At 47.7% G+C, this 66,425-nt stretch overlaps 9 protein-coding genes across 20 annotated transcripts in view; 1 reads left to right on the plus strand and 8 right to left on the minus strand.

Annotated features, from left to right (window-relative positions):
* Positions 1-1,490: 1,490 nt before the first annotated feature.
* LOC101074263 (serum amyloid P-component-like) lies at positions 1,491-3,671 on the minus strand. The gene is made up of 5 exons (XM_003966161.3): positions 3,497-3,671; positions 3,370-3,424; positions 3,072-3,174; positions 2,700-2,997; positions 1,491-2,573 (listed from the first exon to the last, which is right to left on the minus strand). Exons 1-5 carry the CDS (start codon positions 3,605-3,607, stop codon positions 2,349-2,351), a joined length of 792 nt encoding a protein of 263 aa, XP_003966210.3. The 5' UTR covers positions 3,608-3,671; the 3' UTR covers positions 1,491-2,348.
* Positions 3,672-4,356: 685 nt separating this feature from the next.
* On the minus strand, positions 4,357-10,121 carry LOC101074043 (metalloreductase STEAP4). The gene is made up of 10 exons (XM_011605678.2): positions 9,724-10,121; positions 9,269-9,376; positions 9,111-9,181; positions 8,913-9,000; positions 6,973-7,251; positions 6,792-6,886; positions 6,596-6,706; positions 6,407-6,449; positions 6,155-6,319; positions 4,357-5,142 (listed from the first exon to the last, which is right to left on the minus strand). Exons 1-10 carry the CDS (start codon positions 9,943-9,945, stop codon positions 4,885-4,887), a joined length of 1,440 nt encoding a protein of 479 aa, XP_011603980.2. The 5' UTR covers positions 9,946-10,121; the 3' UTR covers positions 4,357-4,884.
* A 10,933-nt stretch (positions 10,122-21,054) lies between these two features.
* Positions 21,055-25,304, plus strand: glipr2l (GLI pathogenesis-related 2, like). Its single transcript, XM_003966159.3, is given in 6 exon segments — positions 21,055-21,430; positions 21,834-21,898; positions 21,900-21,943; positions 23,392-23,495; positions 23,867-23,944; positions 24,791-25,304. Coding segments are annotated over 6 exon segments (462 nt in total). The 5' UTR covers positions 21,055-21,417; the 3' UTR covers positions 24,949-25,304.
* Positions 25,305-25,566: 262 nt separating this feature from the next.
* On the minus strand, positions 25,567-35,209 carry nacad (NAC alpha domain containing). The gene is made up of 10 exons (XM_011605677.2): positions 34,854-35,209; positions 32,715-32,998; positions 27,387-32,637; positions 27,089-27,313; positions 26,830-26,921; positions 26,687-26,755; positions 26,458-26,604; positions 26,251-26,385; positions 26,046-26,168; positions 25,567-25,730 (listed from the first exon to the last, which is right to left on the minus strand). Exons 1-10 carry the CDS (start codon positions 34,930-34,932, stop codon positions 25,716-25,718), a joined length of 6,420 nt encoding a protein of 2,139 aa, XP_011603979.2. The 5' UTR covers positions 34,933-35,209; the 3' UTR covers positions 25,567-25,715.
* Positions 35,210-36,032: 823 nt separating this feature from the next.
* Positions 36,033-39,995, minus strand: tbrg4 (transforming growth factor beta regulator 4). 3 transcript variants are annotated; one of them, XM_011605675.2, is made up of 11 exons: positions 39,911-39,995; positions 38,978-39,479; positions 38,565-38,885; positions 38,268-38,442; positions 38,016-38,173; positions 37,828-37,938; positions 37,615-37,759; positions 37,253-37,495; positions 37,021-37,132; positions 36,807-36,921; positions 36,033-36,462 (listed from the first exon to the last, which is right to left on the minus strand). In XM_011605675.2, exons 2-11 carry the CDS (start codon positions 39,389-39,391, stop codon positions 36,361-36,363), a joined length of 1,896 nt encoding a protein of 631 aa, XP_011603977.2. In that variant the 5' UTR covers positions 39,392-39,479; positions 39,911-39,995; the 3' UTR covers positions 36,033-36,360. The 3 variants fall into 3 exon arrangements, with proteins under 3 accessions (XP_011603977.2, XP_029695199.1, XP_011603978.2); XM_029839339.1 differs by lacking the exon at positions 39,911-39,995 and adding an exon at positions 39,776-39,888 and having other exon boundaries at positions 36,320-36,462; XM_011605676.2 differs by lacking the exon at positions 39,911-39,995 and adding an exon at positions 39,578-39,741 and having other exon boundaries at positions 36,320-36,462.
* A 91-nt stretch (positions 39,996-40,086) lies between these two features.
* Positions 40,087-49,257, minus strand: LOC101073137 (DENN domain-containing protein 3-like). Of its 9 annotated transcripts, none has more exons than XM_029839182.1 (28): positions 48,818-49,257; positions 47,728-47,869; positions 46,750-46,942; positions 46,550-46,633; positions 46,351-46,466; positions 46,129-46,253; positions 45,945-46,056; positions 45,754-45,873; positions 45,584-45,682; positions 45,341-45,460; positions 45,150-45,265; positions 44,920-45,075; positions 44,748-44,844; positions 44,566-44,669; positions 44,307-44,491; positions 44,059-44,218; positions 43,785-43,980; positions 43,535-43,703; positions 42,964-43,223; positions 42,712-42,882; positions 42,496-42,625; positions 42,260-42,367; positions 42,013-42,152; positions 41,629-41,789; positions 41,422-41,558; positions 41,110-41,222; positions 40,712-40,846; positions 40,087-40,632 (listed from the first exon to the last, which is right to left on the minus strand). In XM_029839182.1, the coding sequence occupies exons 2-28, from the start codon at positions 47,809-47,811 to the stop codon at positions 40,414-40,416; spliced, it is 3,810 nt and encodes a 1,269-aa protein (XP_029695042.1). In that variant the 5' UTR covers positions 47,812-47,869; positions 48,818-49,257; the 3' UTR covers positions 40,087-40,413. The 9 variants fall into 9 exon arrangements, 6 of the variants coding, with proteins under 6 accessions (XP_029695042.1, XP_029695040.1, XP_029695044.1 ...); XM_029839180.1 differs by having other exon boundaries at positions 47,728-47,951; XM_029839184.1 differs by lacking the exon at positions 47,728-47,869.
* A 129-nt stretch (positions 49,258-49,386) lies between these two features.
* On the minus strand, positions 49,387-57,180 carry slc45a4b (solute carrier family 45 member 4b). Of its 2 annotated transcripts, none has more exons than XM_029839185.1 (14): positions 57,020-57,180; positions 55,783-55,840; positions 55,469-55,697; positions 53,916-54,104; positions 53,654-53,833; positions 52,816-53,441; positions 52,595-52,738; positions 52,254-52,502; positions 52,057-52,176; positions 51,618-51,717; positions 51,426-51,506; positions 51,203-51,333; positions 50,957-51,025; positions 49,387-50,848 (listed from the first exon to the last, which is right to left on the minus strand). In XM_029839185.1, exons 3-14 carry the CDS (start codon positions 55,680-55,682, stop codon positions 50,549-50,551), a joined length of 2,403 nt encoding a protein of 800 aa, XP_029695045.1. In that variant the 5' UTR covers positions 55,683-55,697; positions 55,783-55,840; positions 57,020-57,180; the 3' UTR covers positions 49,387-50,548. The 2 variants fall into 2 exon arrangements, with proteins under 2 accessions (XP_029695045.1, XP_011603976.2); XM_011605674.2 differs by having other exon boundaries at positions 52,595-52,741.
* Positions 57,181-57,623: 443 nt separating this feature from the next.
* LOC101072694 (G-protein coupled receptor 20-like) lies at positions 57,624-59,657 on the minus strand. Its single transcript, XM_029839085.1, has 6 exons — positions 59,619-59,657; positions 59,270-59,536; positions 58,943-59,187; positions 58,722-58,806; positions 58,101-58,226; positions 57,624-58,023 (listed from the first exon to the last, which is right to left on the minus strand). Exons 1-6 carry the CDS (start codon positions 59,643-59,645, stop codon positions 57,841-57,843), a joined length of 933 nt encoding a protein of 310 aa, XP_029694945.1. The 5' UTR covers positions 59,646-59,657; the 3' UTR covers positions 57,624-57,840.
* A 4,626-nt stretch (positions 59,658-64,283) lies between these two features.
* The window catches only part of dgat1b (diacylglycerol O-acyltransferase 1b), an 8,932-nt gene continuing 6,790 nt past the window's right edge, over positions 64,284-66,425 (minus strand). The window contains exons 13-17 of the mRNA XM_029839232.1: positions 66,256-66,368; positions 65,865-65,930; positions 65,431-65,518; positions 65,247-65,309; positions 64,284-64,895 (exon numbers count right to left, since the gene is read on the minus strand). Coding sequence (XP_029695092.1) covers positions 64,740-64,895; positions 65,247-65,309; positions 65,431-65,518; positions 65,865-65,930; positions 66,256-66,368 — 486 coding nt within the window. The 3' untranslated portion in view covers positions 64,284-64,739. The remainder of the gene's footprint in view (positions 64,896-65,246; positions 65,310-65,430; positions 65,519-65,864; positions 65,931-66,255; positions 66,369-66,425) is intronic.

Consider the following 66,425-nt stretch of genomic DNA (forward strand, 5'->3'; position numbering starts at 1 on the left):
ATGCAGAAGTGTAAATGAATCACAGCTTTTGCTCAGTCACTCTGGAAATTAAATTGTAAAAAACAAACCCTTTTATTAATAAAGCTTCAGCCAAAAGTGTGTTTAAGCCTTCTTGGTTACAGGTTATTATCGGCGGTCTTAGCTGCTGATGAAATATATACACTGGGATCAGACCAAAACTCTTTTTCCCTAATGACTTTCTTGGCTCAGGCCACTTGTGTGGCTTTCGATCATCATGCGCAGCGTTTGAAGTGTTTGTAAAATGCAAACGTAGTCGGCGCGGCTTCGGCGTGGACGCTCACCGAGGGCTAATCTGATGTTTAATGCACAGGAACACCGTCACCCTCCCCAGCCTGTTAGTTCATTAGCGGGGACAAATCCATCCGTCTCACCGAGGGGAAGTGGACAGCTGAACGACCGTGTCCTCGCGTTGCTCTGCGTTACATCAGGGGGTTTGTTTGATATCACAATAGGCTCCTGTCTCGCCGCTTAATTCGTTTACCAAGAAGAAGCAAAGAAAATGGTTGGAGGTGCGGCGGCGGTGGCGGCGGGCTGCTGCGTCGGCTGTTATTTAGCAAGCTAATTTGTTGTGAAAACACCTGCAGGTCCGCGATCGTCCCGCAGCACCGCTGGAGACCAGGTCCGAGCTAATGTGACAGGCGCTTGTTGGCGGAAGCGCTTGTTGTTCTGTTTAGTTTCTGCCGAGAAGCTACACGGAAAGGCCAGAAATCCGGCCGTACGGAGGAGCTTTGTGTGCAGGGTGAAGGGTAGCTGGCAGGTCCACCCTCAAAGGTTTACTTTTATGGTTTAACGGTGGCGTCTGTCAGCACGGAATGACTCACGTGCACGATGAATCGCGTCCGTGTGGGACTTATTATAGAGGAACAGGGGTGATGAAACGAGGAGAAACTCTGCCAACGTCATGCTGGTGCGAACTGTAAAAGAGGAATTCCAAGGAAATTCCGTCCACGAACAGAGATAGAACATGTGTCTCACTCCTTCAAGACGTGTTTGCTGCATTATGCATCACCTCCTATTTCAGATTTACATGATCTGAATCATAGATCGCTACACTAGCGGAGGGCGTATTGGTTTTGAGGATGAGAGCTCAGTGCTTATCCCCAAATACTCTACTATAACACTTTAATATCAATGGGCTCCACATAAAAGTGTTTTTAAACTGTCACACCCTATATTGGATTAACTGAACCATTTATTCATCATCCCTTTATTATTATTTGTAAGTGTAGCATTTTTAGATTCTTACATATTTATGGCCACTAGAGGGCAGATGATGACATCGGCAGGGTACAACAATCATCTTCGTGTCTGCTTTTAACTGCGCCTGCCTGTGCGAGGGTTTCATCGATGTGACATAAATGTACAGCTTCAGAGAAAAGAAAAAGTTTCTTTAAAAGACGTGTTTGTGTGGCTGTCGCCCACTGGGCGGTCCCTGGTGCCAACCAAACAAAAAAGGGCTTCAAATGGACACGGACCCCAAAATGTTTATTCAAGAGATCGGAGACAGGAGGGGTTTGTTTGTGTCAATCAGAAGAAGGCTTTTTATTTATGGAGGAGGTCACAGAGAATGGGGGCAGCGGGAGCCCCCCTCCCCCCCCCAGGTCCGATGCGATACATAAATAGATGTAAGGGCTGGCAAACAATTTAAATATTTCTTTGGATGAATCACAGGGCCGCTGTGGGGGGAATTAGATGAATCAGGATTAAAAGCTGTTCATTATTGATGGTGTTTGATGTTGTTGGGCCAAAAGAACTCACGACACGCGTCTTTATGTTAACGCTCAAATGCAAACGGGCGTCCAGCTATCAAAATAAAACTATTAAATAGTCGCGCCACCTAAAATGCAACTTACAAAAGCTTAATGCGCTGTGTGTAATTGCATTAGCTTTTTTTTTTTAAGTCGAATTTGTCTTGCTAATTAATTAATCTGGATGAGCGCATTTATGTTGACAGAGGTTCCTAATGTGTCTGAGGCATTTGCATCTATCCAACCTTGCACAGGAATCTACAGATTAAGAAACCAAAGACTGGAGCTTTTCTTGAGCCTTTGTAACCTCCTCAGCACAAATGTGACCTCCTGTGACACCACCACCGCTTCCTGAGGCCCCCGCGGCTGCTGACTGTGATATCTGCCCTAAACTGTCTTCTCCAGCACTTTTCGCTCAAGTGAACTTTCCCAAATTCAAAATTGCTTTTTACTTCCTGTTTGACTGCTCGTTACACGTATGTACAATGAATAGAGGAATTAAGGAATTGATAGATTTGGAAGAAAATATACAACCCACTAGACGGTCAAGCACAGAAACCTGGTTTTTAGGGGCCTGGGTCAGTTTGCCTGACAGCTGGTTATTTTGTCTTCTATGAGCACTCTGTCTCTGATCTGGAACTCCAGCGCCCTCCAGTTGAGCACGTTCCCCGGAGTGAAGTTCAGATCATCCATGTAGTTGCGGATCTCACAAGGCGACAGGATGTAATCCCACATGTGGACGTCAGACATCATGCCGACAAACGACTGCTTCATGTCGAAGCCCCCGCCGTGGGAATCCTGCTCCTGCACAGAGTCAATTAGAAGCCTTTAGAGATTCTGTGTTTCCAGATCCCTTCAGAGATCTTCGGTAAAACTGGGAACACCACAGCCTGTTGAAAGACCGCGTTGCGGTTTATTTCCAGGACTTACCTGTCCCAGTATGATCACGGTGGTTCCTCGGATGTTTGAGCCAGCGATGGAATATTTCTTAATCAGATATTTTCCATTAAACCACAGCTGCACCAGTCCGGATGTAGAATCCCAGGTGGTACAAATGGAATGCCACGTGTTGGGCTTATAGTCCAGACCTCGGTATTCTGACTTTTTATCCTTGATGTGGGACTCCATCTCCTTGTTGGCTTCGTCCCAGAACACCAGCAGACTGTTGGCATTGGAGGGGGTGGCCATGGAGAACAGGATGTGATCCCTCTTCAGGTCCGTGAAGGACCTGTGGGAAACAAGTTCATCATCTCCTCTGGTCAGAAGCAAGAATTGGGAACGCTGTGTGTGTTGTGCAGGAACCTGTGACAGACGGTGACGGTGCTGAAGTCCTCTCGAGACGGAGTCAGCTTCACGTGAGCCGTGTTGGTCTCTTGGGGAAACGTGAACATCTTACCAGACAGATCTAAAAAGGGACGGAGAACACAAGAACGAAGAATGAAATAATGAGACATTTGGAAGACAGAGAGGACCAAATTAAAGTGTGATCCAAAAAAACCCAAGTGCTGGTTCCCGAAAATGTGAAAGCAGTGTTAACGTTGGAGGACCTATCAGTAGTGCTGTGGGTCTTCTGCTCCTCACACTTGTGTGATAGTTTTACCTTGAGGACTTGCAGCACATGCTGCCAACATCACCTGCAGCAGCAGAACTCTCATCTGAAGGGGAGACAAGGGTGTCAATACGCTACAAAGAGGCCAAAGTTAAGGAGAAATTAACGACAATCTTACCTTCGCGCGTCTCTTTTGGATACTGATGTGCAGCCGAGTAAAGGGATTCTGAGTTTTGTGGGTTTGCTGCTTCCTCATTTCTATGTGTCGCTTCCTTGTGAAGTTCCGCATTTTTCAGCTTTAAATTTGAAATTGCTACAAAGGAAAACGTTTCTCTTTCCCTTTTTTTGCTGCTGACGCAGTATGTTGGCCTCCCCCACCCGGCTCGGTGACCACAAGACACGATTCGCCTAAAACTCCGACCGTTAAAGAAAAAGAGTGCATGTGAAATTAAAATAGATAATGCAGATAAACGTTCCTTCTCCTCCATACAGCCACTTTAATGGCATTTGTTCCTACCAGAGCAGTGATATGTTTTGGTTGTAGTCAAAAACAAGACTGTGGAATAAACTAATAAAGAATAATGAACTTAGTTTTTAAGTCCATGCAGATTTGTGTTATAATCCAGACGGTTTCACTTTAAACAAAGATTGTGGGCTTTAATGGCCCTGGGGTTCAGGTTTATCCCTGGTTTTTCTGGGAGATTCCTGATAACAGGATAACAGTTTGCTGGCTGCGGGGGTGGGACTGGATCCAGTGTAAGAGGGAGATGCACCGATTTTAATGTGAGAGGACTGATGGTTCTTGGCTCTCTGAGTGCTTTTAGTATATTTGTTGTAGAATGATGGCTCCCAGGTAGTAAACGGCTCGGAAATGAACAAAGCTCATTTTCAGCATTATCCCAGCATGGAAGCAGTGTGGTCCCTCCGTTTACATGAGGTCAGCTGACCTTTCAGCTTGGTCGTCTCATCTTCTCTGCTCGGGGTCTCCACTAATGGAACGTCCACACGCGACATGGTGGACAGAAACTCACCATCGTGTGATTTAGGTGCACTTGAGTTTATTTTAAGAGAATTTCTCTTTGGTTATAACAGTAACAAAAATAATTCAAAGGAAGCAAGAGGTGAAACACGGTAGCTCCTTCCTAAATACATGGTATATAAGGCAAGATGTGGAAGACAACATGTGCAACATCACATTGACCTTGAAGAACTGGACTCTGGGCGGTTTCTCAGTGATCACAGGGATCGCAGTGTTTTGGCTCAATTTGACCTTAAACTGGAGCAGTCTAGGCTGAATTGGATGGATGTCTGTCCCCCAACCTGACCCGAGGACTCATCCATTCATAGCTTATAAATGGGCAACATAAAGATAATAACAGCAACATCTAAAATGGTTAAACAGCCCCTGTGAGCAGGAAAAAGTGATGCCAGACAGTTGATACGAAGCAATCTTATATTTTATAACTATATTATATATGTTATAAAAGGTGAATTTCTCACAGTATAGTAACATCACAGAGGTTTGCACAAGAAACATGTTTACTGGTGGAATAGGCTGTTTTAGGTCTACGTTAGCAGCGCTTTTCTGCTGTCGTCCCCTGCGCCGTTCCTCTCCCAGCCTCTTCGGATGCGGGTCAGGCTGCGGTCCACGCAGGGCAGGAGAATCAGCAGCTTGAGCGCGAGCACGACCGAAGGGAGCAAAAGGCAGAGCATGTAGCCTGGAGGAGTGCACCATTTATAGGTGGAGGGTCTGAGAAAGCGGGTCCCTCCATACAGATAAGTGTGCAGGGTGCAGAGGAAGAGCGTCAAATACCCCAGCTTGGACTGGAAGACAGGGAAAGCGATGAAAAGTCAGCAATTAACTCATTTAAATTACTGCGCTGAAAAACAGCTGACAGCTAGATCACAAACTAGTGCTCACTGCTCTCATAAACACATTTAAACTCGGTATTACCTTCCTGTGGACACAAATCTGTAACTGTGGGTAATATCTGCCCTCTGAAGTACATCCCATGAATATCTTAACATTTATAGTGCTGCTTAATTTGCACTTGATTCAAAGGAAGCAGTGATGAAGGAGTTAATGATCTTGACATGGCCTAGTTACATTTATGAATGAGCCTCTCCCCTGTGGGGAGGCCGATCTCGCGTTTCATTGGCCCAAGTGGTGGAGAAGGTTAATACTGGCATCGGTCCACGGACAGCCTATCAGAGAGGAAGACTCGGAGATATCTCAACCGCTCTTCCCAAAGACGTCGACCTAAGGAGGGTTCTAAAGCCATAAACCATGTGATAGTAGCTGGATTTTTGGCTGCACGGTGATATGAAGATCCATTCCTTAAATTTCCATCCTGACTCAACATCAGCAGCCTAGAGCATAAACAGGTGCAGCGGTACCGAAAGGAAAAAAAAAGGGGTGAAAAAAATTGGAGACTTTGAAATATTTCCAGCAGGCACATTTTTAAAATGATCCCGACTGTTGGTGTGAGCGCACGACTCCGTGCACTGAGTCATCGAGCCCGGGTGTCATTTGCAGCTTTTCATTCCCAAGCGTGCCTGTTTGTGTTTATTCGATCAAAAGCTGGCTCGTGAAACGCTATAAAAACGACTGAAAAAATATACTGGCAGCTGCTTTATTTTCATTGTCTGCCAGTCAGCCACTTGGCAACGAGCAGCAAACAGAAGGAAACCTTCCGTTTTAATGCGCGGAGCATAAAATTTGGGTGTGAACCTGAGTAGGAGGTATAGAGATGAGTGGAGCCTCCATAATATTTGACGAGACACCTTTTTAGGGTGGAGTTTATAATAAACTGGAGGATTATCGTGTGAAGCCGACCTGCACGAAGCTGAACTCTCTCCAGCTGAGAGCGTTGCTGACCGAGGGGAGCGACGTGATTCCCAGCAGGATGTAGAAGCCAAATCCCAGGATCCCCACTGCGAGGTAGGAGTCGGAGTGCCACGCCACGGACGTGTCGAAGGTTGACGTTTGGTTCATTTTCACCTAAAAGGTGAGAGTTTATATTCGCTCTGTGCGGGTGGAGACAGTGATGACATCCTCAAATGTCCCCTTCCGCGAGGCCTGTCTTACCTTCGAAATGGTGCTTTCCGCGATCTTAAACCTTACGTAATACCTGGGAATGAAAAGGATCTGGATCAAAAGGTGCTTCCTGCACTGCGACAACTTCCCAGATATTCCCTGAATATTGTGAAATATTGAGGGCTTCTCGGCCCAGCAGCTCCGTTGAACAGGTGTGTGGCGAGGGCCCCTGCTGCGCACCTTATGGGGATGATGAGAGTGTAGAGCACATGAAGACAAGCGAAGCCGAGCGCTATCAGCCCCAGCTGCTTCCTGCACAGCATCCAGCGATCCAGCCAGTCGGGGAAACGCCTTAGACGGACATTAACCGGCTTAAAACGCGTCATCATAAAACACACTTAAAACACATCACAGGCGCCTGCTCATGGGTTCTGACTTGTATTTGGTTCCTTTGTAGAGCTGGAGGAAGGCGGCGATGACACCGGGCAGGTAGCACAGAGAGAGCAGGATGAGGGACACGATGGGAAACACCTGAAAGGCGGTGGACAAAGGGTTAAAAGGACACGCACCGGCGGGGGTCGTCTCTGAGAGAGGAGCGGAGGCTCGAAGGGCTTCACCTTGTTAGCCAGGGACACCATGATTCTGAAGGAGATGTCTTTCCCCTCAGTCACGTAGGTGTAGATGACGTCTCTGAGGAACAGGTAGGTGTAGAAGGAGACGGTGAGGCCCAGGGTCAGGCGCAGCGGCAGCCTCCACACTGGGAACAGCTCCAGGGGGAAGTCCTCCAGCTCTCTGGCTGCATTCAGAGAGCCTCTGTCCAGAACAGAGAGGCCCAGTTTGGTGGCCACCTCTGACACCGGCTGCTTGGCCTCTGTGCTGTTCCCACACAGATACACCTGGAACGAGGAGAAACCCACTCCGTATTTCATCGGATTTCTCAAACATTCATACCAGACGGTCGCCGCTGCCTTTGGAATTCTGGGAGTAAATCTGTATTCTGAATAATTCTGGAATTATTCCCTTCTGTTTTTGTCTTCTGCCCATTTCTGCTACTTATTGTAAAGTGTTACAGTGGTTTCTGGTTAACCTCATTACTTTTCCATCCATAATTTTGTTGCACCGTGCATCTCAAATGGTTATAAAACACATGAAATAAGAGTTCATTAGGTTGCATATTGACAAGATGGGACAGTTAGATAATTAATTGAGTACGCTGCTTCTTTGTATGACTCTATTTGTGTCCCATCGATTGTGTTTGTGTCAACATTATTGTGTCTACCGAACGATGCGCCGCCTAAAATTTGGATTCAACCACATCAAAATCGACGGAACGCCTGTTTATGACTATAACGAGCCAGACCGGCATGAGAGCGACGAGGAGCACCGTTTGGAGGACTTGAGTTACTGGTGAGCAATTGGCTGAGAAAAAAGGCCCCTTTTTCTCTGTGGTGACTTGCAGAAAATATATCTGGACACGTATTTAAGGTAATGCATTAATCTTAGTCGTCATGCTGAGCTTTCTCGGTAGCGAGTCCAACGCTAGCTGCTAGCTTTAAGCCTTCAGGTTCATAGTTCTCCTGGCTTTGATGAATCGACACTTTAGCTAATGTTACTAAGTTCTCAATTTATATGCCTATGTACACCATTGTACTGTACAAAATGAAATACAATGCAGGAAAACAACAAAACACCCCATAGCCCTCAGGAGGCCATTTCTTCTGACTAGAGTGAAAACCTGTGTGTGACGTTAGGTGCTGCACGGCTAGATTGTCTACGTTTCACTCAGCGCGTCAAGGTAGACAGAATAATGCAGCCAAAAGAGTCAAAAATGGAATATAGTATGTGGGGGAGGAGAGGGAGAACATAAAGCCATGAAACTTAAGGGAGGGAAATGGATCTGGAATTCTCCTTTAATGTCTTTAAAATTATGCCTTCATCTCGATGCATCTGCAAGCACATCGATGAAAGGAGGGTTTTGGACTCCAGAGGGAAGGAACATGAAAGTACCTGACAATCCTGTAGCGACCTGGATAAAATATTTATTTTAGATGAATAATCAGGTAAAAACAAGTGTGCTCAGTTAACACCTGTGTGGTAATTCTGTGTGTGCCATAGACACCAGCACACCCAAATAGATAAACACACATGTGCACGTGTCTCCCGGGGGAAAGCACAAGCAGATCAAAACAAAAGTGGAAAAAACCTACATATGCTGCAGCTTTGAGTACAAGGAGGCAGAAGATGGGAGCTCAGATCCGACAGAGACAGTGGAGTTAATTGATTCTAGGAGACATCAGAGATGGCGCTCGCGGCGCTCCTGATGCCTCAGATTGGCTTCATTTACATGGATTTGTTTTGATCAGAACTGGAATATAATCAACACCCCCACTGTGCGACACATCTGCGAGTTAAACACATTAGTGGATGCAAGACGAATCCAAACATCCAGTGTAAATCCCAAGGTGTCATAATTTGGGAGAACCAAAGGGAGAGCCTCCTAAATAGAAGCTGAAATGTACATTAAATATGCAATAAAATCCTGGGATTCGCTCAGTACCTGTCGACTGGCATCTGCGGGTCCATTCTGCAGGGCCCAGGCAGACAAGGTGTTAAACGCCTTCACCACGTGACCTCCGGGAATCAGTCTGGACAGTAAACAAACAAACCCAGAGTTGCTTCATGTCCTTCCTGTTGCTGTTTACCTCAGCGTGTGAGACCTAACAATGCTAATTATAGCGGCCCAATTCCTTCTTACTTCTGCAGATATTCGGCATTGGCCTCTGGGTAAATATTCTTCTTGAGGTTGTTGCTAACGTCCACCAGCACCTTCCAATCAATAAAGAAACACAGCAGCCGGGACCGTTAGTGCTTAGGCATCGCTGCTACTTTGTTCAGAGGCGTCTGACGGGGTACCTTTCCGCTAAGCTGATGCACAAGCGTCTCCAGAAAGTCGTAGTTTTCTCTGTGGATACAAAGAAAGACCAAGCTGGCTGACTGGGCCGCCGCCATGTGGCTCATGACCTGCAAAAACCAGACAAACCTCACTGTCGTGCATGAGTTGTGTGTAAAAACAGTCGCTAATACTGTAGCTAGCTTGTTGTTGAGATTGATAGCTTCTGCGATAAGTGCAGCATGGGTTGGAATATGAGACATACACACACACAGGTAGACAGATTATGCTTTGTGCATCTTAATCAGTCTCCAGAGGTTGATAATATCTTGTTTTTCATGCAGGAACAATGAACTTTGATCTCAAGCACCAGAGCCTGTCTTGAGTTTTCACATACTGACCTTAACAACGATAATAGTGGGTAAGAAAAGATAAACAAATTACCGAGGGTGAGCTGAGGTAACGAGACGTGCCGTACCTGAGTTCCCGGAGGCACGGGGCCGCAGCTCTGAGGTCTGCGGCTGCCATAGACCACCTTGTAGCCAGCCTGGAGAAGGCGCTGGCCCAGAGAGCGCCCGAAGTCTCCGGTCCCAAAGATGCACAGAGGCTCCTGCTGGGGTGCAGCTGCTGCCTCCAGAGGGCACAACGCCACGCTCTCCTGCTTCGGCCCAGTCGACACGTCGCTCAGGCCGTCAGACATGGCACCAGTCCGACACGGTCCCTGTAAGGTTCCCCTGTGAGCCACACACTCCTCCAGACGGTTGTGAAGGAACTGGCCGGTCGAGGCAGAGGTGGTGGTTTTAATCCACGTGGACGCTCTCTTTACCGACTGTTTACTGACTGTTTACTGACTCGCTCTCTAGACTGACCGAATTTGCAGGCTCGAGTCAATTTTGTACTGGCCAACCCCCCGCACCCCCCTCCTCCCCCCAGCTTTGATGCTTGGTTAAACTGGGAAAGTCCATGTGTGCACATGTGCCTCTGTGTGTGTGTGTGGCCGGTGGGTGTGTGTGTGGCGGGGGGTGTGTCTGTGTTGATTCTAGGAGGAATGTTTTTCTTCCAGGAAGCTACAATTGTGCAACAATCGGGAAAACCACACAGTACACTTTGTATTCTGCCAAAACTGTCTGGATTTACCAAAATTGCAACAGCTGCACGTTAGGAACCACACAGGAAGAGAGAGAAAAAAAAACCCTGGGGACGTTCATCTGCGAAGCACATCCGCGAGTTTGTGTAAAAACATGTTTATCTTTCAGGATCTGATTTGATATCTGAAGTATCACCAGGATTAGAGGTTAAGATGAATCTTTAAAGTGTTTTTAGGCTCCCAAACACAATCCCAGAATTCTCACAACCCCCCCAACCCTGTGTTCCTCTGCAGATCGCCCCCATCATGTGCTCACATGACCCTTTTGGTGCCTAATCACTTCAACATGTGCTCAGAACACGTCCCTGGCCTTATTTTGGATGTGCGGCTGGTCGTGGAGCGAATGAACCCGAAGCCCCTAATCAGTCACTGATATGGTGGTCAGCGGAGGTAAACCCGCCAATTAGGGGCTAATCTCCATCTGTATGTTACCCCTGTGAGTAATTAATGCTCAAGGCTCCATAAGTTGAGCTCAGCCTGGAGACTTTTCCCAGCGGTCTGGAATAGTTGCAGTGTTCAGCACTGAGGTGAACCGTGAGGCCGGTGACCTGTCCCACACTGTAATTACTCCCTCTGCTGCCCCGCTAACTGGCTGCAATGTGTGTGTGTGTGTGTGTGTGTGTGTGTGTGTGTGTGTGTGTGTGTGTGTGTGTGTGTGTGTGTGTGTGTTGGCCTCTCTCCATGTGACATAAACACAGCGTTGCCTCTCAAGTGCAGCGCACACGCAGATACGTCCTCCATTATGTAATTAAACCTCAACAGCGATTACTCCAGCCCGTCCTCGCTGTCCATCTGTGTAAGCAGCTTACGTTGAACGGCATTAAATTGGGCAGGATGCTTTGTAACGGCCTCTGGTTGCCGTGGTGATTTAACAATGGAAATGAAGACGTGCCAGGTGATGCGTTTGGGACACCTCTGGACAAGATTCTAAAAGTTTTAGTGGCTGATTGAATCCTGACTCATTTTTGACAGTTGCTATGTAGCGGCTAATTTAGCAGTAGTGGCTAATTTAGCGGTTTTAGAAGCTGGTAAACGCCACCGTACTAATGAATGATGGAGGAGAACAGTTCGGTTTGGCTCCCACATCAGATCTGCTGTCAGACGCCTCAGGAGTCTGATGTGAGGTGAGGAGCTGCTGGGCTCCAGGGCAAAACATAACAGGGACAAGTGATATGGTCGGAGGCTGATTCTCCTCTGGCTTCAGATCCTCCACACAGCTGATGCTGTGTCTGTCCCCCCCCTCCCATTTATCTCTCTGAGGTTGCAGCCTTTCTCAAGACCGACGTTTCAGAGGATGCTACAGCCCCTCCAGATGTGGCTGCAGCCGAGCTTGGTGGAAGCGTTTTTGCCGGACTTTAAACGAAACATCTGCAGAAGATAAAATGCAGCAGACGTGAGTAGAGAGAGAGGTGGGGGTGTGCAAAATCTCTCTCTCTCCTTCCTCTCTTCTTTCCTCCAATATCACTCCATCACTCTTTCTCCCCCTCCCTTCTTGTCCACTTCATCTCACTCTTCTCACTCCCTCACCCTCCCCTTGTGCCCTCTCTCTCTCTCTCTCGTTGTTTCTCCCTTTTCTTTCTCTTTTCCCTCCTTCTCTCCCCTCTCCCATTTCTCTCTCGCAACCTCATCTCTCCGTCTCCCTCTCCTCCCCCCTCCCTTTCTCCCTCTCCCTCCCTCTCTCACTGTGATGGTGGTAGAGCTACAGGAGCCTCTCCCCGCTGACCCCCGCTGACCCCCGCTGACCCCCGCTGACCCCCGCTGCCCCCCGCTGCGCCGGTGTTCGATCAGCGCCATGTAAGCTGAACGGTTTGGATCCAATCTTTCCTTGTAACACACGTATCCGGACACACTCCTACACACTTCCATATATCCGAGCGCGCTCTCTGCCTCTCCAGTCATCTTTCCACCCCAGACTGCTAAATGAAAGCAGCATCAGACCGGGGTGTCGGCGGTGGGGGAAATCTAATCGACGTGCTGATAAGAATAACGGGTGAATTAGTTTGAGGCGGTTCTGTGGCGCCGCCGACCAACAATATCAGACAGAAGCCGAAGAATTCTCCCTCTGCTGGAGCTCTTTGATGTCTCCTATCAGACGTTGCCAAATTGTTATTTCCCTCCACTTTAGTTTCATATTATTTTGTGATCGGGGCGTCAAGAGTATACGTGTCACCTCATCCCAAGACGGTGTCGCGCTCGCACGCGCTTCTTCAGGGTCGGTTTCCTCCGCCGTCTCACGCACGCACGCACGCGTCCACACTTCTCTCCTGCCTGTCGACAGAGTTTCCCGCCAGCGTCCCTTATGACGAGCGTGGCCCTGCGGCGCACGCAGCACCAACGATGATGCGTGTGGGCCCGCATTTGAACGCACAGCCTGTCGGGAGGTCAACCGAGGCCGGAGCATCCGTGTGCTTCGGCCTGACGGGCACCAACATCGGCGGGCAGCACCAAAGGGTTCAGCATTAGGCAGGTGATCTCTAGTCGTGTGTGTGTGTGTGTGTGTGTGTGTGTGTGTGTGTGTGTGTGTGTGTGTGTGTGTGTGTGTGTGTGTGTGTGTGTGTGTGAGAGAGAGAACACACATTTCTCCATACGATAATGATATTTTTTTCCTTTACTAAAACTAAGGGTTGCAACAGAGCTGTTATGAAATTTGGTCTGATCACATTCCAGAAACATCTTGCTAAACGCTCTAAAAGGAGAACAGAAACTGGACGGACCGGACGTGACATGCTCCGTTCAGTCTGTTCAGCTGTTTGGCTGCCTCCTGGCAGGAAGCACAAGTCTCGGACCTCCAGCTCAGCGCCACCTGTCAGCTGAAACTAGAAGAGAACACGTGAATCAGTCATGAATGAATCGCCCAATATGATCCCTGAGAGCCACCTCTTCATCTCTCCTCCCCCTGCACAGCAGCAAATCTGACTCGGGAGCAGAGACCCCGGTGGCACTGAGTTTATAATTCATCCTCGTGACCGCGTGGTGCTGAATTCGCCCTGACACTCGCGTGTAATTGCAGCTGATTCGGCGTCCAACTGTCACTCCTGCATTTGGGACATTTTCCAAAGTCTCCCTGGACAAAAGAGTAGCCTCCCTGCTCCACGCGGGACACTCTTTTGGTTCCAATTACTGTCAGTCCATCACTGGCACAACTCTCCCACTCTCACCGGCTCCTGCCACCAAAAAAAAAAGCCCTCAGAAGTTAGTGAGGGAATTAGATCAAGCGAGGAGTAACGATTCTCACGAGGGCGCTAATGAGACTTAATGGGAGTTAATGGGGTTACAGTGATCAGGAGTGCAGAGAGACCCCAGGTTAATACAGCTGCTGACAGGACGGTAAGTGAAGGGTTGGGGGACACACACACGCACACACACACACACGCACGCACGCACTCCAAAAATCATCAGATTGTTTTAGTGTGGGAATTAAACATGAAGCCTTCTGGAAGGTTTCCATCTTTGATGTACATGTCCTGAGCTGTCGTTCGGGTTACGCAAGCTGTGTGTGTGCGTGCGTGCGCATGCCTGTGTGCGTCTGGATGTGTGTGTGTGTGATGGAGACAGTAGGTTCTCACCAGTCTTTTGTGCTTAGCAGCAGTTAATGAGATCAGGGTTAGTGGTACCTGCAAGGAGACCTTTGATGAAATATGTTCAGAAAGTGTGTGTGTGTGTGTGTGTGTGTGTGTGTGTGTGTGTGTGTGTGTGTGTGTGTGTGTGTGTGTGTGTGTAGAGTGACAGAGATGGCTTGAAGAAAACAGAGGATCTGAAGAGGATTACGGGGGAAAGTGGGGGGGGGGTCGGGGCAGCAAAAGCAACACAAGGATGAGTGACAGGGAGCAGAAGGTGGGACATCCAAATTTAATCGAGAGAAGTCGCCTTCGAGAGGACCCCCCCCCCCCACACACACACACACTCCTGAGGAAAACATACTGTATGTTGTCACAGGAAACAGTGTTTGGTGTTTTTAATTTTCATGGCTGGGGAGGGGGCGGGGGGGCTCTCTGACATTTTATTTTTGAAATATGAGGTCCGCGAGGGAGTATTTGGATGGTAATTTTTCCTTGGTCAGATCCTCCTTTTTAACTCTAATGCTTTGATTTTAATTGCTCGATGCAGACTTCAGTGAGACGAAGAAATGGTGGGTGGGGGAGTGGGGGGGGGAGTCAGGGGGGCTCATGGGAGGGAAAGCGATGGAGAGAACAAGAGACGAGGCAAAGAGCTGAAGTCCAAATAAAGGTGTAGTTAAATGTGGCAGAAGTCTGCTTTGATCAATGATGTACTTACATCAAAGCAAGAAGTAGTTTTTTAATTGGATAAAAGCCTTTAGATTACTTTGCGTTTATGTGCGTTTGCGGACCAGATGATGCCAGGATATCGCAACTGAGGTCTAAGAAGCGAGTTCCTGTTCCTGGCTGAGGCAGCGCCTAAATCTGCATTTTTATTAATATATGCAAAACAAAAGGGTCTTTTATTCATTCCCAGAGCTACAGGCCAATTTCTGCAGCTCGCCTCAGCAGGATTGTCTGAAAAATTGTGATTAAGTTCTTTTTCTGATTCAGCATATTTATTACTTGATCATTCGTGGATCGACTCAAGAGCGGATATCTAAGCCTGGAAATCCCAAATAATTAAACACAAGAGTTCCTTCGCTCTCCTTTTAACTCACGAGGGCTAGCTTCATCTTCAGAACCACCTTTAAGGGTCATTCCAGCAGTTCTCCACATGAGATTACGACATCGCTCCAGAATTGAACAGCACCGGTCACCCCGAAATACTGGGAAAATTGTGCTTTATCATTATTGAAGCGGCGGCTGTTAGCAATTAGCATCACCTGCGAGTTCCTGTCCGTGCGTGTGAGAGCTGCTCGTTGGGAAACTGCTGCGTGAGCGTTTAATTGTCTGGTTCTGCGGCTCGGTTCGGCGTGTTTCGGGCTGTAATTAAGCTCGAGGTTGTCCTGCTCGTCATCGCGGGCGCATCTCCGCCAGCGAGGGAGAAAGAACCCAATTGTCCGTTTTCTTTGGAAAATGCACCAATCATTACACACACACACCATCTCTCTCTTGATTATTGGTGATTGGTGTCTGAGTACTGGTTACAGGGATGCAGAGCTGACGTGTCGGGTTGACCCTGACCCAGAAGAGCAGGAGGGACAATGGCGCCAACAGCTCCATTATTTTCCATCATTAGCCTTGATCACATCAAATCTCTGTTACAGAGAATGAACGTGCAGGAAGGAGCTGACACTCTGGGCGCCATTTGTAAAATAACACCAATTGTTGCAGAGTTTGATTGTGTGCAAGGTCGGACACGGATGAAAATAAAAGGAATTTAACAATCGAAGTTGAGGACCACTGCCGATTCACCAATAGCCTTTTGTTCTTATACATTGCAGCTGACGCCCGTGACGCCCGTGCGTATGTTATAATGTTAAAATACTTTATTTGTTCTTGTTTTTGCAGTGTTCCGGGGCAGATACACACAGAATGCATTTACAACATGTGTGTTTCCACCTCTCGGTGAGGTGCAATGGCGCCGTGCTGAGCAGCCCCATGGGATTCCTAGAGCACAAACACACATTCATCCATCTTTGTGAGGGCCTTTACTAGCAAAATGCATTTCCCTGTCCCTGTCCCTAACCCTGACCCAGACCCTCAGCCTAACCTTAACTGAAACCCAAGTTTCAGCTTAACCATGTTAAACCAACCAAGTCCTAATCCTCAAACGACCCATTGAAGATGTGAGGACCAGCTAAACTGTCCTCACTTCCTACGTAGTCCTCTCTTTGCTAGTCAAACACACACATATAGGTGTTGGTTGGTGCGCACACACACACACACACAAACACACACACACACACGCAAACACAGGTGCATATACAGAGATAGCACAGGTCCTATTTCAGGGTGTTGTCAGCAGGAGGACAGAGGCTAAAGGAAATAGGATGAATTCTCCTCTGCCTCATTCTATCACACCGCTATGACACCCCTATTTACCTCCCCCATCTGTCTCCACATTGGCTGTCTACCACCTTGTCTTGTCCCTGTGTCTGCTCCTGTGTGTGTGTGTGTGTGTGTGTGTGTGTGTGTGTGTGTGTGTGTCCCGTCTCAGCGCGTTGCCAGTGATGGATTAAGTTGAGCTGGACATGGCGTTTAGCGCAGCCTCTGCGTTGTGTTTAGACAGTCGAACCTACGTCCATCAGTCCTCATTAACGTTGACCGTGACGCCCCCCAGTGACTGATGCCCCCGTAACCCCGTTTTTATATCATCTCCTTTGACGTTGGCTCCCCCCAATCATTCAGCGGCTTTGCTACACAGCCCATATGTCCTCCTGCAAATATGAGCGAGACACTTTCCAATCGGTGGGGGGGGGGGGCGGGGAAGACATGTTCCATCCAATTCCCCAACCTCATTTAGGCTCTGTGAAGTGATCTTTTTCTTTATGCCTCATGCACACGCACACACTGGAGGTAAAATCTAAAATAAAAAAATGGTCCCTGCTGTATTGTCCTTGCACCCCCCCCCCCCCCCCCCCCCCCCCCCACACACACACACACCCACACACACACACACCCACACACACCGCCACCTCAAGGCCGCAGTTTCGCTTCGTAGTCACTTTTTTATGTCTGTCATCCACGGCCTTCGTGGAGCAACGAGCACGCACGCACTCAGTAAGTAACACGCATGGCACAGCGGCACAGAGCGCGCGCGGGGGGGGTCATTCTGCAGTGCGCTGAAGCACCTCTCAACAATTGAATAAAAACCCTTTTGGACCCCGTGGCCTTGACGACGTTCCCGGCTGTACCCTCGTTTCTTGAAAATTGCTCACTCGTAGCCTCCGTGGCATCATGGTCCTGCTGAAATTACACATCTGGAAGAGCCTCTTCTTAATAAATGTCATAAAATCTTTTTGATTTTGATTGAGACACTTTCACTTGCGTAAATGTGCGTGTTTGAGGTGGCCACATTCGTCACGAGGCGTTCGCTGAGCTGGGATATTTCAAAAAGCCAGAGGACACGTGTGAATATCACCAACCGCTCGGTTGCTGTGATGTTATTTAAGCTGTAGTTCCTGCTGGGCTGCGGAAGCGGATTTTAACGCATTCACTGCAGCCCGGCATTATCATATTCATCACGAGCGCGCGCGCGTGTGCTGGTGGTGTTTGTTTGTGTCAAACCACACAGCGATTCTCTTTTATCATCAAAGCGTTGGAGTGGCACCCAAGCACCTCATGCTGCTGCAGCGGCAGCGCAGCTCCGGAGATTAAAACGGGTTCTTATCAATAAAAACGGGCGTCAGCCAACGGGTGTCCCCTGCGTTTATCCCAGAAGCTTTTCTGTCCCGGACCGCCTCGGGTGCGGGGTGGACAGAGCCTGGGGGGGCATCACTGAGGAGCATTAGCTGTTAGTCTGGGGAAGATTTCTATTTATATGTTTTAATTCAGACCCAGGAAATGCGGCAGGTTGTCAGGGAAGACGCCACCGTGCACCGCGCGGAGGAGCAAAAACATCTCTGAAGGGCTTCAAGTTCACTTTGCATCCGCTTTGACGTCTCTCTAGTTGGAATCGTGTAATTTATTGTCAAATGTAGCAGGAAACTTCTCCAAAAACGTAATTGTGTTGAGGTGCTGCTTTTAAAGAAGACCCACAAAGCCACGAACAAAATAAAGGCTTTAACTAAAGACGTGCATCTAAATGCCACCTACGCACAAATCTCCCCCTATAATTACTAGCAAAGGCTATATTTCCTTCCGCTAATACAAATGTAACGTCTCGTTTCTGAGGAAACGAGTGGACGTCTGTTGTTTAACTAGGAAGAAAGTGCGCGTCGGGGCTGCTCGTTTGTCTTGAGAACCATCAGCGGTGCTTCGGGAGGCAGGAGCAGCGTCTCCGAACTCAGTCGGTTAATCAGCGTCGGACTCCGTCGCCGTCGGTCTTTAACTTCCCTCCCTCTTTTGTGTCGCGTCAGGATGCGGGGGATGCATGCACGCACGCCTGCACAAGCGCGCGCTTGTGCGTTAAAATGGGGATAATTTAATTAGGGAACAGACAGAGCGGGTTACTGAGGTTAATATCCCAGCATGCACTCTGCTCCTCTCTCCACACAGTAATTGCTTTAAGCACATTAGGAACTTTATTGACTGCGATGGCCTTTGAAGACATTACAACTCTGCTGCTTAGTGTCAGATAGGAGGCGTCCACCTTCTGTCTTCCTCTATCTCTGTCTTCCCTCCTCCATTTCCCTTCCCAGCATGCCCTCCGCTCGTCCCGTCTCCCCCTGGCCTGCTCGCCTGTATCTGCCTAATTGAAGGGCCTGTAAATACGATGGGATTTACGCGGCGCCTCATCCGCAGAGGCAGCCTGATGAGGTTTGATTGGCAGGTGATTAACTCCTCCTAACCCATGGAATCATTTTGTCCTCGGCGGAACAGTTACACTAATGACACCATAAAAGGCTCCTCACAGCGAATTCTGGAGCGCCGCTCCAGACAAAGCTTCCAAAGAAAAGTACAGCCCCCTCATTCCACGTCTCTAAGTTCAGACCAATCCTCTCAACACCTCCTCTCTGTGCTTTCAGTCCACCAGACCTCTTAATAGGGATGGAGGTGAATAGAAAGAGTTATTAAAAAGTCTTCACCTTCCTCCCGAGGCCTCTAAAGAGGAATTATATGCGAGTAAGTGCACTTCCAGTCCCAGTAAGAGGTGTTTCACATTTCTGTTGTCATAAATCCACGCTCACTTCACTGGTGACAGTATAGGAAAATTATTTCTGGCTCGGAAAGACTTCTCCTGGTCTTTTCTTTTTCATCTGGCGTGCGCGGGAGGATTTTTTCATTAAAGGCGGTGCTGCAGGTGGAGAGATAGGAATTGGAGAGGGGAGGGAAGGGAGCAGGAGATGAGGGTTGGAGGGAAAAAGTGACGGGGAGGAGAGAGGTGGAGGGATGATGCCGCAGCTGACAGGGACGGGAGCCAAGTAATGGGCACAGCAACTCCGGCCGATGCGCAGAGATAAATGATGTAATATCTGCATGGATCAATGTCTGAGCTGCCCCTCTAAAAGGGGCCCTCTCGACGAATTAAATCACCATCGCTCATTGTGCGCGCACACGCACGAAATAAGATGTGCGGCTCTAAAATCCCAATGTCTTCAGACCATCGTGTAAGCGTCTCCTCCCAACTGTCCAGCCGCAGCACTTTAAATGCAGATGGTTCGAGCGGGCCGGCAGGAAATCAATGCGCGCGGATTGGACTGTCCGGCTAACGAGAAACCAAGAGGCCTGGCTCTTCACGAGAAGAAGACACACTTCTCCGCTCATCCTGACTAAGATATCATTAGTTGCACTCAACCTGACTAAATCGGGCCGCCACGTTCCAGCCGTTGTCTTTGAGGACAGCGCGACCTAGTGGCAAGTTATGTAATTACACTTAATTTCGGTTTAAAATACCTTTAACTGACAATATTACAGTAAATATTGTCACTAAAAATTAGGGTTGGTCTCCAAAACCAAAAAAAGAAGTGTTTTATTTTGAATTTCAATAGTTTGAGGTGATGGTTACTCATTCCGTTGGAGGACTGGGCTGAGGGCCTGCCGTGACCTGGGGGACCCATCCAGGAGGTACCCTGCCTTCACCCATTTGTGCTCCCTTCCTGTAACCCTGTAGAGGAAAAAGCAGCTAACAAGATGGGGAAAAATGTAGAAAAGAATGATTACACCATTAAAGTATTAGGTAATAGAAACTGTTTTGGAAATACAAGTTATAATTTTCAGGAAACATCTGCTTCATGCACTCGTCATCCATCCACCCAGAAATATACCACATATTATTCAATTATGACCTGAACGCTGTTCCTTTTATGTTTTATATATATGTTCAGATTTTATATAATATGATGATAAAGAAATTGACAAATACAGCCTTGCTGTCTGTATTTCATGCTTTATGGCTCATGTGACACCTGAAATAAGCCGACAGCATCAAGACAGGAGGATGTTACCACCACGAGTAAAAAGAGAAAATGGAGGTTTCAGCCATGGACAGCTTTTCAGCTTCAACACTGACAGCATGTTGAGCAGGAGGTATGGAGTATTTGGAATTTATGTAAATAGTTTATGTAAAAGAGAACATTATCATGCGAGATGCTCTCAGTATCAGTCTCATGGTCACACAGGCACCACAATGACTCCATTCAGTCTTCCCCTTGTTTTCATTTGCAGTTGTATCTGTGAGGGATTAAGTGTGACTTTTCAGTAAGAAAGAGGAGAAGCTTCACTTTGGCTCTCAATGAAGGATAAATAAACATGAACTACTGGAACTGAGCCCATGATTGAACTGGGTTCCGAGTGTACAGGGACGGTTTAATCATTAAAGCTGTGGTTGTTGCATGGGATTGGCCTTATGGGTGTGTGTGTGTGTTACTGCCTTTAATAAGCAATAGTCAAAACTTGTTCTGCAAGACACATGTGTGTGTGTGTGTGTGCGTGTGTGTGTGTGTGTGCGTGTGTGTGTGTGTGTGTGTGTGTGTGTGTGTGTGAGAGAGAGAGATTCCATGGTATCGTGGTGCCGTGAGAAAACCACTCTGAGAATTTCTATGACTAGCAACAGCCTCCACGACAGACAGGCTACGTTATCCTCAGAGCCATATATGGCTGTGCGTCTCACAGTGATGATGTCACCAATAAGTGCAGGAGCTCCTCTTTCATTAGTAAGAACGTGAGGACACGCAGGGTGGGTGGGTGCTCCTCAGAGCTGCATAGATAAGCCAGGGCAGGAAGATAGAAGGCAACTTTGACGTGAATGATAGGAGAGGAGAACTTGAGCAATGTGTTGCGTAAATTAGAAACAAAAAGAGGAAATTTCACCATTTTTGCAAAGTCATGAAAATCAGAGTGATCTAAAGGGGTGTCGGGGGACCTTAGCAGCTGTCTCACAGAACCAGAGCGGTGAGAGCGCGGGAGGGACAGACCGAGACAGAAGGCAGACGAGATCAGACATCTACAGCGGGTTGTGTTCTGAGCTTCCTGTGTCAGCACCATGGGGAAAACAGGTGAGTGGAAACAGCCTGGACGTTTTATACACTTCTCTCTGCTGGCTGAGCCCTGCCAAACACATGTGTGTGTTTGCTAGTCTGGAAACACGTCACAGAGGAATGGCCAAAATTGCAAAAGCTTCTAATCTGTCTTTTCTTTAGAGTTGAGTTCCGAACTTTAACTGATCGCTGTAGATGTCTGTGCAGTAAAAAGAAGAAGCTCCGGCTTGTGTTGTGTTGTTTGTCCAGCTGCATCAATGTGTCAATTGTGTGGACTTTCAAGAGATGTGGAAGCCAGTGAGTGACAGGCACAGGGCAGATGGGGGGGGGTCAGCGTTTCACAACCTCACGTTGCATCACAGCTCTCTGGGTTCGTCTCCCTGGACCTTCTCATCTCCTCTGTCCCGTCTGTCTCTTCCAGCTTCAAAGCAGTTCGCCGACGAGGCGCTGAGGTGCCATAACGACTACAGGAGGAAGCATCAGGCCCCCCCCCCTCAAGCTGAACAGCAGGTTAAACAGAGAAGCTACCAGGTCGGTCCCAGCACACAAAAATTCCACCCGTCAAGCCGTGTTGGTTGGGCGTCTGCGGCTAAAACGCCAGTAAACAAGAGGGGCGTTGTGCTTCTGGAAAACGTGTTTCCAATTATCACTTTGAGTCAAACGCAAAGTCAGTCCGGAAGGTCAAAGGTCATGGAATTGACAGAGGATAAGCACAAATGCATTTTAACTGCCCTCTGGAGTCAGTCCCCCACCCAGTCAACAGGTGGCCAAGAATTTCAGCAGAATTTCTTCGTCCGCCTCATTTCATCACCTTTGTGTTTATTTACCCTTGAGGCAGACATGCTGCAACAGGAGAGGCTGGAAATCATCCACAAGCACGCAGCAGCAGCAGCATCATCAACTTTATTAGAGAGAGCTTTAAATTCAGCCGCAGCTGGAACATAAACGAACATAAATAAACCCCAAAAACAATAATCAATAATCACGTTTAGACAATAAAACACTGAAAAAGAGACCGGAGTCTCATGCTGGCTCGAAAGCCAAAGGAAAAATGTGGGTTTTAAGAGGGGTTTCAAAAAGCATCTTTTATTGTCTTGTTTATGTCACACATTTTTGTTTATTGATTGTTGTTTAAAGCCCTTCAACCTTGAACGCTCTGCTCTGTAGCTGCAGCTCAGAGATATGTCAGCTCTTTCAGCTTTTATGGCCTTTATAAATACATAAATACACAAGCATTTAATGATTCAGTCCTATCAGCACGACCACTGTAGCTGTCACAAACCGAGCCGATGATGGATGATGCACCGCAGCATGTGGGCGCGTCAGGCATATTATATTTATCTGCTCGGATGAGCTCGTTTTAGAGTAAATGCCTGAACTAAATCTGTGAGAAGGAGGATATGAAGATAGAATTGAAGGCTAGCTGCATATTTATTAGTCAGATCATGTAGCCCAGGTCACGCCGGGTCACTTTCTTTAGCCTTTATTCCTGGAGAAAAGCTCCAAAACCTGCCAGAAAAGAGTCGGTTCTGGCTCCATTCACTGTGAGAATCACTGGGGCTGCCTCCAGCGTGACTCCAGACAGGCTTTTAAATAAATAATCTACAAGAAAAACATTCCTCCCTGTTCAAAAACTTCATAAAAACATCACAAGAGTTAGTATTAAAATTTAAAACCCACTCAGTGTCTAACTATCTGTCCTTTTTGGTGAATTGATATTAATGTAACTGTAAAAAATCTCTCAGGCATTCGACTGTAAAACATCTCATGAGCCTTCATTTCGTTGTCCTTGTTTACTCTGTCTAAAAGAGGAAAAAGAGACAGAACGCTTCGTTTGTCAGACTTCACAGGACAAGACGCACATGCAAGCATCCGGGCGGCCAGATGAATCTCGGGGATTAAACCAAATATTTGACAGAACTTGAAGCACACCAGTAAATTATGCACTCAGTCCTTCCAAACGTCCTTTTCCTCTGCAGTTACGCTCAGAGCCTGGCCAGCACTCGGATCCTGAAGCACAGCGAGCAGTCCAGCAGGGGGAGCTGTGGAGAGAACCTGGCCTGGGCCTCTTATGACCAATCAGGTGGGGCCTTTATTGTCGCTTCCACATGCAGGAACCTGTCATTTACTGTACAGCCGGCGGGAATGTTGCTGTGGTGAGGCGGCGGATCCAGTCTATGGTTTGGGATCGTTAGGAGCAGCTGGGATGCATTTCCCCTTCTACTTCCACTGTACTTCAGAGGGAGACGCCATGACTCACTTCCGAAACATCTCAGATTTATGAGACGTCTCTGCGGTGCAGCGTCTGGTTACAAATGTAATGACTGTAAACAGCTTGTTGACTGGATACACCGGTGATCCCAGCACATCCCTTCAGCTTAATGAGCCTGGCACCAGGGCGACTCCGCTGTCCATGACGAGATTATCGCTTTCATTCCTCCTGTTTGTGTGCAGGGAAAGACGTGTCCGACCGCTGGTATGATGAGGTCAAACAGTACAACTTCAACCGTCCTGGATTCTCCTCTGGCACCGGTGAGATTCCCACCAGATCACCTCAAAACCCTCAGAGGTTCCATATTTAAAGTGTGAAGTCAGTCCAAGAAGTGGCACAGTCCCATTTGCATGTGAATTCTGTCGTGATCTAGGCCGACTGTGTAAAATTACCATTTTATCTGTCTGGTGAAAGGCAGTAAATCATTATTCTGACAGCGTTAAAGAATCACTGAAAGAGAATATTTACCACTGAAACAGGCAACTGGATCTTGTGGAAGTGTGAGATGATCTGTTTATTTGCTCAATAGGTAGAATGAAATCAAGCACAAAGCAAATTGGCATCCCTGAAAGGTCGACTGCTAAAGTCTTCGGGGTTGCCTCCTTTTAAACAATCTTCCCCTGCTTTGTTTTCACGCTTTGTTTGTCTTTTTCCCCCCGTCCTCATTTATCTCGGTTTGTCTCTTCCCTGCTCGGCTGTTGTCGGCTGATTTATATGGGGTTCGCTGGGGCATGAAGGAGGTTATTGTTCTCCACCTGACTCGGTCTGAGCACAACTCTTCACTGCATCGCTCCTCAGCACACATGTCATCTCCACTCTGCTCCAGATGCTTTCCCTCTGCCTCAGACGCTGTTTCGTTTAATTAAACCTGAAGTAGATCATTCCCGGGAGCCCGTGGCGGTGATTCACGCCGGTTCTTGTAAAGCTGCTCGGAGATAACATGCGCTGGGTGATAAAAGCAGATGTTAGAGAGGAACGAGACTCCCACATCTGTAAATATTTAGGGAAAATCTGTGTAGGCTCCTCTTTGCCCGCATCCTGACCCTTTTCCTGTGAATCTGACGGTATTCCCCACCGCCTTCATCCTTTTAATCCTCTGGTTTCAGGTCACTTCACAGCCATGGTGTGGAAGAGCACCAAAGAGATGGGCATCGGGAAGGCCACCGCTTCCGATGGCTCCTCTTTCGTGGTAGCGCGATACTCCCCGGCTGGAAATATCACCAACCAGGGGCACTTTGAGAACAACGTCCTCCCGGCAAAATAAATGAGGAGGACAACACTTGTTTACAGCCTCGAGGCCTTTCCCCCCAGTTTTATTTCTATCTTCCTGCCAACTAACCACTGGGGGATGTTACTGCGTCATTTCTGTCCTGAAATACTACCTAAGCTGGATTTAAAGTCCACAGTACCTGTCTTACACTTGTGTTTCATTGGTTGTAACCTTCTTCATATTCCCTGTTACAGCATTACTTGAATGCATTCGCTTTTGTAAAACATGTCGTAACTAAGCACGCGGGATTGTGAGGGAATAAGTCAGTCTTATTGGTTGTTCTGAAATGTGTGGGGTTTTTTTTTAAATCTAATGGGTTTTGTACATTAAAGATCAAGTCTGTAGCATTTATGTTTCTGTGGTGTTTATAAAGTGAGAGCAAAGCAGGAGATTGATGGTGTAATGACGAAGAGCGAGGCTTTCGACTGCCCGAGCAGGATGTGAGTCATTCTGCTAAAAGCTTTTCCACTGCTGGTAATGAAGATCTGATCAGAACCACATTAGTCGGTGCAGGACTTCCTTGCAACCTGCAGACCAGAAGGTGCAGCAACAAAAGATTAGGGGTTCAAAATCTGCGAATTAAATGCCATGAAATGAGTCTTCCAGTGTGGCCCCAGTCGGAACAGACTTTATTTTATTTTTTTAGCAGGTATTGGGGGGGGTGCAACATACAGTAGCAGCAATACAGAAGAGTCAGCAGCGTTTAGGCTTTTTAGGTTGAAGGAGGAGGATGGAGGCAAAGGTTGAAACTTCCTCGGCGCTCACATGGTCAGTTCCTGTGGTGGAAAGAGGGAGAGGGGATTTTTCTATTACACATCTGTAATGTAAAAGCAAAAGAAGTCTGAGAATATGATCAGCTTATGACTCATAGCGTCTGCCATACTGTAGCTGTCCCAGAATGCACTGCTGCTGCCACCTAGTGGACGTCACACCACACCGATAGCTTATGGAAGAGCGGCTGTGGCTGAGCCGCTGTGGAGAAGCTGCTGTGCTAACTATGACTCATTAATCTTGCTCCACGTCTGCCCTCTTTCTGCCCTCTGGACTCCCCACCCCCACCCCCACCCTCACTCCCACCCCTTCCTCCTCACCATGATTGCGTTCACAATGTCGTTCTTGTTGTGTTTCAGCGCACGGACGGCCTTGGCGCGCGACACGTTGGCCTGAGCCATCACCAGCTCGATGTCCCTCTGTTCCAGGCCTCCGTCGTCCACCTTGATGGGACAGAGAGGGAAGTTTACAGTGGCGGAGACATTTTACAGAGCGGGGCAAGGTCACGGCATCGCCGGCGAGTACCTCTTCGACCTCATCTTCGCTCTCCTCCTTTATGGTGAGGCTGGGCGGGGCAGGCGGAGCCAAGGGGGAAGAGGTGACAGGAACCTTGAATTTCTCTGCAGCTGCTTTGTGAGCCTGCTGAGACAAGTCTTCAATCTGGGAGAGGAGGGCAGCCATTTTAGAGCCGTTTTTTTATTGCCTATTCATCAGCTTTAAAGAAAGACGCACTTTTGCTTCTCCAAAGACGATGTAAATGTCTGACGCGGGGCTCTTGAACACATCTGGTCTGCTGATGACAAACAGGATACTTTTGGACTTCCTGATGGTGATTCTGGTCACACCGTGGACCGGCTTCAGGCCCAGTTTGGACATCGCCTGTGTAACCATATAAAGACCAGCGCAGCTGTAACCTGACATCATCTTTGGCTGCTTTATGCATCTTTTTTTGTGCTCAGACCTTGCGAGCCTTCTTTTCACTGCGGCTCTGTTTGGGCCTGTTGGACCCCTCCTCTGTAGCGGTGATGGACTGGGAAAAAAAAGAGATCTTTAAGTCAAAATGCTATGAAAGAAGGTGCAGTCTTCAACAATGGCAGCAGTTACCCGGGGTTCTGATGGTCTCTGGGGTTCTGACTCCTCCAGCTCAGGTACTGACTCCTCACTTTCAGACTCGTTACAGGACGCTAATATCGAAGCTGTGCATATACAAGTGAAAGAAAACTGTAAACTGGTTGTTTCAGTCTGAGTATTCCTGACTTATTCCAAAAAAGGAATCGAAAAGAGGAACAGGCTTACAGCAAGTGGAGGGATTAGTGGGGATTTTTTAATGCTGACTCATTTGGTCATAATTAAGATGACTCACTATTTTTCTTGAAGGACAGCTCGATCTCTTTGGAAACCTCAGAGCTGTGGAGGATCGGACCGCCGGACTGCCTGCAAGTCATCTGGTGGGCAGGGCTAGGCTGTGTTCGCCCTTTATGGGAAGCCCCAGTCTTGTTCTGCATGGAGCCATTTCTGATTTCTGCAGCCTCCCGGGGCGGCCCACCATCGTCCTCACTGTCTGTCTCTTCCTCGGCCAAGACGGGACCTAAAAGTGCACACAGTTAATGAAATTCATCATTTATCTGCACAAAAAAAAAAAAATCCACTCTGATACCAACCTCTGCAAATGTCTCGTGTGCTCCTTGTGTGGCTTTGCTTGATCCGACTGTTGGTGTGGATGACATGTTTGGAAACAAGGTCTGGAGCACATGTTGGATCTACAGTCCCAGAACCCAGCAAAGATGACTCCTGGGTAGGCTGGGACAAGTTTAATGGTGAAGAGATGAAGAGCGAGTTAGGCGAGAAGCGCGATGTGGTTGATGCCAAAAGGACGGAGGCCTCTTGGAGATTGTCATCTTCAACTGTTTGGGGATCATTAGGTCGCTGTGTTGTTGGGGAAGTGGCGCAAACTAAAGACACTGAAAGCTGTTCAGCGTCTAGCTGTCCAGGCTGGGATTCCTGGACTGGTGCGGGGAGGTCCTCCTCGGGCTCTGGTGGTGCAGCTCGGGTGGTGGAGAAAGAAACTGGAGATGTTGGAGAACAAAGTGGTGTGGACTCGTGTGATGTGGTGTCCTGAGTAGCTGCGCTGTGATCATTTTCAATGTTGTTGTCGTTGATGTCCACTCTGGTTCCTTCTGGCCTGTAATCCAGCATGTTCAGGTTCTGCTGTAGCTCTTGGCTCATGGCCACCACTGCAGACCGGTTCTCTGCCGTACAGCACGCAGAAGTGCAGCATTCATGCCGCGGAGGTTTGACATCAGGACTGTGACTGCTACCTTTTAGTGGCTCTGCAATAGGTTTGTGCAACAGAGGAGCTTTGTTCTTTGCTCTGCGGCCAGATTTCTTCACAGCCCCGTCTGGTCCTCCATCTTTGGTTCTATTTATTGCACATTTCATGGACTCAGATTCAGGGCTGGATTTCTCCTGGTGGCCCGTCGGAGATTCTCTGCGTTTCTTCTGCTTCCCTCTCCTCCCTTTCTTAACAGCGTTTGACTTATCAGTGCAAAGTTCCCCTTTAAGGAGACAGTGTGCGAAGTGCTCTGGAACATTCTGTTTTGGAGAGGGTTTTCTTTCCACTTTCTTCTTCTTCTCCTTGTCTTCCCCTCTCGTTTTTGCCCCCTCTGTCAAGTTCTCTTCTTTGTCCTTTACCCCTGAGTTACAAACAACATCCTGCTGTCTTCTAAAGGCATCTTCAGTCTTTGGTTCATCAGAAAGATCTGCGTCAGTGCTCACTTCTCCCTTTCCTTGGCCCTCATTCTCAGGCCCAAGCAGCTTTGTTCCTGCCTGACATCCAGCCGTTATTGTCTCATCTTGGCAAGGTCTTCTTGATTTGGACTTATCTGATCTACTTTTAGGAGAAAAAGATCCAAATGTCCCCTGCAGCCAAGAAAAGGGTGCATTACCCTCTGAAGTGATTATCTGATATACTGGACTAGTGCAATATCTTGACTTGGCATTCTCTGACAGAACGAGATGTTCAGGTCCATTTTTGTCCACATTTGTTTCCAACATACTACAATGTCCTTCATTGGAGGACTGGGTCTGTGTTGTGTCCAGAGTCTGGTTCAAGTAGCTGTCCATTGGTTCTCTGCCTTCATCAAATGTTTTGTCGGAAGATTCCACGTCTTCAAGTGGAATGTTAGACGCAGACCCTCCGACACTGGTACTCGTGCTTTGAGGTCTCACTTCCTCTGAAAGAGCATTTAGACTTCCAGACATGGCAACCTCCAAAGAGTCAAAGGTAGAATTATTATTATTGTCGGAGTTCCTCCAACTGTCTCGTATTTGTGTGTCCGTGTTGTTTCCATTATCTCCTGGATTTAGATTACTAACATCATCACCATGGAACCCATAGCTTCCATGCTCTTCCTCCTTCTCCCTTTCCTCTATGGACTTCCAAAAGGCGTTGTGAGATCCCTGTCCTGTATTGTATTGTTCCACCTGTTTATCCTTGTTTTCACACAGACTGTTATCTTTGTCATCCTGACCTGAAGTCTTATTATTGTCATAATTGCGTGCCTCGCTCCTCATTGAGGGAACCACGACCTTCTGGGTGCTTTGGTCCTCTATGTCACACAGAAGCAGCTGTTCTGACTCAACCTTGTATCTCTTTCTAATAGACGGAGATAACGTCTCCCGTGCTCCCCAGACACCAACACCGTCAGCTCCTGATCCAAGTCCCAGACCAAACCCCAGCCCCATCTTGTCACTATACCATGTCCCAGCACCAGGATCTGTTTCCCTGTGTGTGCCTGTTTCTGAGTTTTCTCTTTTAGGCGATATGGCAAGGGGGGAATGTGGGGACCCAACGGCCCCCAGCGCTCCCTCATCTGCACTCAGGTTCTCTAGGGCAGAATCACCATAGCAGTGCTCTGGGGTCAGGGCCAGATTGTCAGCAACTTCTGACATGATCTCTGGAAAGGCAGAAACGGGTATATTACTTGGGTTGGGACTAGGATCTTTACAGCAGGAGAGCAAAGGAACACCTTTATTCAAATCATTGGTGACACTGGCCATATTTAGAAAGGAATCGGAATCATTGCTTCGACTCGGTGTGCTCACAGAGGTTACTGATGCATTTCCATTCTTCTGATCAAGCACCGTGTCGGTATTCCTGTGACTCGCAGTTCTACCTGTGACCTTATCATCTCCAGGCACATTAGACTGAATTGAGAATGACTTTGATAATAAAAGCCTACTTGCAAATACTGCCTTTTGACTTTGTGGCTGATTACAACGAGGCTTTATGAGCAACTTGAAAGAATCTCTTTCTGGTTCTTCATTGAGCTCCTCCTCTGAAGAATCGTTAGACTGATCTTGGATAGGTTCCTTCCCTAAATGGTCATTTGTCTTTTCTAAAACACTTTTAGTCATCTGAGTACTTCCCTCAGTCGGGTCTTCTGGTTGAACAGACTTGTTAATCTCCTGTGTGACAGTGGGAGAACGAGGGATGCGAAACTCTGAGGTTGAACCCAATGAAGCATTGAAAGGAGATGTGGGAAGGTAACCCTGACAACTAGTGCAAGAATCAGAGCTATTAGCCACCTCACTCCTGGCCTTCAAGGTGCTGTAGGATTTTGACTGAGAACAAAGTCCTCCTGAATGACTGACTGGTAACTGCTGATCCACTGGTTTGTCAGCTCTCACTTGCAAATCCAAAGATTCTGAGAGACCTGTTAAACTGGTAGATACCAGGTCAGATTGCAACTTGGATGTAGGGGATTCAGGTCTGTCCATAACTTTGACGCCAGTATCTTTGCCTGAAGAGTAAGTAATGGATTCAGAAGAAGACAAGTCTCTGGAGACAACAATGTCTCTTTGTTGTGTCTGTGAATCAGAGTTTGCCCCATGTTGAGATTCTGGCTGGATTTCAGATACATCAGCTGCATTCACTGGCATGGGTTCAACTGCTTGTGCGTGCCTCTCAGTGCTGTACAAAGATTCATCCTCCTCCCCATTATAGGAGGCAGAATCTAATGAGTCGTCTGTATCATCATGGAAACAGAAGGATTCATCCAACCCTTCATTGATAGAGGTCTCTGAAAGGGAATGAAGGAAGGACGCCGAACTGTCCTCATCTGTCGGATCCTCCACTGCTTTGCAGTCAAACTCATCCTCCTCCTCCTCCTCCTCTTCTGTGTCGCCCTCCTGCTCCTCCACCACTTTTACCTCTACTTTGGCTTCTTGGCCTTCCTCATTATGGCCGTTACTAACATCAGCTTCATTATTTTTATAAAGATCGTCAACTTCTTCATCCTCATCCTCATCACCATCTTTATCATCATCATCATCATCATCACCGTCGTCATCATCTTCGTCATCGTCATCATCTTCAACATCTGCCTCTTCCTCTCCTGCTGCGTACGCATTAATATCTTTAACGTCGTCTATTTCAGGATCTTCTTCTGTTGGGAATAATGTAATTTCCATGGAATCAGCTTTAAAGATCAGGCTAGTGTGGAGAGGAAAGGAGAGGAGGGAGGCAGGGATCATCCTTTCTTCTTCTGCGATATCATCAGCACATGCTGCCTGGGAGAGCATGAAGGAATTTGGGCAGAACCGACCGAAGGCTCCAGGATAGAGATCATCAAGAGGGATGACAGGTGAGTCTGGGCTAACGCTCGATGATGCCATTGTCGCATCATCTATATCTGGGGTCAGGGTGGTGGAACGTAGTTCTGTATGGTCTTCAGTCTCTCCATACATTTCCCCTGACATGCATCCTTCTAGCTGCAGTTTGAGACCAGCCTGCTTGGTTCTGAAATACTCTGTTTTCACTGCCCTGGCCTCTTCCAATGGGCAGAGGGAGCTTTCAGATTCTCCACCATCTTCTTGTGATTCGCTGCTCTGGCTGCTACTGCTCCTTTGAGGGGATGCATCTGCAGATGCCCAATAATGGCGGCTTTCTGAGGAACTCTCAAGCTCTTCTGCTTTTGTGGTCTCATCCTCCTCAAGGATGACTGTCCCAGTTACACCTACTCGTGACTTCTTTACAATTTTCTCAGCATGAAATGAACAGAGCGCCTCCTCCCTTTCTGGTCCTGTTCGTCCCTTTTCCTCTCCAGCCTCATCTCCAATCTCTGACAAGGACTCCACAAAGCAAGCAGGAGCCTCCTGCGCTTCGTCTGCAACGAGTAAGTTGGGAGAGGCGGAAGGCGATGTAGAAGATGTGTAGGAAGAGGTCCAGCTGCCTCCTTCTGCTGTGATATAAGAACCAGAAGGCGAGGTGAGGGGAGAACAGAGATCCTCGCTATCCGATGGAGAATTTGGGGAGAGTGGACAGGCTGGCGAGCCTGGATACGAATGGTGTTTGAGATGCGAGGAGTGGGAAGCCATCTTAATTGGTGTAGAAGGTGCGGTATAGTAAAGGTCAGGGTCAAGGGTTGAGGGCACGCCCACCCGTAGAGGGTCAACGGTACAGGCAGGCTCAGAGAAGGACAAAGCAACTGGAGACGTCAGCTCAGATAAAGAGAGGGAAGGCACTTCATCTTGAGAAAGGGCTTTACTCACATCAGGATCTTCTGTTACCTGATCATCTGCTCTGCCTGACTTAGAGGGCAAAGTGTGTGAGGTGTTGTGTAAAGGGCGAGAGAGCGTGTTTGGTGGCTGCACGGCATCTTTTGCTAGATCCTGTTCTTCCAGATGGGTTTGGACTTGGTGCCCCCCATTGTTGATTTCCAGCCTGTTCTTATTTGCTTGTGTTTCATTGGAAAAGTCTGGCAACATTTCCGACTGGGCCACAGGCCCAGCTGGTGGTTTCTCTTTCTGGATCTCTGTTGTTTTAAGCAAAGCCTCCTGACCCATCACCACCCTGGTGTCAATAGTTTGGGACTCTTGGTAGTCACTCTCAATTTCAGAGCCAGTCAGGACCTACGAACCACATATAAGACAAGAATGGATGCTAATATACAACAAAAATACCAAAATGATCAACACATAACACAGACCTTAATTCGTTCCATCTTAACAGGGATATGGCGACCACATGGTCCATGACCCCCCAGGTTTCCAGACAATCTGGGCATGCTGTGACGATGGTCGGAGCCCTCAGGTTGAGGTCTCGGTGTACCGGACGAACTAGGCATTGAGTGAAATATTCGCGGTCCGAATGGAGAGGTGCATGCTGGGAGCAGCTTCTGAGGAGTGCTTGGAGAGGGGCTGGAACCACTATCGGAAGGGGAGGAGCCACTATAACTGGGGGTGGAGTCAGTAGATGGATGCCTGGTCATGTCTAGAAATGATTCAAAGATCAGAAAATGTGATGTTAACCCTTTCATGCATAATGGTCACAATAGTGACAAGCTATTCAAAAGCTTGATTTTTAGTGCTGACCGGCCAGTTGATGGCCTGTAAAAATCTCATTGCTGATGCTAGAAAGGGTTAAAGCAGAGAATGACAGCAAACAGAACATTGAACAGGTTTTAATCCTTTTTTTTCTCACTTGTTGTATTATCATCTGAAGCTACACAGGCAGGTGGCGGAACACTAATATAGAACCGTGGTGCTCTTTAGTGTGTATAACCCGTGAGCACCTCAATAAGTCTCATCTCCAGAGAAAACGACAGGATGAATGAAAGAAACTGGGTCAGGGGCTGGGGAATGGGGAGGGCTGTCTCTGACTCAGAAGGATGGCGCAAACAATAACCCAACTGAATTTTATTTGGTTTCACTCCTGATGCACATTTGTCTTATGTCGGATTGATTAGGGATAAACACTCCATGCATTCATATAGAGCTCCAGAAGAATCTGAGGCTTCTTTGGAACTGTGGAATTGTGAACTTGAATCTATTCTTTTAACTAGGCTGTTGCCAGAGTGACCTCAATCCTCATCCTGATTGGCTGTTATGACACAAGAGTGGCTCAGTTCAATTTCAGCCACCGACTGATACCCACATGCCATCCATTCTCCTGGTGCCGTCCTCATTGTCTAAAAACCAGACCCTAATTACAGAAATGGAACACTGCCTGATGTTCTGCTCCATATCTTAACTGGTCAGGAGGCTCAGGGTTGTGATGAAGGGTCCGTGGTAAGAGTCCCACAAAATAAACTGGTCCCACTGACCATCCTGTAGATTTAAGTTACTCTGCTGACCCAGGATCTGTTCCACTTATTCTTTTGCTAGAGAACAGTCCTCCGGAGCTGCGTCACAGCGGCTGCAGCGATAAACCATCATCCCCACGAGGAGCTACAATTAAATAACCGATGCCAGGGACAAACATCAACACATCCTCAGGTCTTTGTTCGTCTCCACCTCTCCGCATTCCTCAGATCCCACCAGATCGCTGAAACCAGAGCGACCCCTGATTCTGTCACCTATCTTAGATCTGGGCCAGGAAAGCTTAAAATAAACTCCATCCTAGATTCCACCCAGAGCAGGTGCAGACACAAAAAATAAAGAGTCAGCCACTCCTGAGACGCCATAGCTATAAGCAGAGGGATATCTCTCGCTCCATTATATATAATTGCTATAATTTCTCATCAATTCCAACAGTTTTTTTTGTAAATGCTGCCCCTCATTTATCACTATTGGAATTTACAGCTGCTGAAAGGTGTGAAATCATGCTAAGAGCCTCCTCTTGTGCTGCGTATGTGCTACAGTATAGCGCTGCCATGCTGCTGTGTCATGTTTGTGCTAAGGCTGGAGGGGGAGGAAGGGAGGGGCCTCATTACAGTGTCCTCACAGCTAGCAAAACCCCTCTCAGGGGCTTATTACAGACGGGGTGGCACCGGGGGCGATGGCAAGACAGGGTAACAGAAGCGGGACCAGTGGTGGTGGTTGGGGGGCTCTGATAAAGTGAGGGTGTAGCGGGTAAAATGGGTCATTTTTGCGATGCAGTGGGCACTGAGGTGGGTCTTGGGGCTGACGGAGGCATCTGAGACTGGCCAAACTGTGCATGTCAACAAAAGAACAAACCATTTCTAACATCAGCATCTCTCGACCTGCTCACTCACCCTCTGTCAGTCTGTGCACGCTCACCGTCCTTCCAACTCCCTCGCTCTCTCTTCTCGATTTTACCTTGATTTCTAGCTCCACAGCAGAGTACCCTAAACATCCCACCTTCGCCCCGGCCCCGGCGGTCCTACCTGGTCCAGGGAGCCCCGTCTCCTCATGCTCTGCTCGCTTCTCGGCGGGGATGGATCTGAGCGCGCTCTCCCCCGGCATGCTTCTCTCGCTGGCCCTCTTTGGCTCTGACGCAACAATAAATCATACAGCGGGAACAGACAAGGTGAACAGGCAGAGAGAGAGAGAGAGAGAGAGAGAGAGAGAGAGATAAGAAGAGGAGAAGGGGAGGGGGCAGCACAGAATGCTCAAAAATCCAACACTTAGATGCTCCTGCAGCACGTGTCTGTCTGTTTGTGTAACAGACTCTCTGCTCTCTCTCTCCCGCTGCGCAGTGATTCTGCTGTAGGGTGTGTGTGTGTGTGTGTGTTTCAGTTCGCCCGTGTGAGGGTGTGTGTGGAATCGGAGAGGCGGCTGCAGTATTCTGTATTTGCTTCCTGTCCCCTTACATCCTCCCCTCTTTCCTTCTATCTTTTCTGCCCCCACCCCCTCTGCTCTATCATCCCCCCCAGCCAAGCTACGACTGGATGTTGGGAGATGATGTCAGCAGATCTGCAGCGCTCCCTCAGTGCTGCCGCCACCCTTGACAGGCAGTACTGCAAAAACAAGAGCTGGCAGACATCGAGCAGAGGAGGAAACCGAAAGAAAGTCAAAGGGAAAATGCAGAAAACTGCATAGAAATTAAACTTCTGCTGTTCAGTTTGATCCAGAAGTTGCTGAAATTCAGCTGAGGAAGAATTAGTCCGATGTATAACGACAAATAAAACTCAAAGTCAGTCAGATCCTTGGAGAATACAGGATGCGAAGCAATACACTTAATTAGATCCCAGAACAGTTGTTCTATATCTCTCATCTGCCCTCTGCATTAAAGATGACAACCGGGAGGCGGAGAAAAAGACAAAGGCTGAAAGGGGGGCAGGCTGAGCAAATGGTCAGCAAGGGTAGTTTCCATGGCAACCCAAAATCTACCATTGGTGTGCCAGCTCAGCAAATCTATTTGCACAGTATTGTGCCGCTGCTGCACCGTGCAGGAGCATCAACATATTAACTGGAATTTTAAATAATCAAACTTTTTACTGTAATTACAGTAATGATATCAACTTTTTTTATGTTACTACTGTTAATACTTGTTCATGTGTCGTGTGTGTGAGCCAGAATCCACGGGGGCCTTTGCTAATGCACAGCACCAATGATCCTCCATCTTTTAGGAATTCAGGTAAATTTTCAATAAAATGTTTTATTCCAGCACAACACAGATGTTCAGGGACACTTAAATTACTCAAGTCTCTTCACACGCACAAGCGCCACCAGCTTCAGCAACCGTTCTGTTTGGGAAGTTTATTTCCATCTCGCTTGCTCATCATCACCAAGGAAACAGGGAAAGCCCTGTAAGTTGCCAAGGGAACCGGCGTGAGGAATGTGACTTTTTTTATTCCTCTGCACAGTTCCAAGTGGGCATGTGCACTTCCATTGGTCCCATCTGGTTGTTAAAACTCTCAATCTGTCAAGTCTGCAAATTTCCTCGCCAGCTCACTTGGCCATGTCCTCGGCCACGGCCTTCCCGATTTTGTCCTTCAGGAACGCCACTTTCTGCCTGTCCGTCTTCAGCTCCAGCCATTCGTAATAGGGCACCTGTGCGAGGACAAAAAAAGGGTCAGATCTGATCACATCGATTTAATAACCAAGCGCTTCTGGAGCTAGAGTCCCTCTGAATGGCGGTCAGGTCTCATGCAGATGCGTCCTGCAGTAAAATCTGAGGGCTGCTACTGTTCACTAATCGTGCTGTTCTAAATGAGAGAGGGGGAGCTTAGCCTGAGTCGAGATAAGGCTGAGCTGCAACTAGAGCTCTATTTATACCACAGAGTGCAGCAGAACCCACCTGACTCTTAGCTCTGCCACAGTGTTACATCTGCAGCATGTTCTCTTATTTATCTCAGTCTGATACGCAACACATAAAGAACCGTGCCTCGCCGTACCTCCACCGTGATGAAGCCGGCCAACTGCAGGTGTCTCTTCATCATGGCGAAACGTCCAAGAAGGTCTCGGCTCTTTGAGCAGAAGTTGGGAAACTCCCAAGCCAAGAAAGCAAGTCTAAAAACAAAGAGCAAAAATGAATGGACCAGTGAGCGGAGAGCATAGAGAGGAACCTCTGAAGCACCCAGGCAAGAATGGTTCTCCGCTGTGACTCACCTCCGAGCCCCTTCAGGTAAAAACTGGGCTCCTCCGCCACTGGGGAGATGAGGGGCTTTAAGTGTTGTTAGTCCAACTGGTTTGTTGTCATAATCCACAACCAGCTCACCCTCTGATTCAAAGAGGCAACATCAGTCAGAAATATGCTCCCCAGCTCAACAGTCACCAATAATTTTGCAGATTAAAGGCGACTAAAGGATTTTCTGCATCGGAATAACCAAACCAGTCTTACCAATGGTCCACCCGTATACAGTGCTGACCCCAGTGCGCAGAGCCTCTGTCTTCCCCTCCACCAGACTCTGTAAGGTCTCTCTCAAGCTGCTCTGCATGGGTGTGACAGTGGAGCTGGTCCCCGGGACAGAGAGGGAACTCAAGCAGGGCGAGGGGTCCGTGGAACCTGGGAACTCCAACTGGAGAGTAGCAGCGATGTGGAGGAGCTTCAGCTGATAATTCTCCACTCGAGCTGGACTCGACCCTACAGAGGACATAACAACGGCTCAATATGTTGACATAAGGGACAGAAGGGATTCACGGGTCCCTGCCCTCTGCTGAGAAATATTGGGATTGCAGCTCACAATCTTCAGCGTTCCTTACCTGACAGTTTGCTAACGTGGCTCTCTTGCATCAGTGGAATGAGGTACTGGGGTCTGGCCTGTTGCAGCACACAGAGAGACCAAACTACATCCGTCAGCAGCAACGGCTCCATGGCTGGCAGCGCGTCCACGAGCGCAGGGTGTACCTTCACATGACATATTGCACTCAGCGAAGGGCACAGAAGGTATCGTTTGAGACTACAGTCACCAGTACCTTGCTAAAGAACTCTTCTCTTTTGCTGGGCTGGAAGTTCAGTCTGGCAAACGCCATGAGCAGGTTGCAAAGCTGGGCGGTGCTGTAGTTCTGACTCTTTGCTGTGTAGTGCTGGTGGAAAAGTGTTGGAGGTGAGTCAAACATCGGGGGGGAGGGGGGAGAAAACCAACAATCCGAGCTCAACCGACCTCTGCAAAAGCCTCAAACAAAGGAAAGTGGAGCCATTTGAGGAAGCCCAGTGATTTAGCACAGCGTGTGACATCGACGGGGTTGAGCAGAGGAACCCTCGGTACCAACTCTGAGGCCATTCGCTGAAACACCTGAGAATGGTGGAAATTCAGCTTTCCTGTAAAGCAACAGAGGCGCCGGTTTGTTGTAAATACAGACTATAATATGACAGTGTGGAGAAAGTTGTGTGTTCTGCACATTTTTGCTGTTACCATATGCAAAAGCCATATCCAGCATGAGCTCAGTGGTGAAATCTGATGGCGGCTTCTGCAGAAGATGGTAAGAGAGCGCTCGTAGCAGCGGGACAGACCTGCGCCTCTGGACGGCCAAAGACACGCAGACTTTACGGATCTCTTCTGCCGTAAAGTTTTCTGAGAGTTCCAAAGCCTGTAAAGACAAAGATCCTTCGTCATAGAGTGAGATTACCTGTGTGTGTGTGTGTGTGTGTGCGTGTGTGTGTGTGTGAGCATCATGTGATAAGTGAATGTGGGTGTTTGGAACTCTGATACCTTGTCTTCAAGTCTGTCCATTAAAGTAGGAGACATGATTTTTCCATTGGAAATAAGCATACTGAGGGTTTTAGAATCAGCGATTTCAATCCAACGAAGCTCCAGTTGTTTTAAGACGGCGTTCACTATCGCTGCATCCTGCGGGCTCGTCTTGCCCGATCCCCAGTCTATCAGGTGGCCCAGCTGCTTGTAACTCAGCCTGCGGACTCTCCACAGGACCTCAGTCTGGACAGAACTGAGTAAAGACTTAGTAGAGGGACTATCTATAGTCCAGAGCGATCGCAGGACATTCACTAGGGTGCCATTCCACACTAAAGACACCTGAAGGAAAAAGCACACAGGAAATGCATTTAAACATGTCAGGACAACATTAGAGTGTCGACCTATCATATCTGATGATCTTTACTTCTCACTTTCTGAAACAGGGTATTTGTCATATCCAAAAACCTTGGATCTGTCATCACTTGAGGTTGTTCTTCCAAGTTGCCTTTCATCCTCATTAACAGCTGTGTGTATTTAATCAGAGCACAAGCTGCCTGGTTGCTATTTCTTCCATGCTCTGCCCAAGCCAGCAAGACGTCCTCTGGTACCGTTGCCTTATCTAACAAGTTATCCAGCCGAGTCTGGGTGGGCATATTGGATAAGATGTCCTCTTTGACATTCGTGCTTCCTTCACACATTAACCTCTCTGTGGTCCATTGCCATGCTGGAGCCCTGCGCACCTCCGCTGGCCCAGCAACAGTTAGGGGCAGGCGTGCAACAGCTGGAGCCTGACAGGAGGCCCTGCAGAGCAAACGGGCACATCTGCCCATGAGTCGACCTGCCATTGGGTCCGAGCGATGAAACCGTGGCCACAGACAGGAGGAGGAAGGCGTTTGACCGTCAGGCAGTAGGAGTCAACATCCCTCTTTCAAACTAAATGAACAAGGCGACCAGAAAAACAGTTCAACAAGGTTAGAACAGAACTAAACTTAAATAACTCAAATAACAACGAGACAAAGATTTTGCAGCACCGTTTAAATGGTCCCACCAGTGACCCGGCAAAATAAACCGTTTAACATTCAAATCTGTGTTTGCGTCATGCAAACTAAACGAGACACATGTAAGAAAGACACTATCAGATTAGGTTTGTGTTATCTCTTGATAGTTGTATAAACTATAACATTTATCGTCCCCGGTGCTGCCGTTACGTGTTCACGTTAAATTCTGACCTTGTCGCAGACAGGAAGACGTGCTCATATAAATCGCGCTGAATGACAACAATAATAACTGTCGCACATTTCAACTGTAAATGCACAATAAACTAACCGTGACACCTCCGACTCGTAAAATCTAGCAAATCTTACCTATATTTAATGATAAATTAGTTAGAAGTGCTTCACATGGAGAGATGTGTCAGGAAATGTCGCATGAAAATGACGTCACTGGCCGGTGTCACGTGACCCACGGACTATGCGGTAATTGGCTCGTTTTGACACCGAAAGGAGTAAACGCGATAATGACGAGAAGTGTTAAAGTTGTATTTTATTTATATGTAACATGTTCAATGTCATTCCATTAGAAAGGAAAACTCACAAGCAAAATTCCAAATCAATATCTTTGCCAAATATATGTCGGAATTAAAGGTCAGGAATCACTTGTTTATTTGACCGTTTTTCAACTACAAAAACTATAGCAGCGATAAAAATGATAGCAGTAGCAATGTTTTTCTTTACAACTTTATTCATTTTCAATTTTTATAATTTCTTCCACATCTATTCCCCAACAATTTAACTCAAAATCCTAATGTTACATATGAGACAAAATGAAAAAGGACACCCCCCTTTCTCTCTACATGCATTTAAGATCTTTACTCGACATTCCAGATGGCAATCTTGCCATCAAGGCGTGTGGAACCACTCAGGATGTAGCGGTCCTCAGCCGAGCACAGTGTCTGGATGCTGTCTCTGTGGGCCTGCAGCTCTTTTGTCACACTGCAGCTCTCTGGGTCCATCACCATCACCAGACCTCTCATCTGCCCCTCATATTGACATGTGACATCACCGCTGCCATTGCAGCCCACCCATACCTGCAATGAGGGGAGGACATCGAGGACAGGTGGCAGTTGAGAATGGACATTTACCTTGTCTTCCTATCCTCAAGCATACCTGGTTCTTAACTTGAATCATACAGGTGATTCCCGAGGCCCCAGGCAGGGAGATTCTCTGGGAGGTACATCTGTGGTCAGGGTGCCAGAGAAAAAGCTGTCCTGAGTCTGTGCATCCCGCCCACAGCTGTCTTCGCTGGAAAAAGTCCACACAAACACTGGCTATGGGCAACGAATTTTTAAGAGGGTGGTGTCTGATCACACATGGTACGTGCACAAAAGTGGGCCTGGTAGCCGCTCTTTAGAGCTGCAGCATAACAGTCGTCAAATTCAAAGCATTTAGCTACTTATTTTTGCCAGTTTGCATGAATTACTGCATGTAATATAGACTGAATGGCCTGTTAAAGCACCAAGTGACCGCTAACCTGCTGATCTGATAGCCAAGGACCACAAAGTCACCTGTGGGATAAAAATGAAGCAGCTGAAGTTACGTCCCCGTAGATCTTCAGGGAGGGATATTCTTCTTTGTGGGATCCCGCTCTTGTTCAGTTCCACAATGCTGTCACTACAACCTGTGCACGCACACACACACACACACACACACACACACACACACACACACACACACACACTGCAGTGACATTCATTAACCACACCTTGTCTAACCTATCACATACCAGTGGTATCACGCTACCTCTCAGTGCAGAAAAATAACATTTAAGCAAAATACCACTTATTTGATGCTGTTGGGAAAGAGGTAAAAGCACCTACAGCACCACAGCGTACTGTTGTGGACCTGGATGGAGGACAGACGGTCACAGCTAACGAAGTGCTGTTTCCTGACTTTGAGACTGACTGAGTCCCACTGCAGAACCGTCCCGTCACAGCTGCAGGAGAATGTCTGCTGACTGGAAAATAAAGGTTCTTGTTGAGTTGCACACTTAGGTCACAAAAAAACATAAAAATTAAATTCTCTACCTGTAATGTCCACCCCCGGGTTCAGCTGTGAGTCCAGTCACTTCATGTCTGTGTTCCGTCAGCTGCTTGTTGCAGGACATGCTCTGAGTGTCAATGATGTAGATGATGGAGTCCTGAGAGCCAATCCAAACTTCACCGTGGACCAATCCCAGCATGCAGTTCTACACAAATATTTGGCATATGAGTCTATCTGAACTGAATAAATACTATCAATTTCTGGACAAGGCTGCCTGCTAGCTTAGACCCTTTAAAAATAAAAGAATAACTTAGCATCACAGAACATAACCTCTGCACTGCTTGGTTACTGTAGAGAAAATACTGCCTACATTACCCACAATGCAGTTGTGTATTAATTGTAGTAACTGTACTGCACTGCTCCCTCACCAGCTGCGACTCCCCAACCTGGATGCAGTCTTGCAGCATGGACCAGGTGGATGCATCAAACACCACCACTCTGCCCCCCTCCAGGGCCACCCACAGTTTGGGGTTCATCTCGTTTCCTGAGTCGCTACAGGTCAACTGACCTGCGAGAGGCGAGGGAGAGACACGTCAGGTAAAACCGCTTTCCTTTCAGTTTAAGGGACATTAAATAAGTAATAATAATAATGTTATGATATGTAACAGCTGATACCTGGGGTGTAGAGCAGCACTTTTACATTCTGAGGTTCTGGAAGGTTGAGTGATGGGTTAATCTTGTGTTTCAGCATCTCTGAGGTGGTTTGAGTCACCGTCATGGAAGCTGGTACAATGTAATAGGATGGAGAGACAAAAGGTTAAGAGTTGCTTAAACTAACTTCTGCCTAATAGCAATGATGAAGCTCAATAAAATCAGATGATGTTTTTGTGTATTTAGAGAACAGAAAAGACCTTCATGGATGATCTTGTCAAAATAGGCTAACTTGGAAGCAGCGACGATGGGTTTGTGGTTCTGCGGGCAGCCCATGACAGCATCCATCAGCAGGACATTGGTCAGAGCCTGGGCCATATACTGAGGGTCCTCAGGAGACCAACAGGGATGTAACATTAAAGGCCTGAGCAGATCACACAAGCTAGGAAACCTTTTTTGAGCAGATTTCAATGTACCTTGTGTTGGTCGGCCATCTTTCTCCCAGCCCACATCTCTCTAACCAGAAGGTCCCAGAGTTCAGTCTCTGTTTTCAGGTTGGCCTCAAACACCTCAGGCCTGCTGGAAGTGCGGATACGAAGGGAGGGAATACGGACCAGCAGAAAGGGAGCGGTGGCTATTTTCACAGCCTTCACAGAAACAAGAGAGGCCTTTATGCAAACAGAGCGGCGTTGTGGAGAGAATCCCACCACAGACGAGCGATGTCTGACCTGTATGTCCCGGAACTTTGTGATTTCAAGGAAGCCCGGCTGTCCCTGAGTGAGCATGAACAGCCGTTTCTGAGTCATAGCAATTTTACCAACGCCGCAGGAGGTCTTGACGCAGGACGAGAGCTTGTAGACGCACTCGTTATCATCGAGACGATCTATGACCTCTGAGGGCAGGCCGATGTGCCGTGCCTCAGCTTCTGCCTCCTTCCAGGAGGTGTAGAACACCCGGAACATTTCAGGTTCTACCTGTTTGCTCTGGGCTGGGACGAACAGAGAGAAGGAAGCTAGTGAGATACAGTGAGATACAGTGGTCATGTGGTAGGAGATAAGCATCTCAAAGGAGGATTGGAGATTCTATTTATGGCTCTTGCAATTTCATACATGATTGCCTTAAAATCGAATTAAAGCAAAACTTGGGAATTCTATACAGTGACAAACAAGCAAACAAGAAGAGAGCCATCAGAGTTGGGCCTTTAGGCTTTTGTGCCTCCTCATGAAGAAGCACTAGATTAAACAAGGCTAGCACTGATAGGATCAGCGACAACAAAGAGATCTCTTCGTGGGCAGATACCATCGGCGAGGGCATCGTACAGACGGTGTATGGTTGCTAGGTGCTTCACAATCGCACTCTCCTGGACGCAGCACACAAACTCCTCCAGGCGCAGGGGCTTCCTGGGAAGTTTGAACCTCTTGACGCGGTTGTCAGGCTGCGTCGGCAGCTTCTCGTTCTCACTCTGCACCTGACAGATCCCCACCCCGTTAGGTCTCAGTCACTGACTGCGATTTGTGTCAGAAGCAAGGAGGAACCATCCCAGACTGACCTTCAGCAGGAGTCTCTTCAGATCGGTCCGTTTATCCACCAGCTGCCTCTCATCCTCACGGAGGGATTCTACCAGCCATGTGACCAGGCCGGCGGGGAAGATGGACGTGTCCGTCCTGTAGAGGTTCTGGAAGTCAACCAGGGCGTCCAGCCGGCGTGAACACAAGGCGTTGATGAAGCCGCGTAGGAAGAAGAACCTGGAGGTAAAATAGGAGGCTTGAGTTTGCAGCGTTTTGGGATGTGAAATGAACAGAAGCAGTAACCAATGAGAACACCTCGCAAGCAGGGACGGGTTTTCACTTCGGAGGGAGAGAATTTCCTCGTCGAGCCGCTGAATCAAAGTGCAATAATAAGTTTGGGTGGACTGGAAAGACATGGAGGTTGGGAAATCTGGGAGCCTAAACACCGCTACTGGTTTAGGAGAGGATCTAAATGCTACAAAACACAGAGAGAGAGATGGAGAGAACATCGGAATGAGGAGGTGGTGAACAGAGATCTACATAAAGATCCTCTCCAGTCTCACCAGGTTCAGGGGTGAAGAGCCCAGCCAGCGAGTTACTCCTGAGGCGGATGGCTTGGTGGGGGGCAAGGTTCGGGAGGCTCATGCCCCGCGTCTTTCCTGGCCCGGCCTCCCCAGCCGAGCTCCTCCGCTGGGCTTGAATCTCCTGCATGGTGGGTCTGCGGGAGTCTTCAACCATCGCCTTCATTCTAGACGACGCGAGACACAAACAAGTTCAGGGTATAAAAAAAGGGAGAATTTATTGGTCGTTTTAAGATCTCACCTTTGCATCTCAGAGCGGCTTCTGAGTTCCACCCGTGCAAAGTTGTCCATCTTCCTGTTGAGCCGATCTCTGAGGAAGGAATGGAAGACGTGTGTCTCCAGCACCTGGAGTGGGACCGGCATCTTCGGATTATGATCCGCTTAAAACTATTCATTTATTCATGATTGCACCTGATTCATCACCTTTCTGTAGAAAGGCTGCTCAGCCGGCTCTCTGGTCTTCAGGAAATCCTCACTGTTGAATACGCGGTGCTCATAGGTCAGGTGACCGCCGACGTCCCTGCATTATACACACGACACGCATCGCTCTAATGGAGGAGATCACATCTGGTTTCAAAAGAATGAACCCAGAAACCTGAATATGTTGACCATCAGCTCCAGCGCTATCCTCTGGATCTCGTGGTTGAGCTGCTGCTGCCAGGCTCTTCTCCGCGCCCGCTGCTCGTTGACGTCCGTCGATGTCACGCGCTGACACTGATGCAGGTCAAAGTGGATCTCCAGCGAGGCGCACCTGCAGGAGCCACGTCGTCTACGGTCAGTATGTCGGACAGCAGCGGCGATATGTCATGATGTGACAGCGGGCACCTCTGGGTGAAGCAGTCAGCAGCAGCCAGAGGAACCTCTGGCAGCTCGACAGTCTCAGAACTGGAGGTGGAGACACTTCCATCGTCAATGTTGACGAGGATCAGGTCGTCCGTTTCCTGCAAGGTCATCGGCATTTTTTTCTTCAAAGTCCTGCGATGGACATTCTTTTTTTTGTACGCTTGTTCACTCACTGCAGCGACCTCCTCAAAATGGCGGACATGGCAGCCCATGAGGAGGGCGGTAGGAACCATGAGAAAGTCCAGCATGCTCCTGGAAAGCACGGGAACGTAGGGCTGCTGCCAGGACAGAGGCTGGATGGAAGGAATGTGGGACGGTCAGCGAGACGTATGGAAAGATGAAGACAATTGAGTCCAGGGAGAAGTACAGCGGATTGAAGCGAACATCTGCGGCACAGTTACGAAAACCAGGCAGACCTGCAGGAGGAGCAAGAAGCTCTCGGCCACCAGCGTGAGTCTCGCAAAGTCAGCAGAGAAGAGCACGAGCCGCTGCTCCTGCAGGAGGCAGGACAGCACCTACAGAGGAGGACAGACAGAGACGAGGGTTACGGACGGGCTGATGTGGAGACGACCGGTGCGCCCGATACCTGCAGCAGCTGCCGCGGCTGGAAGCAGAGGAGGGGCAGGTGGAGGTCTAAATCCACCACTGGGTGGTCCTTGTCTTCTCTGGACGGCAACATGATGGTCAGAGGATGCAAATGAAACATCTGCGAAACACACAGCGTTGGAACTCACACTTTACTGTCTTTATGAGGCCCGCTAGGTTATTGAGACACACCAAATGCAAGTGTCCAGGCGGGGGGATGGGCACGAGGGCCAGTTTGGCTGCAAACTCCTCCAGCAATTCCTCCATGTCTGACAAGCGTGAGGTTCTCAGCTGGATAGAGAGACTAACAAACAAACAAATATGCGGCAGGCGTTGGTCCAGACATGATCAGCCAGCTCGGGCGGCGTTCTCTCACCACGTCAGGCAGTCTTTGAGCGCCGTGAAGTACGGATACTTGGATATTACACAGAAACTGTAGGCAGAGAAGAGAGGAGTCCACCCGCTGGGCCCAGCTCCTTTCTGGGGGAGGGAAGATACTTCCTGTTAAAACAGGAGATGATTTATTTACTCACACAGTTTCCAGTTTTTAGCTGTAAAAACAACTGCAGGTGAATTATTTGTTAATCCTTCGGTGTACCAGGACAGGACGGTAGTACTGCATCACCACGCCGTGAGTCTTGTTGCCAAACACGTCAGTGAACACCAGGAAGTGGAACTGTTCGCTCTTCTCTTCTCTGGTTAGGTGAAGTCCATCTGGTGATGAAAGAGATGAGAAAAGCAATAAAAATATGGATATTTGAGCGTTAAAGTGATAAACTGTGTTTACTATCAAATACCTGGGAAGCAGAGTGGGGGTAACGACCTGAGGTCAAGCTCCTTAGGTACGACGACATCTTCGTTTGCTCCGCTTTTATCCTCATCTGGTCGTGTGACATGAGACTTTAATTACCGCTGGAATCGTAGCTAAGGTGATGGAGGACAGGAAAAACGGACTCCTGGAGGTCAACAACGCCACGGTAGCTGCTGGAGAATGTACCTTGGCCCAGAGCTCCTGCAGCTGAAGGCGGTTGGTTCCTCATCCTCCTATGAAGGGACCACCTCTTCTTCCCGTGTGACCTCACCGCCGACCCCTCTGCTGATGGGCCGCTGAAGAAGGGGGGAGCCAGGACGTGCAACACCTCCGGCTCCAGCAGGGGGCGCTCTTGAGACCCATCGCTGTTAAACTGAGCCTGTGGAAGTGATGACAGACGCTGTGCGTGAAGCTCGCCAGTGCCCGCTCTGCACCCACAACCTTCTGCCCCATATCCAGATGAGCCAATCACTTTGTGTCAACAATGCACCATAAATGTGAAAAGTATGACACATGTGGCCAGGTAGGCATCACATTCATCACAAATGTTGGGAGACATGAAAAGAATTCCTGTGGCATTAATGTGATGTTTTTGTGATATGAACCCTGAGAGCATCCTGCGAGTAATGAGTTGTTTAAATCAGTTTAAACAGTATATCGCAGCATTTTTGTTAAGAAAAAATACACAAGTGCTATAGAATGTTTAATGTCGTTGAATGAAATGGAATTTACTCATTTATATTAATTATTGTTTATTGCATCAACCTCCGTTTTAAATTTTTGAATGGGTATGAATAGGGGGAAAACTCCGTGACATCATTTCCTGCCATTACCTACCTAGAAGAAATTTTATACTACTGCATTTGACGAGTAGTTTGGGGTTCACTTTTGCCTCTAATATATCTGAATAAGGAATCGTCTTTTTGTCTGTGTTAATTTTCCACATCTTCCACATTTGTTGACGTCTGACCGAGCCTGAACATCGATTAGTCGGAGGCGTTCCATTGACACGCATGCGTTAAAGACGTCTTTGTGTTCTCTGAGAGAACCGACAACAGCCCGTCTCAGTCTGCATGGGAGGCCTTTATTTCTGGAAGTTTCTCCCACTGGGCCACAACTTGAAGGCCGTCCTCTGACTGACTCTTTGTGCGTGAGCGCAGATACCTGGTGGATGTCAGCGAGTTTGTCCTCAGACGCTCCCAGAAGCACGCAGGCCTCCAGCAGCAGAGGAGGCACGCGGTCCGCCATCACTGACCTCACAGGTCCAGTCAGACCGGCGGAGCTGCCCGCGGGACCGGTCCAAGTGCTGCAGACATGAGCAGACATTCATCCCGTCTTCATCCTCCAGCATGACAACTGTCACGCATTTACCGCTAATGTGCGTGGATCTGGAAGCATGTCGTCAAAGCTTTGATTTCTAAGTGACGAGTCCATTCGATCCCCCCCCCCATCTCACACACACTCGGGTAATCTGTCATATATCATATTAGAACTGAAAGTGATGTTTAATATCTATTGAAACCAGCAAAACTAGGTCTCGTCTTGACTGTTATTCACTGTCATAACTTTTCTGCAAGGGTTGTTGGTTGCCGTGGCAACAGTTCCATAAACAACCTCTGCTCATAATACTCAATGATTAGTAGACAAAGGGGGTGGGGGGGGGGCAGATGTTCAGCCATTCTTGTAAGAGGTTATCAAGTTTGCCATGATGTGTTATAGATTTAAGGATACTGGTGCTGAATTAGAATTTGTGGATCTGTATAAAAACAACAATATGATTTAAAATTCAATTTCCCCACGGGGATGAATAAAGTCCATCTTAATCTTAAAATAAAAATCATAATCTTGATTAACTGAATGAGCAAATCAAGGAACAAACCATTTTCAAACTGGATAGTTAACACAGATGAATATGTGACTAAAATCACCAGGATTAACCGAGTTTATCTCAAACACGTGTATCTGAGGTTTACAGGTGGGAGACTTTATTGTCATTTCAGAGAAATCGTCCTTATTAAACCTGTCCCACCCAACCGTCACATGATGCGACAACAGGTCAAATTCCACGGACGTTGTTTCAGGTGACAGATGGAAACCTTACAATGAAGGGACTGACGTCATTTCATTGTAAAAAAACAACAAACAAACAAAAAGAAAAACACAACAACAAAAAACCTCCGGTTACTTAAAAGCTGGTGAGTTTATCTGGAACAAACCGAGTAAACAGCGTAAATGAGCGTCAGTTTAAACCGACCTGCTGAAGGTGCGTCCTCCTCCTCCTCCGGAGCTCCACGCGCGACTCCGGCTGCAGCAGCGCGCGGGGGCCCCATCTTTACTGCCCGACACGCGCGCCGGTGACGTCACTCAACAATGCACGTGGTGAATTTAAACGCAAAATAGTACGTTTGGATTCTAATATATTATATACTGATATTTTACGGTGTGTATCTAAAATTTAATATTATATATTTTTTTTTTTCAAGTATAACTGCGTTCAAATAAAACATCTAAAATTCTACTTGTCCCCGTTGTAATAACTCATGTTGGCCTGAGGGCGGCGACAAAACGGTGACTTTCATGGTCCCGTCAAAAGAGATAATCTTTATTATCTTGAGACTAATTTCAGCGGGCAAAACAAATCACCATTTGGAGGAATTCGTTTTAAACTTCAATGAAATCGTCAGGATGCAGGTTATGTGGCATGGATTTGACAGCACCTGATGACCGTTTATTAAACATGTTATAGAAGATTCGCAGGCCATGAGTATTAGGATCATGCGACACCAAGTGTAGATAATGTCAATTAGATGTAGACACGGGGTATTATCATGGCACTTTTACTCTATAAGTGCATCCTCTTTTTAATGTATGTAACAAATACAGCAACAAAGCAGCAACCAAGACATTTCATATGATTATTTTACATGTTTGTGCTCCTGTTCAAACAGAAATCGGTTGTTCAAAACTGAAAAAAGTATATAAATGTAGCAAAAAGAAAGTGAAGTTGAATTATGGAATGAGAAGACAGATGGATCAGAGCTCTCTCCTCTCTGAAGTTGTGGTCCTCTGACAAAAATGTTAAAACTAAACATTCCTCTGGAAGAATATTGGTTTACTTTGATTTACTGGGCTGGTTGAAGTGCTCAATACTCAAACACAAGAGAAAATTAAATGGAAAAAAAAAAATCACAAAATTATGTAACCAACAAAAAGGCACTTTAAAAATTAAACAGCAGGCCCAGAAAATAAATAAAGGCAGAAGACACAGCAGCACAATGGACCACATTCATGATTTACAGTGGACACTAACGCGGAATAAGCTCAATTGTCTACATACTTTCCCTTTAATATTGGAAATTAAAGCCAGAGAATGATGACGTCTGTGTGCACGTAAGCAGTAGATTGTGAGTATGTTGCTACAAAAATAGATGCCAAATAAATGTGCCACTGTGCAGTGAAACTACTGAAGGTTGAACAGGACCTGGCATTAGTCAATAATTCAGATAATACAGTATATTTATTCTTTTTTTTTCTCTCCAACAACTTCCATACACAACCACACCTTATATAATCTCTATAAAGATTTTGCTGTTTAAAATAAGTGTATTATATTGTTTGGAAACTTCTTGGCGTGTAGAAAAACACGATATATTAACGTATTTCTCCAAAAGATGTGTGTAAATTCAGTCCAATAACACATTCACATGATCCTGATCCCTCACACGTGGCTTTATTCTGCAGCGTCAGAGTGAAGGGAAAGTTGGGAAATGGGACAGAAAGTGCTCCGTGTTCTTAACAACGGTGTCTCTGCAGGAAATATTTGGGTTTCTGTGGATAACGGAACCTGGCTGGTGTATAACCTGAGGTAGAAACAGGACAAAGAGAGCAGCTCTTTGTCAGTCCTCCAGAAAACAGGATCTTACCCAACTGCATGTCTTCAAAAGAAGCGTCACTTCCTGCTGCTCTTCGGGCGGAGCTGCACAGTTCAGGTGACAGACTGGTTCCCTGTTGTCTTTAAGTTGACTCCATCTCTGACCTTTAGAAGGACCAACTTCAACTCACTGCTACTTTCTGCATGTGAGTCGGACTCCAGAGGTAAATCCTCAGAGCCCTGGTCCTGCTCCGAGCTGGTGGGATCCACATCGGGATAAATAACGAGGAAACAGGCGGCGAGGAATCCAAGGAAGGAGCCCCCGGAGGCCACTGCAGGGATGACACGCACGCTGCCGACTGCTTCCACCACCGATCCCAGAGCAGATGCAACCAAAATCTGACTGATGTACACCTAAAAACAGAGTTCAGCTGCTGTAGTCACGCTCTGCAAAGACACGTTATCTCTGCACAAACACCCAGATGTGTCTATTTCAACTCAAACGGGAGCGAGAATGTTCACCTGACAGGTCAAAATAGCACAGTCGATGCCAAAACCTCTTCTAGTGTTTGCTGGACTGTGATGAATGTACTGGAAAGAGGAAGAAACTGTGGTTATTTACACACCAATAACTGTTGATAACAGAAGAGATTAAAGACAAAGAGCAAAGGCATTACATCAAACTTCACTGGCAAGACCAAAAGATTCAGTTCTCCTTGTGCTACACAGCAGCGAGACTAATGAGCGTGGAAGCGTGTATGGACAAACCTCCTTGATTTCATGGTACTGCCCCAGTAATGCGTAGGGACAGTAGGAGATACTCATGGAGATGACGCCCATGCTGCTGATCATAACCATGGCAACATAAACATTAGGGAAGATAGCCATGACTGCAGTTCCTTGGATGGAAAGATACAAAAGAAAACATGCATTAAATCTGCTGCAGTGAGTTCAACTAGAGGCGGATGGTGGCTAATTACTAGCGACTGACCTACTGCGAACACCAGCGTTCCAACGATGTAGATAACTTTGATGCTTAGATCAAAATTATCCAGGTATTTCTGAAGGATTGCTGCAACCGTGGATGAGGGAGACAGAAAGATAGATGTTGCTGAATCAGTGTACGGGCGTGGCAGTAACAGAAGGCACGACCATCAAATCTATAAATGCAACGATGGGCTACCGGAGCAGACAGCAGCAGTAGCAGCATAGACCACCAGGCCCCAGCAGCCCATCTGTACTCCTCTGTTGTAGTTCTGCAGTTCTGTGGAGTTGGCCGGGGCCTGAAGAAGAAACTTCAGCATCACTGGAAATGAAGTTAATGATGACCGATGACATCGAGGTGTGATAATCCCAATATTCAACCGAGGTCTGTCCCAGATTCTCATAATTTTAGAAGCTTTTGAGGCTGTAGAATCTGAGATATCAGACCAGTGTTTTCTATGTAAACGCATCTGTTTACTCAGAGATTTGTTCTATAGCGCACAGTTTAACGGGCCTGTGCTTGTTCAGGGATTAGACATTTAATCTCAAGATAACTTGAAGGTTTATGGATGTATTGGCCATTTTCCTGTTATGCTCACACGCAACAGGAGGCTTCTGTAAAGGGTGTGTGACTGTACCGTAGGGTCTCCATGGTAGATGACTTGGCCCATGAAATCACTATAAAATAAAGCTTCCGCTATAATTGAAAACCAGGTGAGGAGGTGACACAGACACAGTCGCCACAACTGCTTTGGCATCTGCAGAGAACAATAACAGCAATAAGAACAAACAACCATCGAAATGGTCATTTTTTTGTGTCTTTGTTCCACTTCACCCTCATCATGGACAACCAGAGCAGGCGAACTGTTGCTCCCCTGTCAGCTCCCCCCTCATCGATGGAGCTGTCAGAGGACAACGTGCTGGCGGAGAGCTGCAGCTCCCGCCTGTCCAAACGCCGGTGGAGGTCACACAAGTCATTCAGACTGCGGGACGTGACCATCGGCTGCGGGCGCGACAGCGCCGTCCGCCGCAGCCGATAGCGCGGTGACCCCACTCGACCGTAGTAGGAGAAGGTGAACGAGGGCTGGAAAAAGACGTGAAAACAGCCTTTAAACATCTGCATTGACTACAGTGTCTGGGCCATCTGAGAGCTAGGAATGAGTAAATGGAGAGAACCTGTCTGTAGAAGGTGTGAGGATGTGGCCTTGGGGAGGCTGAGGTGCTTGACGGGCGGTTTGTGACCCTGGTGGAGGGGTGAACCTTCACTGCATTGTAGTGACCAGGGGACAAACCAGCACTGGCACCGTTCACAGCCCTGACCTGCTGGGAGAGAAGATGGAACTTTAAAAAAACACCCATGCAACTTGCTCAGCTTCATTTGGAGCTGCTGACCTCACCTGAGGCGAGTCCCTGGAGCCAGAGGGACGAGGGGTGTTTGGGCCGTTCAGCTCAGAACGCTCCGGGACCGGGTCCTGGTCAGTGGTGGCGGGTCGTTCGGAGGGAGAGGATAAACTGTTACCACTGTGCGATGCCTTGAAGACATCTTCCAGCTCTGCGCCTGTATCTGGCAAAAAGTGATGCACGTCTGGGTGGAAATGTTGCATGCCTGGGTCAAGGTCCGGATCCATCTCCACTGTGGCATCGGGCATGGCTAAGACCGAATCACTTTTACTGCGCAGTCTGTCAACAGCAAGGAAATCCACCTCTCCCCGAGGCCCCGATTCCCCATCCTTTTGGGCCACGGGGGCAGAAATGTCCTCCTCTGCAACGGCGTCCAATAAGTTAGCCATGTGGCCAACGGTCAGAGACAGGCTGCTGCTAGATTCCCCACTTTCTGCTTTTATCTGGTTGCCTGGAGTGAACGGCTGCTCAGGAATGCTGAACAAGTGCAGCGTGACGCTGATGATGAAGATGAAGCTGGCAAATAGGAAAAGCACCTGCTCCTGGGATTTAAATGCTCTGCCCAGAGCTGTGCCAGTCCAGTCTAGACCCCCCAGCATGTAGCCTACAGCTCCACCGAGGCCTGAAGACAGATGTGGACCGGGACAGTTAGAAGTCTGCAACCTTCCTATTTAGTATGAGTGTTTTTAGCAGTTTGTTCATGATTACAGTGGATTGTTATTAGTTCATTAGCTTCCAAGCTCAACATTCCATGTGCGATGTGGACTAAAATAAGACTAGTGTGTTTACCTCTTAGATTATAAACATATATATTTTACAAACTTTGTGTCCTACCAGCAGAGAAGGCATGAATATTCAGTGCCATATCCTGTTCCTCTGTATCAGCAACGTCCAGAAGGTAGGCTCTGATCGGCCCGTCGGCGGCATCAGCAGAGAAATCCAGCACCACCACTCCCACTACGGTGAGGATGATCCCGATTGGCTGGCTGCCTGGTCTATCGCCAAAGGAAAGACCTGTTAGATAATCACAAACAAACATGAACAGAAGGGAGAGCAAGCGATGGCATTTGTTTGGCTGCTTTGAACCCAGGCGTACCGAGTAGTGAACCATTTAAAAACAGGGCTACGCCCAACAGCACGCCGACACACAGGGCCAGGATGAAGGGCCTCCGACGACCCCACCGAAGAACACAGCGATCGCTGGCGGTACCGATCACGGGCGTGAAGACGAGGCCCAGGATGGGACTGAGGAACCAGGTCAAACTGTAATACTGCTCAGGAAGCCCTAAAAAGAGACAGATAAATTACATTTAAACACATCAAATCCAAGCAGATTTAGAGCACAGAGAGTAGCGTTAGCAACCCGACCAATAAGAAGAGTCCAATAATCAAACGGCGGCGTTAAGACCCGATAGACCATCGTAAAACAAGCTGTTAACGTTTACTCACTCACTTCCCCGTTTGTGACATTTCTCAGGCAGCACCGAGACCTCATTAAAGCAAAACAGTGGTGGTCTGGGCCAGCACGGCGAGGTGACTGGTTTCCCATGTTCCATTGTTTATATTAGCACAGCGTGTGACGGCTCCTGCCTAACAGAATCACCGGTGCCTTTAAACGCCTTCTTTCACTGATACCACTCAGAGTGGGAGCAGTTGTTCAGATAACGAGCGGCGGTTGCAGAGATGCAGACAGAAACAGGCGAGAAAGCGGTGGAAGCTGCTGCTTTATAGGCCGTGAGAGGGATCCCACCTGTAGGGAAATAAAGAACGGCAGCGTTCTGCTCACACACATCACGTACTAAAGGGTTAGAAACGCGGAGGAAAAACAGAAATAACTGCCACGAATAGACAAATTCATCAGCATTTTCCACTCCTTTTAAAGCAGTGGACTTAGGTTTCCATGTGATTAGTACTCTGACATGAAGCTAGCCGGTTCTCATGGGAAGTTGTTATCCATCCTGCCCTAGTCTGCCGGGCCTCTCCTCAACATAATACACACATCTTTACAGTCTCCACTCTCATTCCTCACTGCAGGGTTGTATAATGTCGCTATGGCCAACAGAGCCATCGATCAACTACACATTAACTACAAATGATGGCAGGATTTCTGAAAGTGTTCCTAGCAAACGGGGAACCTTTCCATCATTCAGCGGCAGGCTTCTGTTGGGGCTGTAGCCACACATCAGGGTCAATTATTGCTCATTCAACTTTAGAAAGAAATCTCTTCAAGCTGAAGTTTCTGAATGGGGTTTGCTCCAAAGCTCTGAACATAATCTTTCTTACAATATTGTGAATAGGGAGGAAAACAGAGAGTGAAATGTGCTGTGGTGGACATTCCTATCATACCTAGTCAGGAAAAATGCCTTTGTTTCATTTTGCTATGGTGGCAAAGCTGACATCTCTGTAGCTCCTGGGAACAACAGCTACACAACGTAGTATTACAGTAACACACACACACACACCTCCCGATCAACTGCCGCGTCTAGAGTTCACCCGTTTAGGGCCGCTGCCGCTGCCCTAATCTTAATACCGATGCACCAACAGGCAACAGTGCAGGCGAAGCGAGGAAAATACCAGCTGCAGCTCCACAGAAACACAGACGGTGAGCGAACATTTGGGAAGGGGAGGAAGGAGCAGCCTCCTCCTTACCTATCTGGAGCAGCACTGGGGTCACCAGAGCTGTCTCCATTGCATAGCAGAACTCCCGTCCAAACATCACGGCTCCGTGCATCACCCAGCGATGCATGGGGATGGGAACACCTCTGCCCCCCTCCTCCTCCGTGTCTTTCTCGCTCTCGCTGTCTTCTGTTTTGGTCCTGGCTGCGAATCCACACACCTCCATCTCCGTTCCTCCTCCTCCCATTGCACGCTGGTCCTTCTGCATGGATCGGATTGTCACACCTTAATGGGTCCAGTTTTAAAGTTTTAAAGAACATAATGTTCATTGTTTTTTGATCACTCACAGTGTATTAGAAGCAGGAGCTTGTGTTTAGCAGTGGCATCTCTCCTGGTCAGCACCTCCTGGCAAAAACAGTCACAAACACCAAGAGGGAGGAGGTAGAAATGTCTTTTATCAGGTGCTCATGACAGTGAGAGGCCGGTGCAGGCTGCCCTCCGAAAAAGCTTCACCATTTCAAAATACAGGAAGGGGAGGGAGTAGTCAAAGAGAAGGAAGGAGTTCAGATTACCAGCCCCGAGCACTCCAGGAAATGTGCTGGGCACTGTGCTACAACCTTGCATTCACATTAAATCCATTTTTGGCCCGGACGTGTTGGACACGTCTATGCAGGGGAAGGCAAGTGAAACCGAGATCAAGCAGGGTCAAAACAATAGATCATTGGTGACTCGGTTACACAGCAACCTGCAGCGAGGATAAAGGGTTAAAGGGTCACACCCGCTGCTCTTAGAGCAGATAAAACAAATAAAAGGGTTGATGTGTTCTAAAACAAACATATTTGGGCTCAGCACTATCGATTCCTTCAACTGTAAAACACTCCTTATAAAAAGGGTTCTAACGCCACACAATGATCTACAGACCAGATAAACTGTTACCAGATAAAACTGCAGCGATTTAGTTCATCCTCCCTGGGATAAAGTGGGATCTATTAAACCGGAGCCGCGCATAAGTTAATATTTAAACAGCATTTGTTGGATTTTATGTGTCTGACAGGAATGTGAGATGGCTACGAATGTGCTTTTTCAACAGGTTGCGACACGTTTGGATCATCAGGCACCGACCTGTTCACACTTACCTTCTTTATACACCCAATATACTGCATAATAACACTGTATAAGTGTGTGAGGATGGCTTTTCCCTCTGAATGTGAACTTACGGATAACTACGTGGAATGACAACTTGGAGGTTACAAAGCTAAAATTGGGAAAGCAGGAAAAAAGCATTCGGACTTCGCCTTAAAAATAACAAGCTAACCGGTAGCAGTATAACACGCATTTATGCAGGTAGGAGTATTATTTAGGCAGTATTACTATGCATAACAGCAGGTTTGTGTATGACAAAATGCCCTTAAAGACCAAAGGTTAAAGTCCCTCCAGGACATCACCAAAATCTAATCAGCCTTCCACTTCTTATCAATATTTCCTGGCATTAAAATCAAACCAACGCCGATGTTCTGCCGAACTTAACCTCCTGGATAAAACCTGTCTTTTGAATTAAGGAGGGATGAAAAAAGTCGAACTCACCTGAGTTCGTTCCACTAACCTAAGCTAAAAGTCATTCCGCATGACGCACGTTGCAATAAGTTGAGGGAACAACTGTAGTTGGGTTAGCAGTGGAGCTAACTACCAGCTAGCTCAGGGTCCCATCTGGTACAGCGCGAGTCAACCTCAGGGGTTTCCACAGTAACGAAAGGGGGCGTGGTCTCACGGCTGCGAACATTACGTTACACTGTAACGTAATGTTACAGGCTTGGACTTCCTGAAGGGGGCGTGGAAATTCAAAGGGTGGCCTTGTTTTATGTAGGTATTTACTAATAGGTAATAATAGTTTTTCTATTCATCACCAAAACTTTTTTTTCTATTGTATTTTTTTTAATTGGTATATTAAAATTATATTTAAAAAAAATAAAATAAAAAAAATACCCATGTCTTAAGTAAAGGTACGGTTTTCTAGTTGAATAACCAGACAGAGGTTTATTTTTGTTAGATGTAATTCTGTTCAAAAAATTGTCCTAAAAAGCATCTCCAAATCAGGAATTCACCAGACTGAATTCAGTGTCGGCATTGACTATTTTTTCCCTGCATATGAAGTTTTGATGATTGTGGACGAAAAAACTGGCAAGATGTAACATCCAGTTTTTAATCAGTTTATATTCTTCATATTGGCTCTCGGGAGGCAGCGCAATGCTGCTCTCTGCAGGACAAAGCTGGTTATATATCAGACTTTGATGCCAGTGCCTGATGTTCAAAGAATCAGGCCAAAAAATGTATCATCTTTCACTCAGTCTGGAATCAGAAGGAGTTCACAGTCCTTGGTCCTCACTCCTCTTCAGGTGTAAGAGGATTTACAGCGGAGGGTTCTCCACACTGTCTCTCTGCACTGAAGTGGGGATGGTGGTCATCATGATCACGTTGTTAGGGACAACAGCGGCCTGGTCTCCTGAGGCCTTGGAGCTGTGTTGCATGCTGACTATGTCGCCACTGGTCTGTTCAGCTTCTGCACGCCTGAAAATATTTCTCATTGTAGCCTGGAAAGAAAAATAATAGATATGATATGCAAAGCAATAATTTATAGCCTGAAGGGATGGATAGAATGAAACATTACCTGGAAGTTATTTGTGACAAAGCAGTAAACAACAGGATCCATACAGCTATTTAGACTACTGAGCGTGACGGTCAGGTGGTACACTATCACATGATGAGGCATGTCTGGGTGGAAATACACCACCACCTACAAGATAAAACAACACACATTTGCTCAACTAAGCAAAATGTAAATATCCACTTCTTTGCACAGCCACATTGAACAAACTCGATATTCTGGTCTAAGCTGTCACGTGATATGAAAAGAGGTTGCTGAATATGTATGACATTACCAGGAATGTCCACAAGGTGGCACTAAAAACAAATTTATATTTTAACAAAAAAGGGCAATAAAGATGAAAACACTGGATAAAAACACGAAAATAAGCTTAAATTTAAAGAAGAAGCTCTAGCTAACATTTAGGCTGGTGCTATTGCTTGGTGCTGGACTTGGCTTTATATGTTTACTATTGTTTTTAGCGCAAAAGAACACTTCTACTGATAACTTCAACTACCCAGTTACTAAAAACGCCCCGGTAGTTTTGGTACAGATCAACGACCCGAATTGGCCTCAGCTTCCTTTTGAGTTCAATCTGATTCAGGGCCAACAAGGAGGCACTGACCTTTGCAGAGCCTCACCCACCTGCGTGATGTGGAAGGGGGTAAAACAGACGGTGAAGATGATCAACACGGTGCACAGCAGGTGGACGGCCTTCCTCCTCCGCTTCCTGAGGAGACGGATAAATCCATCAGTGTTTCCTTGTGAATAACACATCATCATCATCATCATCATCATCATCATCATCATCATCATCATCATCATCATCATCATCATCATCATCATTGTCATCATCATCCGTCTACCGGCTCTGCTGCATCAGCCGGCGGTCGGCGAGTGCCCACATGATCCGCACTGTGAAAACCACGATGACGACGAGGGGCAGGAAGAACTCGGTGACGGTGAGGAAGAGCAGCTTGGAGAGGCAGCAGCCGGCATGCTGGAAAGCTGTGGAGAGGGAGGAGTAGGTGACCACGATGGCAAACAGCCAGACAGAGACGCACACACACTTGGCCACGCTGGAGCTCCTCCACCGGCGGGAGGCTTCAACCTGCAGAGGGCAAAAAGGAAGAGGGCATAACCGGCATGTCAGGGGGGTTCTGAGTCCAAATCCAGGCCCGAGCCAGCCAAACCTGCACGATGGCGAGGTAGCGGTCCACGCAGATGCAGGTGAGGAACAAGATGCTGCAGTACATGTTGACAAAGTAGCTGAAGGTGTGCAGGTAGGAGCAGGTGAGACACGCTCCGCCGCTGTAGTAGAGCAGGATGCGAGTGGGCAGAGACAGGTTGACCAGCAGGTCCGTCACCGCCAGGTTGATGGTGTAGATGATGGAGGTGCTCTTTGGCTTGGTGCGGAAGCAGAACACGTAAAGCGCCACCGTGTTGAGCACCGTGCCCACCTGTGGATGGAGAGGATACAGGTGATTCCCAACGGCGCGGCCCAACCGACAGCATCTACAATCGACATGAAAGAGTTCCCACGAGGAATATGAAGGAATTGACGACCATCAGCGCGACCCAGAGGCTGTAGAAGTCATTGTAGAGCCCCTCGTCAAAGTGGGCCAGTCTTTGGAGATAGCCCTCTGTGGGACTGGTGGCACTGGTGGCACTGGTGGCACTGGTGGCACTGGTGCTGGCTGCTGCTGGCAGGACGGGAAGCGAAGTATTGACAAAAGTCCAGGAGTCGGTGCTGCTGAAGTTCATCTTAACAGTGACGCTGCTGGTCCAGATCCAGCTCCAGAACTGTCAGAATCAGACATTTATGAGTCTCAAGCAACAGTTTCAGATGATTTTTCCTGCCTGTGCTGCTCTCTCATCCAAAAGACATTCTCAGAACATCCTCTTTGCCAGGAACTTTCATTTGTTCCATCTTCATTCATGTTTATCTGGCTACTCATGACATCACTCCCTGCCCTGGGCGCGACCCCAGTGTGTGTTGCTGTTGGCAAACCCGCATCATCGAATCCAAAGTTTATTTACGACTCACGCTGTATTTGCTTGTGTCTACAACAATGCTCTGGGAGAGCTCATCTCATGTTTTTATTCAAATGAATTGGAGTATCTTTTTACCTAAACGCGCGCAGCATAAATTACAATCAACCAGCCAAATGCCTGTGTGGATTTCAGCTCGATGGAAAAACAACCTTAATCCGTGCATCCTGTATTGTTTGCTTTTTTATTTATCCATTAGTAAAACACAGAATTCTTCTCGTAATTGGGATAAACAGAGTAGATTGGCGTAACTCAAACAAAGCCTGCATTATTTATGGAGATCGAGGAATGAAACGTCCTTACACGTTTGAGCTGCAATTGTTCTGTTTTTTTTAACAAATAATTGCAATTGATTTTGTGAAGACCGTCACAGAGCTACTCCTGCTAGAGGTCAAAGGTTATTACGTTACCATTTAAAAATATAGGCCAGTTCTCCCCTGACATAACGTTCCTGTCTTGGCCGTTAGAGGGCGCTCACGAACCAGACTGCGCCTCAGCGCCCGCTTTGTGATGATGCTTGGCATTGATAATCGTGCCATCCCATGACGTTAAAGAGCCTATATTACATGCATCGTCTCCGTGATTGTGAGCTGATGGAAGGCTGCTCCGGTCCTCCGTGACAAATCTGCTTTAATTGCACATGCAAGTCCCAGACCGGAAAGGTTGAAGCGGCCCACCATATTGCGCTCCGTATGCTGGTGGCTCCCAAGTAATCTCTCCCAGCCAAATAATCATCCAGCTGATGAAGGAGGCTAATGAGTATAACATGCTCAGCTGAGGGTGAGGCATGAATAATGCGATCTGTCTGCATTAAAATGACCAGCAAAAGCCACAGAACATTAGAACCACTGAGAGAAATAAATGGATGCTTTCACAGCAGCGTCCCCCTGATATTGTTCCGCTTACTGGAGGCCGTTTATCATCATTAAACGTGCTAACGTGCGCTATGAGCATCGATCTGGGAAATTGTGGTGCTTACAAATAGCTGCCGTGAGTTATGTACTCCACTGTTTTTCAGTGACACGTTGTCACAGTAGGACGGTTAAATCTAAGCTGGACGCGTCCCAGGCAAAGTACCCGAAATTCTATTAGCCCGCTTGTTGACCTTTGACCTGCTGATCCGTTGAAAAGAACAGCTGCAAAGGGAAGCGTGGTGCGGCTGAGGGCGATGCTAGCTGCGTTTGCTGCGTTGCCTCCTCCGTCATCAAAGCCCGTGGTCAGGCAGCGAAGACTGTAAACGGATACTCAGAGAGGAGCAGAGGGCCCAGAGGCAGATCACAAATAACACTGTCCAAATAAATTCCAGCAGCGTGGGAGTTTGGCTGGTATGAACGAGTGAGTGAGTGTGTGTGTGTGTGTGTGTGTGTGTGTGTGTGTGTAGACTTGGTTGAACAGAAGTCTAGAACATCTGAGAGAAACAGGATGGAACTATGGATCTCACGCTGTCCTGCATCAAATTATGGCTCTATAGAAAGATCCGGAGTGGAGCTACAGGACCTTTCCCATATGTTCTACTTGCAGAACATGTGAGGAACGGGCCATCGGAACGGAACCCAGCCATAACTAGCAGCTGGCAATTTATTTTCATTCATTATTGTCTTTGATGTGTGACGCTCCAGATTTATCAGATTCATCAGGAGCCATTTTATCAGCTGCGTCTGGTCACTTACCTCAAACCAAAACTAATAAGATGAAATGGAGAAAAAAATAGACGTCCACAGGTCAAAGGTGTCCTCATAAGCGTCCTTGTGTTTGTCCAGATCCCCAAGCCCGTGGCTCACACCGGATCTTTTCCTGACCTTTGCTCCTTTGCATCATCTCTGGATCCACGGCGTCCCTGTTCCCCCAGCCGTCTCTCATGCGTCATTTCAGTCCTTTACCTGGTCCACTTCTCCTTTTCTTCAGAACCGAGGCCTCCCCTCTCTTTCCCCCACTTCGATCATCCCTCTTTCCTCACCGTTAGCATCATTAGCGTCCTCTCTTCCTCTGCCTCCCTCCCTCTCACCGATCTCTCCTCAGTCTGGTCTGCAGGCAGGAAGTCCTCTGGCCTGTTTACATTTTGCGGGGATACGTGCACGCCCGCCAGTCTACGTGCACACACGTGTGCGAACATTACTGGACTAGTACATTAAACCTGACATCTACTGCAGCTCCTTATAGTCCCTTTCCAGCCCATTAAGTAGCAACATGCAGCAGGCCAGAACGGGCTTCTGTGAAGCTGAAACGATCACGAGGCTGCTCGGATCCTGGTTCTGGGATGTTCCCTTCTTCCAAATCATGCACGACACTGTGGAGGATTGTTGCGTCACAAAACAAGCTCCACCAAAATCACTTATAGGGAGAACGGGGTGCAACAGTTTGTCAGACTTTACGATCTTGAAAACCTCAAGTTCCCCCTCTGGAGGGGTGCAGGACACACGCTATTGATTTACAACACTGTCTGCATGTGTTGCTATGGCGATGACGTCCCCGGCCGCTTTGGAAAGCCTCAAATTTTCAAGCCTCAAACTTTTCACCCGGATTTTGGGATTTTTGAATCATTTCTCTCTTCTTCCCTACTGGTTGAAATCTACAGGTGGATACTGTTGCCGTGGTGACTGGGATTGCAGAGCAATTGTACCTTAAATAACTTTCCATAAACAGTTTGATGAAAAGTGCAGCGTGTAACTCGGCGACACGTCTCTGGACCACCGTCTCCATCCATCGTCCGGGTTTGAGTGTCCTGGCTTCCTGTCCGAAGGATCGCCATCGCTCACTTCCTGTCAGGGTTCCGCGAGTAAATCCGGAATAACGGATGTCAGGAGAGAACGTCATGGATCACCGTGGGGCTGAAGATGAGCGGGGGGAGATGAGGACAGACGACACCACGGTCCTCCTGGGTCCTTGTAAGAAATGTGTGTGTGTTTCTGAATATGCTACATAGCGAGGACATTTTGTCTTGGCCTTTAAAGGTGCAATTGCATTTAATCTTAAGGTTAAAATTAGGTTAAGGTCACGATCAAGGTAAATAGGTATTTAGAGGATGTCCTCTCAAAGATAGGAGTAGAAGGATGTGTGTTTCGGTGTTAATATACTGAAGAAAACCTAAACTAAATTAGTCGAAATACCTGCAAATACCTCTGTTTATACCTTTGTTTATGACGCGGACTGAAAAGTGAGGTAGTTTCTGCACTTAAACATGTGCACGTGTGCACACACACATACAATTCTATCTTTGTAAGGACTTTAGACACAAAGCATCGCTCCCATCCTAACCTGAACACCAACACCTAAACACATTGTGAGGACCAGTCAAAATGTCCCCACTTTGATACAAAAAAGCATAAATGCAAATAAACTATGTTGAGGTCATCTGGAGAAATGCAGCAATTCTTAGAACACAACGCAACACTTGACGGAAATACTGTGAAGCTGCACCAGCAGCCATGAGGGGACAGTTTAGAAACAGAAGAATCTTCTCAGTTTCAGAGCTGCAGCCCTGCAAACGGCCTCTGACGGGCTGTTTAACTCGCTGTCAGCCTGACGGAGCGCAGCGTCACACGCCGCCCGTGTGTTTCTGTGTCTGAGCCAGCCAGAGGTGACATGATCTCCGTCTCCGATACGGTCCGTTTGGCCCAGGAGAACCCTCCGTTATGATTACGCTCCATCACCGGGAGTGTTTAACAAATGATCGTCAGTGGAACTGGGACGCCGAGACACGGGAAATGTCAACCCAAACGTCCAAACTGAGGGGATGAATGTGAACCCAGAGCAGAGCAGAAAGACACGGACGCCGGAGAACTGGAGTCACGCAGGAGTCGGTCAGGCTGGACGCCTCTTTACGTAAGAACCCTCTGCAGGCCAGAAGAACTGGACCATCTTTGGTGTGAGAAAAACACAGCGTAATAAATGATGAAAGGATGAGGATCAGCCTGGCTCGATAAGGACCATCAGCACAGATGTGAGGATCCTCTGAAGGCTCCGAGGTTCTCCTGAGCCTCCAGCAACAAGCGCAGGAGGAGGGAGTCCACGTTCCTCAGTCGATCCACGTCTGGTTTCACGTCTCCTCGTATCGATCAAGACAGTTGAATAAATGAGTGTCTGCAGTTCAAACCCTTCCAAACACGCCTCGGATTGATAAAACAATGGATCCCACAGTAGGAAATTCGAGGCGTATTCAGCTATTAAAAAGTGTTTTTATTCATAGTCACACCATTCAGCATTCCCCAGTTACACCAGTTGGCCGTGTGTCCTTCAGGCACTTGAGTAACATCATAGAAAAATAGAAATACTTCAAAAAAATGGTACCGTATAACAAATATTCATTTTCCCCCACAGGATTTAGAGTGTTTTTACATGATAAAAGACGACACTGTCGGGCCACACAGTTGAAAAACAGGCAGGAAGAAGCAGAGTGGACCGAAGAATTCACATTAGCTGGTTAAAATCTACCACGGGCAGGTCCTCGAACACAACGCACCCTGGGTGAGTCTTCAAAGATAAAGGAGGTTAAAAAAGGGGGGTTGACACGCCAGTCGCCACCTGAGGAGGCGCCTGGTCGCGTGAGCTGCGACTGTTAAATCGGTGGTCGTGTTGGGAACATAACAACGAAAAAACCCATCTTTCTTCTTTTTAAAGTCCGTCGACCTCTTGTCTGTGGTGCAGGACGTAGTAGTCATGCACGTACATCAGGACGGCGAAAGGCTGACCGATGATGATGGAGATCCACACCGCTGCGTTACCGTAGTTACCGCGCAGGAAGCGCCCCACGAACCAGGCTAATGGGATCTGATCGGGACAGGAATGAGCGTTATTAAATCAGATTCCCTGAGCAGAGGAGATCGGTTCCACGCACGCCCCCGTTTCCAGCGGGAGAAGGCGCGAGCGCAAAGCTGCGCTTTACAGCGAACGTCACACCTTCCTCCCCACCGAGTTTCGTAGAAAGCTACATCGCTATTCTGCTTTGATGTTCACACAGAGCAGATCAAAGCACTAAAAACATCCTGAACATAGATTAAAAAGTGCTTGATAACAAAAGCGGCACATGCCAGACCACAGCTGCTTCTATGATAGCTAATGTTAGCACAGGCTACACACATTTACACACTTTAAACACACTGGTGTGTGTGCTGGTCTCACCTGTGCCATCATCCCCATGAAAGCCCACAGCCTGAACATTCTGAGAGGCACACTCACCAGGTACTGACGGGACACAAACAGTAAAGGGTTTGTAGGTAACCGCTGATTACCTGTGAGTGGATCCTACCGAGTAATTTGGATTCCACCAACGTAAAAAGTGAACGTAATCTCCGTCTGATCTCACCTCATGGAAGAAGGCTGACAAGAAAAAGACGGCCGACTGGCTGACTTTTTTGCTAAATCCTCTCCTCAGCAGCGGCTTGTAAAAATGTCTGCAAGACAAACAGAAGATAGCAACTGTGAACGAGTGCGAAGGCACATCAAAGGCAGATTAAAGCCGGCAGAAATTCGGTTTACATTTTCAGCCAAATCCCCGTTAAACCGTCGGGAGAAGAAGGCCGCGATTGTGATCTCAAATTCTGAGGGAGCTCGGCTTAACGTCGGGTTCTGCAACTCTCCAATTACCGGGTAATAAATGGACCTTAAACAATGATACGTTTGCTTTTACCAGACTGAGCGCAAACTCGGAGCTAGCTGCTACGTTAGCGCTGGTAATAAACACGGTGTTCTGGTGCGGAGCTCTGGGCCCGGTTCAGTTCTCCTCAGAGAATAACTCACCGCAGGCACCACTTGTGCACGGGGATGTTCCAGTTCTGCCAGAAATATGTCACCGTCTCAGAGTTCCTGGAGGAAGAGCCAGACAAACGCCACATGAAAGCATGAAGGACCTAAATAATGGATCCTCGGCTGCCTGATCAATATTGATGAACAGGGAAAGTGTGTCAAATTAACACTGAGACGAGGAAACAAATTGACAACGGCAGCAAAATTCCGACACCACGGAGACGGCTGTGTGGAAGCATCCAGCAGGAGGTTTATGTGGGGTTCACAGAGGAGAAAGTTCTGCAGCTTCTCAACTGTAATGGAGCCGCAGTAAATGCAGAGGTGTGCACACCCCCGTGCGCTTCGCTGGCACGTGCACGACCCTCGCGCAAACAGGTAAACATACCACCAGTCGTTGTAGAACTGCCTGTCACCGAAGCGGAGCAGCTCGGCCGTGAAGTTCATGGATGAGTGGAAGAACCAGTAGAAAAACATCAGCCACAGCAGGTGGTTCGGGACCTGGAGACGCAGCGAGAGGGAATTAAATGCGCCGAGGAGAAGTCAGGAAGGCGGGAA

Source organism: Takifugu rubripes, chromosome 7 (assembly GCF_901000725.2).
Source record: "Takifugu rubripes chromosome 7, fTakRub1.2, whole genome shotgun sequence".
NCBI lineage: Eukaryota > Metazoa > Chordata > Actinopteri > Tetraodontiformes > Tetraodontidae > Takifugu > Takifugu rubripes.

Bases quoted from the DNA above. Each gene is read 5' to 3' on its own strand.
- tbrg4 (XM_011605675.2), bottom strand. From the start codon at position 39,391: ATGGCAGGTCGACTCATGGGCAGATGTGCCCGTTTGCTCTGCAGGGCC. The intron at 38,886-38,977 runs GTGAGAAGTAAA...TTTTTCCTTCAG, and splicing joins CAAATACCCTGTTTCAGAAA to GTGTCTTTAGTGTGGAATGG. The intron at 37,939-38,015 runs GTCGGTTGAGCT...CTTTTCCACCAG, and splicing joins TGTTTGAGGCTTTTGCAGAG to CACTACACAGCAAAGAGTCA.
- slc45a4b (XM_011605674.2), bottom strand. From the start codon at position 55,682: ATGGGAGGAGGAGGAACGGAGATGGAGGTGTGTGGATTCGCAGCCAGG. The intron at 51,334-51,425 runs GTCAGTCGCTAG...TTTCCATCCAAG, and splicing joins AACGCTGGTGTTCGCAGTAG to GAACTGCAGTCATGGCTATC. The intron at 51,026-51,202 runs GTTTGTCCATAC...TCCTCTTTCCAG, and splicing joins AGTACCATGAAATCAAGGAG to TACATTCATCACAGTCCAGC.
- LOC101074043 (XM_011605678.2), bottom strand. From the start codon at position 9,945: ATGTCTGACGGCCTGAGCGACGTGTCGACTGGGCCGAAGCAGGAGAGC. The intron at 7,252-8,912 runs GTACTGAGCGAA...TCCTCGTTCCAG, and splicing joins CCGCAGATGCCAGTCGACAG to GTGTATCTGTGTGGGAACAG. The intron at 6,887-6,972 runs GTGAAGCCCTTC...ACCGCCTTTCAG, and splicing joins TGGTGTCCCTGGCTAACAAG to GTGTTTCCCATCGTGTCCCT.
- LOC101073137 (XM_029839180.1), bottom strand. From the start codon at position 47,889: ATGTCTGCTCATGTCTGCAGCACTTGGACCGGTCCCGCGGGCAGCTCC. The intron at 46,943-47,727 runs GTATCTGCGCTC...TCACTTCCACAG, and splicing joins AACTCGCTGACATCCACCAG to GCTCAGTTTAACAGCGATGG. The intron at 44,219-44,306 runs GTGAGACTGGAG...TGTGTTTTGTAG, and splicing joins GCTCTTCACCCCTGAACCTG to CATTTAGATCCTCTCCTAAA.
- nacad (XM_011605677.2), bottom strand. From the start codon at position 34,932: ATGCCGGGGGAGAGCGCGCTCAGATCCATCCCCGCCGAGAAGCGAGCA. The intron at 26,605-26,686 runs GTCTGAGCACAA...ATGGTTACACAG, and splicing joins GTGAAAAGAAGGCTCGCAAG to GCGATGTCCAAACTGGGCCT. The intron at 26,386-26,457 runs GTGCGTCTTTCT...CTCCTCTCCCAG, and splicing joins TCGTCTTTGGAGAAGCAAAA to ATTGAAGACTTGTCTCAGCA.
- LOC101072694 (XM_029839085.1), bottom strand. From the start codon at position 59,645: ATGGTCGTCAATTCCTTCATATTCCTC. The intron at 59,188-59,269 runs GTTTGGCTGGCT...TGCCCTCTGCAG, and splicing joins GCTACCTCGCCATCGTGCAG to GTTGAAGCCTCCCGCCGGTG. The intron at 58,227-58,721 runs GTGGGTGAGGCT...TTTATCTTGTAG, and splicing joins CCCCCTTCCACATCACGCAG to GTGGTGGTGTATTTCCACCC.
- LOC101074263 (XM_003966161.3), bottom strand. From the start codon at position 3,607: ATGCGGAACTTCACAAGGAAGCGACACATAGAAATGAGGAAGCAGCAA. The intron at 3,425-3,496 runs GTAAGATTGTCG...TCTCCCCTTCAG, and splicing joins TCCAAAAGAGACGCGCGAAG to ATGAGAGTTCTGCTGCTGCA. The intron at 2,574-2,699 runs GTAAGTCCTGGA...GACTCTGTGCAG, and splicing joins CCGTGATCATACTGGGACAG to GAGCAGGATTCCCACGGCGG.